This window comes from Cucumis melo, chromosome 3 (genome assembly GCF_025177605.1).
Source record: "Cucumis melo cultivar AY chromosome 3, USDA_Cmelo_AY_1.0, whole genome shotgun sequence".
In the NCBI taxonomy this organism is placed as follows: domain Eukaryota; kingdom Viridiplantae; phylum Streptophyta; class Magnoliopsida; order Cucurbitales; family Cucurbitaceae; genus Cucumis; species Cucumis melo.
In genome coordinates, this window is record NC_066859.1 from 18,917,941 (window position 1) to 18,990,029 (window position 72,089).

Below are 72,089 nucleotides of genomic sequence, written 5' to 3' on the forward strand. Positions count from 1 at the left end.
ATTTTAGGAATCTTGCTAATTATCTTTGAAGAAATAAGATTTATACATATAAATCTTATATGTATAAATAGGACTTTCGAATACAGGGTTCGATGCGAAAAAATATTAAAAAGATCATTCACGGTTGAAGGTTAACGAAGAATTGATTGTAGAAGCTGTAGGAACGAAAAGGTAGTATGATCTTATGTCTATAAGATCAGCATGTTGATATTGTTGATGAGTAATGAAAAGGACGAGACAGTGGTTTGCGTGATCACAGTAATCTTTAGAAGTATATAAAGATATCGTCAAAGACATTCACTCATGCATTGAGGGGGAGCCTGAAGTCTGAAGTCGAGACACATGTTATATAGTCATATAGTTAAACAGAGTACAAATGTTGTATCGATGTATATTGACTAAAGTGAATCTTAATAAAATTACTCATCAGGGCTGTGCGCAGCTCTCCAGACGTAGGCAACATTGGCCGAACTTGGTTATCAAAGTTTTTTGTGTTATTCTCTTCTCCTGTCCCTCTAGTTATTACAATTGTTATTAGCTTTAGTATTAACTGAAGGTTTAATTGATTATCTCATTGTTTTTTTCAATTGGTATCAGAGCGGGTTATTAGATCATGGAGATAATAAGAGAGGGACCATCAGCTTCTCATCCTCTTGTACTGGATGGAGAAAAATTACTCATACTGGAAGCCTCGTATGATATTCTTCATTAAAACTTTAGATGGAAGAGCTTGGAGAGCTCTTGTGGTTGGATATGAGCCTCCGATGACTACTGTGGATGGGTATCAGTTCTGAAACTTGAGTTTGACTGGACAGATGCTGAAGAACAAGCATCAGTTGGGAATGCTAGAGCTCTAAATGCAATATTCAATGGTGTGGATCTAAATGTGTTCAAACTTATAAACTCCTGCAATACAGCTAAAGAAGCGTAGAGAATATTGGAAGTGCTTATGAAAGGACTTCTAAAGTCAAGATATCCAGACTGCAGTTGATAACATCGAAATTTGAATATTTGAAAATGTCTGAAGATGAAACAGTTTCAGAGTACAATGAGAGTTCTGGAGATTGCTAATGAATCACTGTTGCTTGGTGAAAAAATTCGTGATTCTAAGATTGTGCGCAAGGTTTTACGATCTCTACCAAGAAAATTTGACATGAAGGTCACTACAATAGAGGAAGCACATGATATAACAAAATTAAAACTAGATGAATTATTTTGGATCTCTACTTACTTTTGAGATCTCACAGAGAAAACAAGAAAGGCAAGGGCGTCACTGTCAAGTCAATATATGAAGACGAGACAACGGTAAATCAGTCTGATAAGGAAGAAAACATGAACGAATCAATAGACCTCCTGATCAAACAGTTTTCTAATGTGGTCAAGAAATTCAAAAACTTGAATACCATAGGATCAAATGCTCAAAATCTGATTAACTATCAAAGAAAAGATTGCGAGGACAATACGAGAAGGTTTAATGAAAATTTAAACAAGAGGAATAGTGATTATGAAGAAAAAAAAGGGTGAAGGAAGAGTTTTCAGATGTAGAGAATGTGAATGCCCCACGTTTTTAAGAAGACAAAAGAAAAACTTTCAGAAAAATTTTCGTGATACATTGTTAGATGAGGACACTGATGATAATGAAGAAGATAATGGCATGAATGCATTCACTGTACACATTACAAAAACTGATTATGATGATGAAAGTGAAAGTTTTGAAGAAAATTATGATAATGAGTTGACATTTGAGGAACTCAAAGTAATGTGGAAAGAAGATACTGAAGCTAGAGCAATACAAAAAGAAAGAATTCAAGACCTTATAGAAGAAAATGAACGATTAATGTCTGTCATATCATCTCTAAAGCTTAAATTGAAAGAAGTTCAGAAAGACTACGATTTGACGATAAAATCTGTGAAGATGTTAAATTCAGGAACTGAAAATTTAGACTTAATACTAAATTTAGAACAAAATAGTTCAAGTAAATATGGTATTGATTTTGATGCTTCAGAAAGAAGTATTAAACCTACAACTGAAACAAAGTTTATTCCTGCTTTAGTAAAAGATGAAACTGAAATAGTTCCTACAACGACAGTTGTTAATCCTTCAGCTAAAACTACAAGATGGACTTGTTATTACTATGGTAAAAAAGGTCATATCAGACCTTTTTGTTTTAAACTACAAAGAGACAAATGGTGGCAGTGGGAGGCAGAGTATGGCAGTTTAAAGCATAAATCAACTTTCAAAAATTGGAACAAAGGAAAAAGAAGTTGTATGGTTTGGAGAGTTAAACCGTCCGAACACTGCACTATTGCCTTTACAACAGTTCAGTCTTCAACTGATGCTTGGTATCTTGATAGTGGTTGTTCTAAACACATGGCTGGAAATAGATCCTTCTTTTCCGAACTAAAAGAATGTATATCTGGACATGTTATGCTTGGAGATGGTACAAAAGGAAGAATCCTTGCAAAAGAAAATATTGAGAAATATAATCTACCATTTATGTACGATATGTTGAAGGACTCAAGGCAAACCTAATTAGTGTCAGTCAACTATGTGATCAAGGTTATACTGTTAATTTTAGCAAGGAAAAATGCATTGTGACTGATATTAATAAAAATATTCTTATGAGTGGCACCAGACAGATTGATAACTGCTATCATTGGGTGTCTAATAATAACCATTCATGTCATTTATCTAAAGAAAATCAAACGCATTGCTGATGAAGTGAATATATCAGATGAACATCACTCATGTTTGAGTATCATGGATTTCTTGGAATCACTGTGGCGGCAAGCTCTCAGTCTTTGCATCTATCTATTGATGTTTTGGCAAGTCTTATCTCAAGGAACATTTTCAGTTTGGCCAGTGAATGAGATTTTTGTTGTATCTCTTAGTGTTAAATATGTCATACTCCATAAGATTGACTTTACAAACTGGTTTCCTTCGTCTTATGCTTCTAGTGCAGCTGATCAATCTCAAGAGTAGACATTCTTTTATGGAGGAGAAAAGTTTTGTGCAAAAAGTTGTTTTAGATGGGCCACCTAAAGGAGATGTTAAAGTTTGTTGTTTTTGTGGAGCTTATATGATTATTATTAATGTTGATTGAAGAGTTTTGTGCAGATTTTGTTTTTGATGGATTAAAGGGTTTGTGGTAGATGTACTTATTCTGTTTTGGGTCAAAAGAGCAGTATATTTTGTTTCTATGATGTGCCCTACGTTTTTATGCTTCTAGTGATGCTGTTTCTGGTGATGTATGTTTTAACTTCTGCAATGGCTTCAGTTTTGACTACTGTCAGTTTGATGGCGTTTGTTGAGTTCTTATTGATATATGCCTCTGGAAGTCTCTCCATCTCAAGATGGTTTTATATCGATTATTTGATTTCCTATTGATGATATTTTATTATGGGGCATCTAGTTGAACATAAAAATAATTCTTCTCTTTTTGACAAAAAGGGAGAGTTTATTGGGATTTTTGTCAAAATGAATTAATGAGATTCAAAAGAAGGTTAAAAGGATATTTGTTTTAAAAGATAAAAGATAAAAGATTTTCCTCATAAATAGGAATCTTTTATCTATATCTTTTAAAGAAGATCTCGAAGATTTAATAGAGTGGTTAAGTATTATACTTGGAATGGTGTGGGTATTATTGAATATTCAATTTGAAAGCATTATCCTTCTGCCTTGTTTCTTCTCAAGTCTTCTGGTTCATCTGAACGCTGATACCCTAACTCCAAATGATGACAATGTTGCTGAATGTTGAATGCCGATATCCTGAAATTATTTCTGTTGAAGCTGTGCAGTTTAGATGCTGGATATCCTGAAGTTGTTTCTGTTGAAACTATGCAGTTTAGATGTTGTTTTACACCTTGCCGTTCACTTACCATATGAAATGAAGATTAATGGTCTGGTTTCTTACAGTTGGATATATCCGATTGAAAGAAGTCTACGCACGTTAAAGCAGTCTGTTAGAAACAAAGCACATCTTGAGGGGTCAATTACAGAAGCCTATGTCATGAATGAATCAAGCACCTTTTGTTCCCGTTACCTACGTGGTATAGAGACTCGATTCACAAGAGATGAGCGAAATGATGATACCATTGTAGAGGACGAGGTAATTGGTGACTTTGATATTTTCAAGTAGAAAGTACGATCCTTAGGTGCATCAAGTGTTCGTGCTATATCACAAGAAGAGAAACGACTCTTCCATTGGTACATACTGAACAATGCAGACAAAATATCGAAGTATTGCAAGGAAGCATTCCTCATATTCGTAATTTTTAAATATTTTTTATACATTGTTCTTACATAAATTAAACTCATCCCTATTAGGAAACATTTGAGGCTTTAACGTCGACATGCTCAAAATTCTATGGATTTGTATAAAAGACATGAATGGGAATTCCCTGAATGGTTTCGAGCATAGGTATATAACAAGTTTAAGTGTGACATGTAAGCACTAACATATTTAAGCACGTGAGAAGTCTATAATCGTTGTCACATTCATTTCAGATGTTAGAACTGCGTGAGTCTGCAAATTTGTCTGACGATTTCTTTTCACTAGCGATGGGACCATCCTTTGACGTTCGTTGTTATAATGGATGCATCGTGGGTGGTCTAAGATTTCACACTGCTGAACTTGATTCCCGACGTACTATTCAAAATAGTGGAGTAATGGTCATTGGTGAAAGCGATGCAAGTGGAACTTGCGACAATAATTTCTAAGGTGTTATGGATGAAGTGTTGTACGTACAATATCGGTTGGGAATAAATGTATGCCTATTTAAGTGTCGGTGGTATGACACCGACGTAAACAAAAGTCAAAGAACACATGTTGAAGTAGGATACAAATCTCTCAACACATCCCGTTTCTGGTACGTGGAGGAACCTGTAATTCTTGCGACTCAAGCATATCAAGTTTTTTATGTAAATGACCCAAAAAATGGTAGCAATTGGAAAGTTGTGCAAGTCGTCCAAAATAAGCGTATATGGGACGTGCCAGAAGTAGAGGATGTTGAGAATGATCATATTAATGTACTAGAAATTGTTATAAGCCATCAAGTGGATGACCACATCGAGGATGACACTCTATGCAGAATTGACGTTGATCCCACAATTGTTGAAAGATCGGTTGTGCGTCATGTCACTGATGACTTTATCGACGATGTGGATGAACACTTGTCACATGCAAGCAACGACGAATTATAGTGACAAACCACGTACCCATATATTTATGTAGTTTATATATTTTGATTCTAGCTATGTGTTCGTATTTGCTTATTGAATATTTGTTTTCTATGTCCACAGCCATTATGTCATCGTCATACCCACGTAATAATTTTATGGAGATGGACACTATGTTCCTCTAGTTTGAGGAAGATTTAAATAACATCATGGGAGGGTTGTCGTCTGTGGACGACAATGTGGGTGAGTCTAAAAATTTCCTTCATTTTAACTCTCGATTATTTCATTTTTTTCTAACATTATATGTTATTATCAATTTATTGAGCAATGTCTTCTTCTCAACAACCTGCGACTTTGACTCCTAGGAGACGTGTGCAGTTTTGACTCTTGGAGTTGGAGCGCCACGTTGCAATAAATGGGCACTTTTCGGTGAAGATCGCCCCTGGAGCGGAGAAGCCTATTTTCCCACACACCGTTCGCTTCAGCCAGACGATAGGCGTGTGCGTGCTAAAGATATTTCCCGTTCGCTACCTTTAGTGGACGGATGTTGGGAGAGAATACATTGAGGTCGTCAAGAGCGACCTCCAGGTAGTTAAGTGCACTACACATTTATGATTTCATTTGAAACATATATAAGTTTAACCAATCTAATGTGTTATGTTTGTAATGTGTAGCAATTTTTTGTGCTTGATTTCAATGATCAAGCAATGAATAGGTATATTGAGTATCAAATGCTCACGACCTTTAAAGAGTTTCGGGTCGACTATCACAGACACTTCAAAAAGTACAGCGACCCGGAGGAGGCCCGTGCCAACCCACCAAACTCATTGGTTGGACGTTATGAGGATCGGCACTTCCTCTGGGACCACTATATGAGCCGTGCATTCTAGGTATTTGTCACGATTAATTATGATTTAAAGTTTTAATATGTATAAGAAATAAATAATATAATTTTTTTCATGCAGAAGCAATCATGGACAAACAAGGCTACTAGACAGAAGCAACCTTACAATTATAGTAGCGGGTCCAAGTCGTTTCTACAACGACAGTACGAGCTCGTTGAAAGAAAAGGAAAGTTGGTCGATTGTGTGAAGTTGTTCCGGGAAACACATGTTCGAGTTGGGACGTTCGTGTCGTAGGCCGCAGAGGATGCGCATGTAAGTTATGCCCTTATTAATTATCCTCTTTCATTATATATTTTTGCACGTTACCTAACATAGTTTTTAAATTTGTTGCAGAACTAAATATTGGAACTCCAATCTCGGCCTACCCTAGAGGGTAGTCAACCACTCTCTGAGGATGAGATATGTGATCAGGTGTTGGGTAGACGACCATACTACTCAAAAGGTCTTGGTTGGGGACCCAAGCCGAAGGCCCGCAGGACGACGAGTGCGAGCAGTTCATCGACATCTTGTCTGCAGTCCACACAAAAAAAGATTGAATTACAAGCTAAACTTAATGAAGCTTTGGAACGAATTCAAGTGCAAGATAGAAATCACCAAGCGTTAGCTTCACAAAGTGAAACGAATGCAAAAGCTGATAGAAGACTTCACTCGTGCACAACAGGAACCACTACATGATCCCTAGCTCTGCGGTACGTATATATTTCTCCATTATTCTTAAGTTTTTGCAATGATAGTATACAATGAACATATGGATATATGAACTAAACTTAGTTACTTTTATATCATTGTAGGACCGAAGGTGTAAAATGACGCGTACGTGCCTCGTTGGGAGACTGTTTGTTATGTTTGCGTTTTTTTTGTATTATGAGAACTACATTTTTTATATTAAACTTACTAATATTTTTTGAACTTATTTTAGGAAAAAAAATTAGAAATTACATATTTTAAAAAAATATAAAATAAAATTTCCAACGCAATGAAACGTTGGGACTAGGATGCATAAGACACTTCGGGGAAGGGTTTCCCGATGGACAAAAGACGTTGGAAAAAAATGTCAGAAGAGGCATTTCCGACGCCACGTCATGCGTCAACATAAGGTCCGTCGGGAGAGGAACTCCCGATGCCACTTTGGTCGATGCATGTCAAAAGGCGTCGGGAGAGGCATTCTCGACGCCATGTTGGTACGGCATCGGGAATGCCTCTCCCGACTCATTTCTCCCGATGTTATTTCCGACGTCGTGAAAAACGTCGGCATATCCTTTCTGGACGTTTTTTCACTTTCTCCGACGTTTTTGTGTGTTGGGAGTACCCCCGTCTCTTGTAGTGATAATCAATACATACATCCAAGCTCTTAAATTCATGTTCGAAGGTCCAGTAGTAGAATCTCTTACAACTCATCTATGCATTTTACTTACCAGTCAATGCATGATCAGTCAATACATGCATTCTCTTAAATTAGGTTCGAAGATCCAGTAGTAGAATCTCTTACCCGAGAGATTAGCTAAAATTTATGTTTCTTTGATGACAATCAAAATTTCTCAATTAAACATATCCTAAACAATAAGGGGAAAATTTTTGATAACCTCAATTAATAAAATTTACTTATGGCTAGCATCCAAAATTTTCCAATTTAACTTATCCAACAATTGAGTTGAAACCAATTCAACCTTGAGGGAAAATTTCACGTATTAGTTATTCCAATTAGAGCCCAAAATTAATTTATCAAAACTTTGACTTTTATAGGCAAAACCATAGTAAGCATAGGAAAATAATTAGAGGTGATCGGATATATATATATATATATATATATGTATATATAAAATTAAGGCTTTCAACTAGAATAGCCTAAATTGCTATATGCTATTACACAATGGACCTTTCTTTCTAATATATTTCACAATGGACATTTCTTTCTAACATTTTTTTATAAAAGAATGAGTCAATTTACCTTATTACCCAAATTTCATTAATCCACTACTACAAAAACAGACTCTCTAGACAGTTTTAAACTGTCAAGAATCATTATTCTTGACGGTTTTAAAACTGTCATTGAAGCCAGTGTCAAGACTGTCAAAGTTCTTAACGGTTGGTAAAACCGTCAAGAATAGTAAACGTTGACAGTTTTAAACCGTCAAGTATATGAATTTTCATGACAGTTTAAAACCGTCAAGAGTATAAATGTTCATAACAATTTAGAACCATCAAGAATATGAGTATCCATGACAAAAATCGTTAAGAATATGAATATTTATGACACTTGATAATCGTCAAGAGTATGAGTTTTCATGACATTTAAAAACAGTTAAGAAAGTGGTTTTTTATGACATTTTAAAACCGTAAAGAATGCACTTGTTTATGACATTTTAAAACCATCAAGCATTTTTCGAATTTTCTTAAAAATTCTAATTCAATTATATTTTTGTTCGTGTATTATGCTCCTATTGGTCCTGTTGTTCTATAAATACATATAAACGACAATATTCATTAAATATAGTTTCAAAACTCGAACATATATAAATAAAACCTTTCACCATATCATTTTCAAAACTGTACATACATGAATATTGCAGATCATTTACAAACCCAAAATAAATTCCATTAGATTGCCAAGAATTCAACCCAACATCCTCTAATGAACTAACTTAGCCGCCCAATAAACAATATGTTAGTGTTTTTATTGTACCCATCAACTCCACCCACCTCCATATGAATAATTCAAAAAATTCACCTATATTATCTATATACATAAAGTTTCAGAATGGCAACAAAAAAAAAAAAAAAAAAAAATTCCTACTTCAGAATCACAAATAAGTCGCAATCATATGTATGAATCTAGAAAGTCAGCTAACTCAACCTGCGTCTCATCTAACTCGGCCTGTGAGTATGATCTTTGTGTATCAACCTATAAACATGCAAAATAAATGAGTTAGCTCACAATCCAATTAAATCAATCAACAATGTGGCATAATGTTGATTGATGTAATGTATAAATTAAAAAAGTAAAGGTATACGGAAGAGCAATCAACACTAACAAACAAAAGCTCAGTATCCTATGCATATGAAGACGACCTGAATTGCTATGGTTAGTGACCTGTTTAATGGTCAATAAATTATCCCCAACCGTTGGTGTTGCCTCAAGTCCATTCTTGAATACAGTCAACTAGTAATGCAAAATAATTAAAATCCCAAGAGAAAATGAACAGGATTCTTTGTAAAAACAATAATACATTAAACTAAAAATTTGGGGAACTGAAAAACTAATGAAAATTTTCATAATAGGATTAACAAATACACATAACTTACAGCAATTGCAAGCATGTATATTCAACAACTTTGACTAGCAGAAACAATCAATACTGGATGAGACAAGCCAAACACTCAAAACTAAACTTACAGATGAATCAACATGTGAGTACCTATTTGATCAATCTATTTGTAGTATAGGCATATTGATCCAAGAAGGATTAGCTCTAGGGAGTGTGTATGGATGATTCAGATCCAATGACCTTAAATTCAAGGATTAACAGTTAAATACTTAGAGAGTTCATCTTCAAAACTACCAAACAAGCCATACCTACATATCAAGGAAATTAACATGCACACACACAAGTATTGATATAAAAGAAAAAAGTTAGAAATATTCAATATCAAGTCTACCAAAGAAAAACAATGTCAACAAGGAATTCAATGGCATAGTTTCTAATAGGCATTTGGTATAAGCTACCTCAAAAATAAGTGGCGAAGATGTTTCAGGGTGCCTAATTCAGGAGGAATTCGTCCAATGAAACGATTTTGTTCTAGGTGTAGGTAGCGAAGCTCTAAAAGACTAGCAAGCTCCCTTGAAATTTCTCTCTTGAAATTATTAAAGCTCAAATATCTACAGAATATTTTGTCAACTACTAATATAATCACGTGTAAAACAATAAAAAGGAAAAAGAATCAGAAAATGATAAATCAACAGCAAGAAGTAGCATTACTTACAAATGAGTCAAACTCTTTCAGAACGTATGACATTCTACAGCTTATTCCACCTCAAGTTACTATAGGAGAACCAAACAAAAATCAGTAACAAATACTACAAATAGGAGTAAAGAAAACCAAAAGCTCAAACTTCTGTGACAAATGTGAAAGGAATTTTAGATGAGAATATGTAATTTTACACTCGAAAGTGTAGGTGGCTCTAAAATTTTGTTTCCTACTAAAACTAGATGAACTAGTATAGTTCCAAGTTAAGTTAGCAAACTGAATACAATAGAGCAACTGAAAGTACGTTGTATGCATAAAAAAATCAAGGTCCACATGAACATCACTTCTTCAAAAGAGTAAGACAAGGGACTTACAGTATCTGAAGACGCTTCAACCTTCCAATCTAAGGAGGAATTGGTCCAGTCAACTTGTTATTGTGGAAGTCCCTACAATAAGAAAACATTTAAACATTTTTCACTGAAGTGATCAAAACTATTTTCTCTCCATCAAAAAGAACCCAAGTTTGGAGATAAAAGAAAGTAACAACAATAACTATGCAGTCTATCAAAAGTTATGACACAAAACACGAATAGAGATGTTTTTCCCATCTGTTAATTGCTTCATCGTATACAATCCTAATCATTTTATTTTGATTTGGAAGTTTTCTTCGATTTCCATCATCTTTCTGCTTACCTAAATATAAAGATCCTAATTTTCTAATCTTCAGCAATGATATACGGTAACAAAAAGATTTGGCATTGGACGAGTAACAAATTTCTCTAATACATTTAATGAAGGAAACACTTATAGCCTCGTCAGATCCAAGAGATTGGTTACGACAGTGGGAAACGGGCCAACGATCGAAACAACATAAACTTTCCTACAGTAGCAGATAAAACAACACCAATTTAACTCATCATATAGATAATTTCCAACATATAACAATAAAATGAATTCGGATAAAATCATAAGTAATGAATCAAACAATAATGATCAATTCAATAAAATAGTATTTAGAACAAATCATTAGTATCTGAACTTTACTATATGACAATTCAATCCATATATAGCATAGAAATTAGTGTTAATATTTAATAAGATTTCTTGTATAAGTAAACTAATAAAGTAATTAGAAGCTCAATATATTTTTATTACATAAACTTTCATGTAAAAACTAAATCGTTAAAAATTTGAAAGTATCACGAACTAAATTGCAAATTTATCAAAATCGAAGGTTCAAAGACTAAATTGTTATTTCTTGAAGGTTTAAGGACAAAAAGTACTATTTAACTTTTTTTTTTCTTTCTTTTCTTTTTTCTCTTACACAAGTGATGACAGACTAAACTGAACCAATTACCAAACTAAACTACATTACAACAAGTCTAATATACTAAGTTAAAAATAGGCTTCAGTGTGTGTAACAATCAGACCATTGATAGAAAAATCTCACTGAAATTTGCTATGATTATTTGAAATATCATCATAAGCCCATAGAATCAATTACACAATCCAAAAATTGGGAGGATGTGAAGATAATTTAGTAAATCATGCAGACAACAAAAGGCAAGTAAAAAATGAGATAAATTTCTAACACATAATTATATTAATCTGAAAGTTCACTTGATTACCTCTAATATGTTGGGAGAAAAATTGAACATTGTGGGCAATGCTCTTCTTCCCTACATAAACTTGTGCTTCAACATTTAGATGCTCAAACCAAACTTCAAAACACATTCATATTCAATCTCAAACACCAACCAAGTTCAGTCTTTAGGGGTTATCATACCCTCTCCATGCCAAAGCACATTCACAAAAGTAACTCTAAAAGAACACACTCACACAATGCAAAGAAAAAAGAAAAAGACTTCTAAAGCTTGACACATATCGTCAAACACCTTACAAGCACAAACTAATATCATATTTAACTTGTTAAATTGGTAAATCTAAATGAAATGCCCAAAATGCACAATACTTAGCAACCCTATGGAATCAAACAACAGAATGCACAATACTTGAAAAAACCAAACCATTCATCCATACATACATAAGTTATGAATTGAGTAAAGATGACAATTATTGTATCAGTGGTGATATCAGAGAGGCTAGATCTATGATGACGACAATTGAGGTTGCTTCGACATAAAAAGTATTTCTAGGCGTGGTTAGCAACCTGAGTTAGGTTCGAGTCTTAAAAAATTCTTTGAAATTCTTCTCCAATCACCTTTCCCCACTTTCTGTAATCCTAACAAGAAAAGCTTGTGTTCTTCCTCCTTCCATGGTACAACAGAAAATCATCCCCAATCATTATCAACTCCAAGTTCCAATAAATTGCACTAATTTACAAGCTTCCAAGATAAAACCTAACAAAATGCTAAATGTATTAAGTGAAAACCGACACCCATTATCAATCATTTACACAACTACTCTATAAATCGTATCTTAAGATCACTAGGTAAGCACCAATTCAAAGAAAAACTGAGAAAAAACAATCTTGCTTGCGTGTAGGCATTTCTGTTAAGTACCAAATCATGGAAAAATCCTTCTCAACTCATTAAGAAACATTAATAGAAACACAAGATAATCAAGACCAAGGTCTACTTTCAACTGTTGGATTTTATGTCCTAAAACTCGTAGATAGTAAATATAATCAATTGCCTGCCATTAATAAAGTGTTTTATTATTATAATTTCAATAAGTGTTATTGATTATATTATTGGTTTTGTCTTAATAACCTAAATCCAATAAACTAACATCATAAGCTGTTTGATGAGTCTTGAACAGTATGTAGAGACATACGGGGATCAATGTTCAAGATCAGCTTAAAGGGTCTATAGTATAGGGTTAAGGTTGGGGTACCTTATCCTGTTAACACTATGGATACGACTCACTTTGTATTTGATACGAACACATTGATCCAATGTGTTCACGTATGCGACATGCGAGTGAGGGTATCCTATGCAATGAGTTTGCATAAGACTGGACTACGAAATAGTAATCACTAGATGTAACTCCGTTAACTAGTTGGATTTCTATTTCATTAGGATGACCTAGGTGATTAGTCTTAATACTGAGTGTATTATGAACTCTTGTTTGCGAGGGATTGTCCTTTGATTTGTACGGGTGAGAGTGGCCAAATTATCGACTCAATATGCTTATCATTTTGGGGACAAGACCGAGTGAGGAGCTAGGAACATAATCACACAAGATGAAATTCACTCCTTCCCACCTTTAGGGTAAGTAGATAAGTGTTCCCTTAAATGGTGTCTCCGGGACTTGAACGAAGGGTCCTACCCTCTCTATGGTACGAGAGGGGTTTCTGTTTAGTGGTTGGACCATAAACAGGTTGTTCATTAGAGGAGCATTGGTATTTAAGGACTAGAGGTAACTCAGGGGTAAAACGGTAATTTGACCCAGTTGGTGTTACGAACACTTGTGAAGGACTAACTTATTGGTATTGGTCTATATCCGTGGACACAGAAATATATCTACAGTGAGAAGAGTTCAACTGTGAGTCTTTAGTGGAGTGTACACACAGTTAACGAATATTGATTAATGTAGTTAATGAGTTTAGTTAATTAATCTCATATCGTTGTAGCTTCTGATCTGTAGGTCCATTAGGTCCCCTTCCTAGCTCATAAAGAGTAATGAGATTTATTTATATTGGTTGTAATTTGAAATGTTCAAATTTACTTTGGGAATTAATATAATGTATATTGATACATTATAATATAAAGTTTATTAGACTTTATTATATAAAATTTAATTTGGATATGATTCAAAATTAAATTACGAGAGAATAAAATATTTGAATAAGTTCAAATATTAGTTTAATTTGAATTAGATTCATATTAAAACTATAAGTTAAAATTTAATGTGTATATGATACATATTAAAACTATAGGTTATGAGAGAAATTTATATTTGAATATGATTCAAATTATGGATTAAATTAAATATATGATATTTAATTTAGAAATTAATTAATTGGAGAATTAATTAATAGTTTAGTTTAATTTGATTTAATTAAATTTGATTTAATTAAATTAATTAAATTAAAACTATAGGTTATGCGAGAGATATTCATTTAGATATGATTTAAATGAAAATATTAATAAACTATAAGTTATGCGAGAGATATTCATTTGCCAATGTATTGGTATTTTTAAGGTTTCAATTAAAATTGAGTTTCTGTAATTCTTCCACTGTAAAGGGTTTTCATCCCTGCATCGACGACGTTGGAGCGACGTTCGGTTGAAGAAGAACGCTTGACCAAGCTGAAGAAGAACGCTCGAAACAAGCAGGAGAAGAATAACACTCAGTCGACGAATAGAACTATTTAGGAGTGACGAATAGAACAACGCTTGATCTTGACCGTTTGGCTCAAGAAGTTTGGAACGAATAGAACGCTCGACTGAAGAAGAACACTTGACCTTGACCAAGCTGAAGAAGAACAACGTCCAACGACGGATGGCGTTCAACGGACGACATTCGAAAGATGGAGCAACAACCGATGAGTTCACATTGACACACACGAAGAAAGTGAAGAAAAAATTGGGGGAGGGCGCGCGTGAGAAGTTTGGAAATTTTGAGAAATTTGATCGATTTAGGTTATGAAATATTTAATATTTTATTTAAAAATTACTTAGTAATTCTTGACATTTTTAAAACGTCAAAAAATTTGAAAAATAACTCCCTGTACCTAAAACGTCAAGAATTTAATTGATATAACATGACGTTTTTAAAATATAAAGAAAAAAATACATATTACTTGACGTTTACAAAACGTCAAGAATGTTGAAGTTATAAATATTCTTGACATTTTAGAAAAAGTCAATAATTTAATAAATGATTCTTGACGTTTTTAAAACATGAAAAAAAAAATACATATTACTTGAGTTTAAAAAACATAAAAAAAAGCTGAAAATTCACATTCCATAAAAATTCTTGACGATTTTCAAAAAATGTAAGAAATAAAAACTACAACAGTCAAGAAAGGTCTTTTTTCTAGTAGTGATCTTGAACAATATTTTTCTTAATTATCTACAACCATATTTATTATATCAATTGTAACTTCCTTAATTATTACATATATATTTGTATTTATTAATGTAATATTTATTACCTTTTGAATGATTTGAATATGGTATAAATTATTATCTTATATGGTAATAATATTTTTAATTATCCTACAAAATAAATATTTTAATTTCATGTCCAACCAAAAGTTATTTTCTCACGATCATCAATTCCGGCACCAACATTCTTATCCGATTTCTATTAAAAAAAATGTTCTTTCTTCTTTCCTTCTAATTTGCTTCTTGTGATACGGTTAATCCTTTTTTTTTTGTTTCGTATATTATTTATTCTTCCGTTTCGTAGCATTTTTTTCCTTAAAAAATTTGTTCTTTCTTCTTCCGTTTCGTAGCATATATTTTTTCTCCTTAAAAAATTTGTACTTTCTTCTTCCGTTTCGTAGCATATATTCCGGTAATATTCCTCCTATTTTGATTTTTTATGTTTTGTGATTTGTTACTTATATACTACTGCATATATTCAATAATACATACACATATTTTTTCTCATGTTCTGTAATTTTATCTTACTCAATTTATATACTACTGTAGATATTTAATAATTACGGCATATTCCGATTATCTTATTCATATTTTTGTTTAGTAAAGTTTTCGTAAACAATATATACATTTATATACCATTGTTTAATCTACTTCTATTATGTGATTTATCAGATATATACATCTTATTCATATTTATGTTCTATGATCTGTTACATATATACTACTGCATATATTCAATAATATATAAATTGTAGTTGAATTTTATTATATATCACTACATACACAGATGATGTTATCAGTATATACTTTTGTATATATAGAATAATAGGTATTTAGTGACACATATAGTTCAGTTTTTTTTCCTTTATGTTTCATATCGTTTTCTTTATTTTTTTCGATTCGATTAGTATTTTCTTTAATTTCTTACATATATACTACTGCATAATACATTTATGTTGTATGATTTGTTACGAATATAGTCTGCAGATATTTAATAATACAGAAATTGAAGTTGTCATCCTCCCACCGAATGTAAAAGGTTCAGTTGGTCGACCAAAGAAGATTAGAATTCCTTCTAAAATGGAGTTAAAGAGACGTGTTAAATGTGGCCGTTGTGGACATGTTGGCCATAACCGAAAAAGATGCAAGTTTTCCTTATTGAATTAGTTTTTCCTTCTTATTATTAGACTTTAAGTATGTTGTTTTAGAGTTTTATTTGAAATATTCATATTCTAGTTTTTAGTTCAATTATTTTATTTCTATATTTTCCATAAATTTCCAGCGTACTAATCAAAGTTCCTCAATTTATTATATTTAATATACTACCCTTCATACATAATCACTATTGTTTCAAACATAACTTATTATTTTTTACATATAATGTGAATATTTGAAATAAAATACATAAACCAATTTAACAAATCGAAAATACAACCTTTCATTCATAAAATATACAATGTATTATTTCATATCTACTATTCATAAATCAATTTAACATATCCTTTCCATTCAACCACTTTTTCGTTGACTGGGATGAATGCGTTACATTGGATTTAATATCGTATATATGTAATAATATTGTGTATATGATAGATATTATACATTAGAATTTGATATATATTAAAATGGAAAATGTGATAAAGTGTTTGTGTTAAGTATATTTGCAATAATATTACGTATATTAGCACAATGTAAATTTTCAACTATAAAACTAAGGAAAATAATGTAAACATTATTGGTAGATATGAAATATTTAGGAAATTATTGGATAAATTAAAGAATTGAATTTGAAAGTATAACGGAAAATTATTGTATATATGTAATAATATTATGTATATAATAGATATTAAACATTAGAATTGAAAGTAAAAAAACACAATAAATAACAAATCCTTCTTAACACATTCTATAAGACCTAGGTAAAGGTATATACTAATATCGTTCATATCAATAAAACTGTCTAACTTGGATCTAAGGTGTACGATTTTTTATAGCACATATGTTCATTAACTGTTATTTTGGACACACTAAAACTAACGTAATTGTTCGATTCATTGAAAAAACCAACAAAGTAGATTGCTATTTTGGCCATCCTCCAAAAAGAATATTAGAAATATATGTCACTAATAATTTATGTTTGTAATTAAGGAGATATATATATATATATATATATATATATATATATATATATATATATATATATATATATATATATATATATATATATATATATATAATAAATCACAGAACAAACATATAATATTCTTTGGTTACCGGATGTCAATATATATGTATTATGGTAATAAAAAGAGGTATATATATACTAAATCACAGAGCACACATATCATATTTATCAGTTACTGTATGTCAATTTATATGTATTATTGTATATATGAAGGGGTATATATACACTAAATCACAGAACATATATATCATATTCTTTGGCGACTACATGTAAAAATATATGTATTGTTATATATATGAAGTGGTATATATCTAAAAAAAATATTTTGGAATATAAGATTATGATGGAACAAAAACATCAGAGATGCCATGCACAGCGGAAGATTTAGATCATGCTTTACTCTATATGCATGTAACAACCCAACTCCTTATACTGAGTCGAAGTCATTACTAAATGTAGAACAAGTGGTTTAAGTCATAAAATTTAGTGAAAACGCATAAAGTTTGAGAAATTTATTTATGAAAATTCAAACTAAGTAATATGCAAAAATGAAATTTCATTCTAAAGTCCTAGTCGGGCCCTATCTACTTTAAAAAAAAATAGTAAATAGTGAAGAAGACAAAAACTCAGGTACTAACGTCAAAAACAAGAATAAGCGGAAGCAGAAATCCCTATGGCTCACCACGGTCACTTCTGGTCGCTCGCCAGCTTGCCCTTGCCCTTGCCTCGGCCTCTACCTGAAAAACATGACATGAAGAGAGTGAGTATAAAATACTCAGTAAGGGACCCACTACTAGTCCCACTAGGTGCCTGTTAGCTTCCTATCAGAGTCCTGTAACTGGTACCCAATCTCTGGCACGTTCCCGAACACGTGCAACATGCGCTCCCGTAGGAACGTAACTCTGGTCTTCGGTGTCCCGGGGGACACCTAGGACAGTCGGGATGCGAGGACCCCGTCAAGTCACTCGAGTCATATCTATATCCATGCTAGGCTGGTGTCCTGTCGGACCATACAGTCCTAAATAGGTGGTGATCCCGAAGGACACCCATGCAGGTACGACTCTAATAGGTTAAGCTAACAGGTACCCTAACCATAGCATACATACACATAGCATCATCATACAATCACAACAGGTTAATCATCATCTCACTCTCCATCTCAACAACCGTCGTACAGTCACAACAGTTCTCGTCATCACAATATCATGCCATAATGTAACCATATCAATAATCGCATCATGCTATCATCAACTTCATGCATCATATAGTCTAGTCCTCAACATGCACAACTGAAGGTGTACGTGATCTCATTATTCTAAACATGGGGCTAGTAGTAGGAATCTCTTACCTGGAGATTTACTTGGCGAGTCCTAACCGCGAGACAAGTGTGCTTTCCAAGCAACGAGGTCCTGACTGTTTAATACGCCAAAATTCGTAATTAAGTCACCAACGACTAACGGTTCAAAACTCGGTTGAAATGACTTACCCTAGAAAGAGGTTGCAATGCTTGAGCCCCTACTGAAGAAATCCCACGCTGCAGCAGTTACTTGGTCCAAGACGTCCCTTAAAGAAGATAATTTAATTTAATTCCGAATTAAATTATTTAGTGTCCAAAAACATTGAGTCTTACTGGGTAATGCCAAAATAATTAATTAATTTACCAAATTTTGGATGGAAGGAGCCAAACTAGGCTTGGCGGCTCGGCGGGAAAAAGAACAGGGACCGACTCGGCTCGGCTTGGCGCAGAAATCGCGCGCGTGCGGCTCGGCTTGCGACAGAAAGGAGGCGCGTCTCAGCTTGCAGTGTAGGCGGCGCGGTGCGGCTTGCACGCGGAGAGGGCTGGGCACGTGCGGGCACGGAGCGGTATGCGGACGCGGGTTCGGTTGCGACTCGGGGCGGCGCGCGGGCACGGAAAGGTATGCGGACGCGGGTTCGGTTTGCGACTCGGGCCGGCGCGCGGGCACGGAGCGGCTGACGAAGTTTTACGTGGCAGCTACGAACGGATCGGCTGCGGATCGCGAAGGGTAATGCGGCTTCGACTTCGGCGACGGCTGCGAGAGACGGGCGGTGCGGCGGACGCTCGACGTGCGCGGATCGGCTTGGACGGATCTCCGACGCGGCTGGAAGATTGGCGACGGCTCGGGTGGTCTGCAGACTCGGCTGAGCTGCTGAACAGAGAGAGGAAGGCTTGGGCGGCTCGGGTACGCGGCGGCGGCGTGCGGCGGCTAGGGTTTTGTTTTATCCCTTTTCTCTTTTCTTTTTCCCTCTTTCTTTCTTTGATTTTTTTTCTTTATGCACGAGACCCAAGGCTCTTTTATAATAAAAATCTTTTCTTTTCCATTAAATAAATCAAACCAACCATCTTCTCTCTCTCCAAATCTCACCAAAAAACTCAACCAACCCACTTTTAAATGAACACAATTAATTTTGTTACCTTCCCAAACAAATATTTTATTTTATCCTTAAACTTCAATAATTACATAATCAACCAAAGTAACTCTTTAACCTTAATTAAGTATAAGGTGAACAATAATCCAATTCCATAACAAATTTAAATTTTACAAAATTACTCTTGAGATGAACAAATGAAACTCCAATCTGTTGGGGCGTTACAATGCATCTAAACAATTTAGAAATTAACATGCAACAACTAAATGACAGACCTAAACGAAGAAAGTAGAAGATAAACGATGAGCTTACCTTTGTAGGTCTCAACTTCTTCTTAATTCTAAAGCTTCTTCTCTGCCTGAAGATCACGAACAAAGGACAACCACTATGTTGACCTACTAATCTGAGGACCATGAACCGAGTTGTGGGGTTCGTTATGTGAAGTAAACTTTTAGGACATGGAAGGAAGAAGGTGTATCGTTTAGAGATTTTATGAGAAATCATCATCCTCTTCTCATTATGTAATGAGAAGTTTATATATTAAAATTACATGCAAAATGTATGCAATTTATTTCATATAATCTCAACACCTAATTAATCCATTAACTATTTAAATTTAGAATTGGTGAAGAACGGAATCGTAATTGGTGATGAACGAAATAGAAGTCGGTGAAGAACGAAACTGGATGTACCGGAATTGGAGAAGAACGAACTGGATGACTGCAGAAATTACAGGTGAGGAAATTGAAGAAGTTTTCGATGGTGGATGAACAATTTAGATGACTTAGGCGGCGGATGAACAATTTAGATGAAATATTTAGTATCAGAATTAATCAAGATCTATTTTGAAAATTATTTCCATATTAAAAGATATATTATTTGATGATAAATGAAAATAAATTATTTAAGATAATGTTTTTTCTTTAATAATTAAGATTTTACATTAATTAATATAATTAAGGAAGTTATAAATTAGATAATAATGATCAATGTAATGTAAATAAGAAAATATATAGTATTTAATTTTGAAATACTTATATAATTAATGTTAATAATAAGGTTTAAATTGTCCTAAAATATAGGAAATCATAATCAAGAAAAAAAATATTTTAGGATATTTGTGAAATATCCTAGTCAAAATAGGTATTCTCTCTAAATCTTTCAAAAAATTATGATAATAGGGCCCATGTCACTACATTTTCTAAATTGTAAAAGTAGCAAATTTAAAAGTCCAGCTCAAAATCGTCAATAGGCTTGAAAGTAAAAGACGAAAATATCCTCTTTACAAATTTATTGCGGGCTAATTCATTCTTTTTCATCTTAATTTGGATAGCCCTATAATAGTCGCATGATATATCTAATAACTTTGTGATAGCCTTATGATGCATATGTATTTTTTAATTTTGGGTAGTCCTCTGATATTTTTTTATATCTGTCTGATAACTTGTGATAGTCGTAAGATATATCTAATTAGTTTGTGATAGCCATCTGATACATATATGTGTTTTAAATTTGGGTAGCCTTATGATAACATTACTTTCTTAATACCATGTGATAAATATCTAATTACTTCTACAATACCATTTTCTACTTTCTAACTACCATATAACTACCTTATAATTACTATTTCGTATCAATTTCTAATTCATTTTATATATTTGTTTCTAGGTGGTTGAGAATAGATTGCAAACAATAAAGTCTTCACAAGAAGATAAAAAGTAAATCCAACACCCAAGGCGCTATTGGTTTAGAAATGGAAATAAACACAAATCTCAAAAAAAAAAAAAAAAAAAAAAGCCAACACTCAACGTAGAACACATAAATCATAAACAAAGAATAGACTAAAATAAATGTAATGACCCAACTTTTTTTAAAAAAGAAAACTAAGTTAAGGTCCTTACTCAAAAAGACGAATAACAAAATACACTTTCTTTGAAGAGACAGACGTCTAAAATTCTTATAAAACCAAAATACTCATGAAATATAAGATTATCAAAACCAACAAAAGTAATTTGAAAATGTGATCCGCGGGTTCTAACAATTAAAAAAAATGACAAAATCTCAAGTAAAATGGTTAAAATTTAAAATACTGAAAAACATAAAAATAAGTGTCGAAGCTGAATTGTGTCCCATATGGCAAGCCATGGATCATTTTCTGTCGCTCGCTAGCTTCTTAAGTTCTCTACCTTAGCCTGAAATATTAAACATAGAAAAGAGTGAGTACATAAATATATTCAGTGAGGCATCTACTACTAGTCCCACTGGGTGATCTGTTAACTTTTCATTAGAAACATAAACGTAGCATTGTGTGACCAACAGAGCACACTTGAGTGAGTGAGACCGTACGAACACCCCTAAATCGTGCGAGCGATCCCATGGGAACACCCCTAGTCGTGCGAGTGATCGCAGGTACACTCTCCATAAATATATGTGTAATATGTAGGTACACCCCTAATCGTGCGAGTGGTCCCGTCGGAACACCCCTAATCGTGTGAGCGACCCCATATACATAATATAACTGTCTCCTAACCATGCACATGATCCGTAGGCAGACCCCTAATCGTGTGAGTGATCTCATAGGAACACCCCTAGTCGTGCGAGTGGCGCCATAGATAGGATCACAATATAAGAGGGGTAAGAAACTTATCATATAAAGTTAACAGACACACCATAAACCAAAAGCATGTGATTTTATCATAAGCATCATAGCATAACATGAATAATATTAATCGTATCGCCCTTAAGCATGTGATTGATATATCATGTATCATAATAATCATAAACATAATAGTCATCATTAACAACATAACATCAGTCAATGCCATCAACTTAAACATCAATCATTATCTATAACATCACATTATGCATCTTAGCTATCCTCAATGTGTAGTCATAATACATGTTGTCTCTTAAATTCAGTTCGAAGGGCCAGTAGTAGAATCTTTTACCTCGAGATTTGTTAAACGTTTATTCCCTATCTAGCACATCGAAGCTTTCCAATAGACAAATCCCAAAGTTAAGGTTGAAACCTTATTGGCAGAATACCACATATTATTTTTCCAAAGTGTTATCCAACTGAACCTTAAAGAGAAAAAATCCAAATTAAATTAATTAGAATTCAAAATTTCTATTTAATGGGTATTACCCAAAATCCATTAAAACTTACCAAAATAGGTCAAAATAGGTCAAAATAAGTGTAAACAAATTGCTAGTCGACTCCGCTAAAGGCAGAATTGGCTAGGCGCGTGCGGCTGAAGGGAGTGGCAGCTCAGGTTGGCGGCTTACAAAGAGGGTTCGCCTCACGACACCGCTCGGATGCGGAGAGTGGCTCGCTGACCAGGTACTTAGCTCACTCGTTTGCGTGTGTGGCTCGGTTTGCACAGTTCACGAAGAAGCGACTCAAACTGTAGTTTTGGCTTGGATTAACGAAGAAGGCCGACTCTGGTTGTATGGTGACCGCCTCACGAACAAGACATGCGGCTAAAAGGGGCAAGGAACACGCACAGCTTGGGAGACTTAACCGAAAAAACGTGAATGACAGGACGAGATGGATCGATAGGCTTCGAGCGAAACGGACGGAGACGAAGCTATGACGAGTGACGTTGATCAAAACTCAACGGCGGACGAATGCTTGTGAAAAACTAGATGGTCAGAGAAGAAGAGAGTCGGCGGCAAAGAATGGTAAAGGAGGCAGCGGCGGCGGTGTTTAGGGTTTACTTGTGAAGAAAGGTTGAAGATGGCACGCAATACGAGGGTTTAAATAACATTAATAATGATAATATAATTATCATTATTATTAATAACATCTCTTTTTCTACTTTTAAATCTTTTTCCAAATATATTCAAACCTTCTCTCCCTTCATTTAAAACTCCCATCCAATCAAACTTTTTCTCTCTTCTCCTAATTATCTTTTATTAAATAATAATTATATTTTTCCATTATATAATTATTACTTTAAACTTCTTTTTCTCTCTCTACAACATCTTTCTCCAAAATATTACTCATCAAATAAATCTCTTTATCTCCTTTCAACAATACAATATCTTTCCTAAAATAATTATATCTCAACAATATAAGAAAGAGACTGGAAAGGAAAGTGCAAAGGAAAGAAGAAGGAGATCGGTATGTACTTATGTGCCTCATTATCACCGTAGTATAATTAATTTGATTTATGTACTTATAAGACTGCAATTATTTGATTTATGTACTTATAAGACTGTAATTATTTGATTTATGTACTTATAAGACTGTAATTATTTGATTTATTTACTTATAAGACTATAATTATTTTCTAATTTTTATAACATCTTTTATTTAATCGTAACTTTTTTTCTAAGGTCTCCGAATTTTTTAACAATTTGTTTCAATATTTAAATAAGTATAATAGTTGTTTTTAATTTTAAAACAACATATTATATTAATTATCATATCTATTTGTTATTTATTAAGTTAATATTAACAATATTCAATGGTTGAATCTCAAAGGTTATTGTTTTGAAAATTGAGATGAGTTTTAGTAATAGATTTTAATTTTTAAAGTTTGCATTTTTAACTTGTAGTTCATCTTTTTTTTGTCCATTTACTAAAAAATCTCTTGTTGCTAATATGAGCTAAACCAAACTAGCACCTATATGTATTCGAGGACATCTTGGTTCAAACTCTTTCATCTTCAAATTGTATTACAATACTTTTTCAAAAAAAAAAAAAAAAAAAGAAAATCTATTGTCATGGATGTTAAATGTTTAAGAGTTTTTTTAAAGATAGATGGGATGAAAATAACCATTACCATGACTTCCGTTTTAGTGAAGTTTGTATTCCTTAGAAAAATCTTTCAACCAGTTTGTTGATCTAATCAAATCTAAAGTTTTTTCCTCTTCCGAATATATATTTTCACGATTGACATTATCTCCTGAAGGCTGCAGCAATCCTAATGTTATTAGGATTGTCGTGGACAAAGATGTATTTAGTTACTTTGTAATTAATCCAATTATACTGTAATTAATTGGTAAAATACACAATTTTGGTTGTTTGAATTTGGGTTCTTATATTAAATGACTTTCCTCTTTCCACGCACATATTTTTGGCATTAGTTTTGGTTATGGTTTAAAAATCCGTTGAATCTGACTTTTAAAATCTCATATTATATTAATTCTCATAAATATTTTTTATATCAAGATTGTTTTTATCAATATCTTTATTATAATTCTTTTTAAACCATTTATAGATACTTTTATCGTTATCCTTGATAGAATTTCATTTTAAACATGAAGAATGGTACATCTCTATCTGGTTTCCAACCAAGTCTTTTTGTTTTTAAATTTGACTTTATCATTAAATTTCATTATAAATTCGAAATATAGTATTTAGTTCATAATTACTTGTCCCTATCAACGAAATAAAATAAACCTTGTATTTTTTATTAAACCAGAGTACAAGCAACTACAGTCTAACTCCCAATTAAGTTATTCATGGTTAGATTTACTTTAAATATAATATCATTATTAATATGGTGCATATTATCTTATTAGACTCATTAGCTATAAAGATAATGCTCTAATTAAATACAACGATGCCTTAAAGTAGTTCATTCTTCCCCATCAAAAAATCTAATTAAGTTTTAAAGAAGGCCAAGTGAGAGAAACTCAATTCTTCAAGAAAATTACTCATGAATTAAGATATATTAAATTTAATTTGTAAAATCATCTAGTTCAAAAATCTTGGTATTTATTGTTATATACAATGTTAAAGTTTTATTGTATAATCATGAAACTAAAGTTTACATGTGTTATCAGAGTCTTGATTGAAAACTTGTGATTTTATATGGATGATTAATATTTTTTTTCTTTTTATGTTTCTGTTCCATGTTTTCTTAAATTAAGATTAAGATTCTTCGATTATCATTCTGAATTAAGATTCTTTAATCATTAAATAAAAATTTAAATTAAGATTTTCTAATTATCACTTATCAATTTATCCTAAGATTCTTTAATTATCGATTATCAATTTGTATCAAGATTGATGGAACGAAAGCTTTGATAAATTGATAAAGATTTCTTTTTAAATTTGATAAATTAATTTCATTTTATATCCACTTATGTATACTAAGGATATTATATGCACATCAATTAAATTTTTTTTTCTTTAAAAATATTGAGCAGATTAATGGGTAATCAAGAACAAGAAATAATTAAAATCCGTTTATCAATGGACATGTGTATTACCGCCGATCTAATTAAAATCTAAATTTTAATGATCTTTGAAAGTTACTATATTCAGTATGCATATATTTAAATTATGTTCAAATTGATGGTTATGTATTAATTATTGTAAATATAATGATATTATAAATGTAGATATCCATAACCTACCTAGGTTACAATTTTCATATAACTCTCACATTCAATTCCATATTGTAACATCCATTCCATTGAATTCCATAATGTAACTTATACATAAGATTGAGTGTGGTGCCTTTGTAAGACACACCACAATTGAGTTCAATTGTATTCTCTTCTCCCTCTCTTCTCTATTCTTCACTTTGTTTGTTTCATTATCCTTTATTTCATAACACGTATCAGCACGACGCTCTACAATTTTGTTATTTACAAAAGGTAGGTTATAATATTAGTTTTTTTTTTTTTTTTTTTTTGTATTTGTGAATATTGCATGAAACAATCCATGTATACATCATGCATAGTTTAAATGCTTGAGAATGTAATATTTTATACCTATTGCATGTTGTAATTTTACATACTACGTTTACATGGTTATTATTTGTTAAAAATATATATATATTTTTAGTTCATGATAAGTTTATGATTTAGTTCATCTTTAATTTCTTTATGATTTATATGATCGTTTATGTTTGGTTCTTATATCAATTATTTTAAGATCTATGTATAGTTTATGAGTTCTTTATAATTTGTGTTTATAATTTAATTGTTTGCTTTATATTAGTATAGGTTTTGTAATTGTTTTTATGATCTAAATACTTTTATCAATTTACTTAAGTATGTTGTAAAATTAACATTTTTGGTGTGTATTGTTGTTAATTTTCCATAATATGTATATGTAATTTTTATTTGTAATTGTAATTATTGTACATTAACATGCATGTTTTGAATTATTATATATGGGTTCCATTGATTTTTGTATCATGTGCATAATATGATATTTATCTAAGTTGTCTTAGAATGCATGTTTGACATGTTTATTAAATTTCTAATATAAGTTAGTTTATTTGTTCTTTGTTATAGTTTTACCATGTCAAGTCTTACCAAATTAGAATTTCTAGCTCTTGATATCAATGGTGATAATTATTTATCATGGGTACTTGATGCTGAAATTCATTTGGATGCCATGAATCTTGGAGAAACGATTAAAGAAGGAAACACGACTTCAAATCAAGAAAAGGCAAAAGCCATGATTTTCCTTCGACATCATCTTCATGAGGGACTAAAGATTGAATATCTTACGATAAAAAATCCCTATGAACTATGGAAAAGTTTAAAAGAAAGGTATGATCATACAAAAAAAAGTGTGATTCTTCCTAAAGCTCAATATAATTGGATGCACTTAAGGTTGCAAGATTTTAAATCAGTAAGTGATTATAATTCCGCATTATTTAAAATTTGTTCAAAATTATTGTTATGCGGAGAAAAAGTTACTGATGAAGATATGTTAGAGAAAACCTTTTCAACATTTCATGTCTCAAATATGCTCCTGCAACAGCAATATCAAGAAAGAGGTTTTAAAAAGTATTCCGAACTCATATCATGTCTTCTTGTGGCTAAACAAAATAGTGAGTTATTAATGAAAAACCATGAATCTCGACCAACTGGAGCAACATCATTCCCTGAAGCGAATGTTGTATTTTTAAATAATATTAATGGTCGAGGTCGAGGTCGTGGTTGTAATCATGGTCGAGGTCGTGACTGTGGTAGAGGAAGAAGTAATTATACTTTACGTGGTAATAATCATTTAGATTTCAAGAAAACCACAAATGATGATCATAGAAGGAAGACTCCACAAATGATGGTCACATGTGTGTTTATTATTAAGTCGAAACCTTTCATTTGCACGATTACTTGCTCAAATAATCAAATTAAAAGCACAGTTTTCGAACTTGATAATGCTGGTGAATTTACATCCCAAGCATTTAATAATTATTGCATGTCAACTGGGATAAATATTGAACATTCTGTAGCTCATGTTCATACACAAAATGGTTTGGCAGAATCATTTATCAAGCATTTACAATTGATTGCCATACCATTACTTATGAGAGCAAAACTTCCATTATCTATATGGGGTCATGCTATTTTGCATGCAGCGTCGCTTATACGCATAAGACCGACATCTTATCATAAGTATTCCCCAACACAATTAGCTTATGGCCAGGAACCAAATATTTCTCATTTGCGAATTTTTGGTTGTGCAGTATATGTTCCAATTTCCCCACCATAACGTACTAAAATGGGACCTCAAAGAAGGTTAGGAATATATGTCGGATTTGAATCCCCATCAATTATTAGATATCTTGAACCCTTGATGGGAGATGTATTTACTGCACGATTCGCTGATTGTCATTTTAATGAGACAAATTTTCCAACATTAGGGGGAGGAATTAAGAAGTTGGAAAACAAAATTGCCTGAAATGTATCGTTATTGTCTCATTTAAATCCTCGTACAAAGCAATGTGAACTAGAAGTTCAAAAGATAATTCATTTACAAAGTGTAGCAAACCAAATGCTAGATGCATTTACAGATACTAAGAAAGTGACCAAGTCATATATTCCAGCTGCAAATGCTCCATCTAGAATTGAAATCCCAACTCAGCAAGTTGATACAATTAATGAATCAACGCTGCGCCAAAAGTGTGGTAGACCGATGGGTTCAAAGGATAAAAATCCTCCAAAAAGAAAAGTGACAAATAGTCGAAATGACTTAATTGACAATAGAAACATTCAAGAAAAAATCATGGACACGACTAGTGGTAAAAATGTAGAAGAGACTCAAGTATATGAAGATAACAATGAGATCTCGATAAATTATTCCATGACAGAAAAAATGTGGAATAGAATTAATGTAATTGTGGACAACATTTTTGTGTATAATGTTGCACATAATATCATTCATGAAAATGAGGATTATGAACCTAAATCTGTTGACGAATGTCGTAATAGAAAGGATTGGCCTAAGTGGAAAGAAGCCATCCAAGCATAACTAAACTCACTCACGAAACATGAAGTTTTTTGACCTGTAGTTTATACACCTAAAGGTGTAAAACCTGTGGGATTTAAATGGGTATTTGTGCGTAAACGAAATGAAAATAACGAGGTCACTAGATATAAAGCACGACTTGTTGCACAAGGATTCTCTCAAAGACCAGACATTGATTATGAGGAAACATATTCTCCTGTGGTAGATGCTATTACATTAAGATATTTAATTAGTCTGGCTGTATGTGAAAATCTTGATATGCATCTTATGGATGTAGTTACAGCATACTTATATGGATCTTTGGAAAATGAAATCTATATGAAAATCCCTGAAGGATTTAAGATACCTGAATCATATAATTCAAACTCTAGAGAATTATGTTCAATCAAATTACAAAGATCATTATATGGATTGAAACAATCAGGACGAATGTGGTACAATCGCTTAAGTGAATATTTATTGAAAGAAGGTTACCAAAATAATCCAATTTGTCCATGTGTTTTTATTAAGAAATCACAGTCAGAATTTGTGATTATAGTTGTATATGTTGATGATTTAAATATAATTGGAACTCCTGAAGAGCTTTCAAAGGCAATAGAATATCTCAAAAAGGAATTTGAAATGAAAGATCTTGGTAAGACAAAATTTTGCCTTGGTTTACAAATCGAGCATTTAGCCGATGGAATTTTTATTCATCAATCAACATATACAGAAAAGATTTTAAAAAGATTCTATATGGACAAAGCACACCCATTGAACATTCCAATGGTGGTTCGATCACTAGATGTAAAAAAGGATATCTTTCGACCTCGAGAAGATAATGAAGAATTACTTGGTCCTGAAGTAAAGTACCTTAGTGCAATAGGTGCACTAATGTATCTTGATAATAACACAAGACCAGATATAGCATTTTCAGTAAATTTGTTAGCAAGATATAGTTCTTCTCCAACAAAAAGACATTGGAATGGAGTTAAGCATGTACTTCGTTATCTTCGAGGGACAATTGATATGAGTTTGTTTTATTCAAATAAATCAAACTTTGATCTAGTTGGTTATGCGAATGCTGGATATTTATCTGATCCACACAAAGCAAGATCTCAAACAGGTTATCTGTTTACATGTGAAGGAACTGCTATATCTTGGCGATCTGTAAAGCAAACCATGACGGTCACTTCATCGAATCATGCAGAAATTCTTGCAATTCATGAAGCTAGTAGAGAATGTGTATGGTTGAGGTCAATGACTCATCATATTCGAGAAACATGTGATTTGCCTTTCAGTAAAAATTTACCAACAATATTATTTGAAGATAATACCGCATGTATAGCACAAATCAAAGGAGGATATATAAAAGGCACCACAATTCCATATTGTAACATCCATCCCATTGAATTCCATAATGTAACTTATACATAAGATGTCCTATAAATAGAGGAGTGTGATGTCTTTGTAAGACACACCACAATTGAGTTCAATTGTATTCTCTTTTCCCTCTCTTCTCTATTCTTCACTTTGTTTGTTTCATTATCCTTTATTTCATAACATTAATTATATTTTATTTGTTAGTATCCATTTATCCTAGTGATTAAATTACACCGTTTAAATTGAATGAGAGTTTTGATAAAATTATTTGTAATATTAATATTTTTACAAATTTTGCGATTAAAATCAGTTGGAAAATTATGTCATTTGATATCTATATGTTAGAAATAATTTGTTAGTCACCGAAGTGATCAAATTAGTAAGTTATATAGATATCAAATTAAACTTAATTGAGGAAAACAAATAAGTTTTAGAAATAATCGAAGAAAAATCTTATATTTTCTTTTATGAAAAAGAAAAATCTTTTATCTTCTTATTATGAAAAAAATAAATATAAAGAAGAAGAAGATAAAAATCATCAAGACAAAATCACGAGATAATCGCACTATCAAAATTAGAGTTTTCAAAAATTCATATTTTTTTTCTTCTCGGGAGATTAATTAGATTCTTAATTACTCCATTGATTTTACTATTTCTCTCATAATTGAGTTTCTTAAATTTAAAATATAAAAACTTATGCATATTTAAATTCCATAAAGTTTAGTAACAATAAATTATGTTTTATTGTTCTTTTGTGTTATGTTTAAATCACAAATAATTTAAAACATGTATTTGTTTGTGATTATTTGATATCTATGGTATAAATTATTTGTTAGTCACCAAAGTGGTCAAATTACTAAGTGTTTTATAAGTATCAAATTAAACTTACATTAATTTAATTATCGATATTTACGATTGTTTTATTGCAATATATCTATATTATGAATATTTGTTAGTCACCAAATTAGTAAGTCTTGTAGATATTTTATTGATAGTGTTCTGCAAATTAAGGAAATACTTGTTTATGATTATTTTAAGGGATCTTTTAAAAAATATAACAAAACGACAAAATATTTACAAACAATTCTAAAAACAAGAAAAGCCCATAGGCTCACAATGGAAATACCAAAAATGTCCCGTCAACAACTCACGTAATATATTTGGTACACGATCGTTTAGATTTGGCTATTGTTTGGTACATGATCGTTAGATTTAGATAGCCAAATCTAAACGATTTATTTTTTCATCGTTTAATTGGATTACACGGTCGTTTAGATTTGACTAAAAGATTTTTCTCAAGATTCTTTTGGTACACAATCATTTTGATTTGTTTACATCATTGTTTAATTTTTCAAGATTCTTAGGTACACGATCGTTTAGATTTGGCTAAATGATTTTTTTAATTCTTTTTATCATTAGATTTGGCTACTTCAATCTAAACGATTTTTTTAAGATTATTTATATACGATATTTTAGATTCAGTTACCTTAATCTAAACGACGTAAAAAAGAGGAGGAAAAGAAGAAAGACGATGCCCACAACGAAAAAAAAAAGAAGAAAAAAGAAAGAAATCAGATTTGGTTACTCAAATTTAAACAACATTAAAAAAAAAAGGAAAAGAAGAAAGACAATGAAAGAAATTGCAGTGGAAAAAAAAAAGAAAAGGAAGAAAGACGATAGAAAAAATTATAAAGAGGAGAAGAAAGATGGAAGGGCAAACCTAGAATATTGAAAAAATGACTAACTTTATGGGCTTTGTTACACAGGCCGTAAATATTTCAGTAGTCTGTTATATTTATGAAAATTTTCCTTATTTTAATATGAATCTATATTATGAATAATTTGTTAATCACCAAAGTGGCCAAATTAGTAAGTTTGATAAATATCAAATTAAAGTTAAACTCAATTACTCATATTTATGTGATAATGATGAATCATATTATATTATGAAACATAAAGATATTATCATGAGTATATTGATTTTCATTATTATAAAACATTTAAATTGCCCAAAGGTAATTATTAGTTTTATAATTTTGAATCTTATTGTGGTTAATTGAAATTGTTTTATCATAATGCCTATGTTATGAACAGCTTGTTAGTCACTAAAGTGGCCAAATTGGTAAATCTTTAGACATCAAATTAAAGTTGATTCAATTACTCATGTTCATTTGATGCTAATGAATGAGATGATATTATGAAACATAAGAATGATTTTGAGAAAGGAAAAAGAAAAAAAAAAGCCCACACGTGAAATAACGAAAATACCTTGCAATTAATCAGTCACACATATGCGAAAAAACAATCTTGTACCCTATAACGACCCAACTCTTTATACTAAGCTGAGATCATTACTACTCAAAAGAAAATAAAACTACAATTAAAATAGGAAATATCAAATTTTCGTAATTAAAGAAAAACTCAGATATTCATTAAAAACATAAATAACTAGAGTAAGTAGAAATAAATCTAAAAGTAAGTTCCTAGTTTGGGTCCTATCTAGTTTTAAAAGAGTAAAATAAATAAAAGTACATAAATACTGAAATCAAAATCTAATAACATAAGGCGGAAGCAAAAATGGTCCCCTATGGCGTGCCACGGTCACTTCTTGTCATTCGCCAGCTTTCCTCTGTGCTTACCTCTACCTCTGTCTGAAAAGAATTAAACATAAGAGAGTGAGCATAAAAATATACTCAGTAAGGGACCTACTACTAATCCTGCTAGGTGGCTGTTAACTTCCTATTAGAGTCCTATAAAGAGGTACCCCTAACTGGCATGTTTCCAAACACGTACAATTTGTGATCTTGTAGGAACATCTCTAGTCTTCGGTGAACTTAAAGGAACACCTAGAACAAAACTGGTCTTCGGTGAACGCAAGGAACACCTAGGACAAAATGGTCTTTAGTGAATCTCAAAGAAAACACTAAGACAATCGGGTTGTGAGTGACCCAATCGAGCCACTTGTAAACATACCATCTCATACTGGACTGGTGATCCCGTCGAACTACACAGTCATAAAAAAGTGGTGATCTCGAGGGACACCCATGTGGGTACGACTCTAATAGAAAAAGCTAACAGTATACCCTATCCAATAGCATGCAGCATAACATAGCATCATAAGCATGACATAAATATTAATCGTAACAATCTTAATGATGGGATTAATAATTCAGGCACAAACATCAGCATCATCAAACATGATCATCATTACACTACCATGTCATAACTAACAGTCAACATAAACATAAACTCTCTCCTGATTATCAGTTATCATAAAATAAACTCATTATGCATCTTAGCTACATCAACGCATAACGGGAAATTACATGCAAGCTCTTTCTTCAATTTGAAGGTCTAGTAAGAGAATCTTTTACCTGGAGATTAGCTTAATCCAGAGAGATAAAATCCTGACAGTTAGCTCAAGCTTCCCAAGAAAGATCCTAACATTAAGGGTAAAATACTAAGAAAATAAATTTACTGATTGCTTACAGACCCAAAAGTTCAATTATTTCAACTTACCCAAAGTTGAGGTTGAATCCGACTTATCCTTGGTTTTGGGAAAAATCCATAGCTCAAACTTCCAGATACAATCTAACTAAATAATAGAAAAAAATTAAATTATTTATGGTCCAAAATTACTCTTTGTTGGGCATTCAACCAAACCCAAATAAAACTTACCAAAAATAGGTAAAAATGGGGCAAAAAATAAGCTTGGCAACTCAAATGGCTTGGAAGACAGGGATCGGCTCAACAAAGGTAGAGAAAATGCCTCAAGTGTGAGGCTCGCACGCGCAGGAGCGGCTTGGTCAGACTGCAGGCGTCTTGAAGAGGGTTGCGGCTTGATGCGAGGACGAATCAGGCTCCGACTGTACGTGCAATCGGCTCTTCATACGCTAGAGACGCTCAGACTTCGCCGACTTGTGGTAGACAGATCGACGGACGGATGGCTCAGCTACGGATGACCGACAAAGACGGTTTGATCTGACGCTCGACAACGGGCGGGTACTTGGCGGACGATGCAGCAGAACACTCGACAGCGGTGGAGGAGACGCAACGACGCGAAACGAAATAGAGAAGGCTCGGTGGCGCTTGCGACAATGAAGCAGAGACGATCTTCTTAGCGGCTGGGCTTCGATCGATGGTGCACAACGCGGGACTAAGACAGGTGGCAGCAAGGGGCGACTTTTTTTTTGCTTTGTGAGATTAAGGTTCCAATTAGAAGGAATGAAGTGCACAATTTCCCATGGCCTATTAAATAAAAATAATAATATTATTATTACTATTATTTTTATTTCTCTCTCTTCAATTAACACCTACCAAATCTTTTTTTCATCTTCTTTTTAACTTTTCCCAAAATAAAATCAATATTTCTCTCTCCTCAACCAATCACATCATTTTATCTTTCCAAAATAATAACCCACTCTCTAATAATTATATTATTTTCATAATACAATCATTTTAAACTTTAAATTAAAATAATTATATACTCCTATATAATTATCCAAAATTCTCCCAAATACAATTCTCCTAACACAAAACAAACCAAATCAATCATTAAATCCAAATCCAATTAATTAGATATTTTCCCGAATTATCTAATTAATTCTAATTCCTACAAATCAAGGATTTCCACAATTAAATCATATAACACCCAAAATAATTCCAACATTAGTCAAAATTAAGATAATTAAAATAAATTACCTTAATTTAGGGCGTTACATACCCAGTCTAAACGATCTTGTACCTTTGTGTCTAGTCTAAATGAAAAACGGTCTTATATCTTTGTGCTTAGTCTAAATGATTTTGTATCCTTGTGCTCAGTCTAAACGATCTTGTATCAAATCTAAATGATCTCAGTACCTAATCTAAACGATTTTGTACCAAGTTTAAACGATCTTGTATCAAATCTAAACGATCTATTACTGATAGTGATTTATCATTTTCTATATATGAGATAAACATCTGATCGTTTAGATATTGACACACGATCGTGTAGTGAAAAAAGAAAAAGAATGACACAATACTTGGAAAAAGAATAAGGAAAAAATATTATCTTTATAAAAAAGATGATGTCAAAAATGAGAGGTGATGAAGAAGGAATAAGTTCTGGATGAGGAGATGAAGAAATTTTAAAATGGAAAATCTTGAATTTATGAAAAACTAGCTCATGTTATACGTGGCTTTTTTTTTTAATTTTATTATGTAGACCATAAATATTTTTAGTTTTATTCTATATATGTAAATTAACCGTATTTATATATATATAATTTTATATAACATAACAACTAAACTTCCAATTTTTTGTTTTAGCTGCAATATTTTTAGGTGTCCTAGCAAAATAAAATTTTATCCTCTAATAAATATCCAAATAATTATCTTAAATAAAAATAGTGTATTAGGAACAAAAATAACCAAATAAAAATGAAGGAATATTTTAAGAATAAAAGAATCTCAATTAAAGCACTAATACTGTGGAATTAGGAAATAGCTTCTAACCCTAATTTCTCAAAAGACTTCCATTGCATGTTATTGGCACTATTTTCTTACTATTGTCACTCTATTTTGGTGAAGAAACTGAAGTTAATCTTTTTATCAAATCTGAAATTGTAAGGAACTTGAAAAATAAGTATGAAACAATGATCTCCACACACAATTTTGTCCCAAATGATGGGTTGTTTTGAAGATATTATAATGCTTAAAGATGGAGAAGTTTGAGGATGAAGAGTTAGTTTGAAGATGGAAGGTTATGGTTTGCATATGGAGTAGCTTGAAGATGAATGGTTGGTTGAAGATGGAATGTTGGAGTATATTCACAATGGATGATTACGGTCTGAAAAAGATGGAAGAATGGTTGAGGGCAAATTAGTATAATGAAAAAGCAAATGGTGGGAGGACTTTGGTTTGTCTTCAAATTTTTCAAGTAGTAGGAATGATGTGAAGAGATTGATGTGTTAAAGTCTTAGGGGACGTTTGGTGTTAGTGTTAACACTTTGGGGTTAGGTTAAGTTAAACCTAACTCATGTTTGGATGTAAGGTCATGGGAACCCTAGTTTTAGGGTTTCCATAAACCTGTTTTTACCCTCAAACCCTTCCCTCTGTCTCTTTCATTCTATCGAAAATCCTACCTCTTCACTTCCCCATTCAACGCGTCTTCACCCATCCCTTCTACCCGTGTTGGCTTTTCAATTTCTCTTCCATCACTGAACAATAGGGCGTTACATACCCAGTCTAAACGATCTTGTACCTTTGTGTCTAGTCTAAATGAAAAACGGTCTTATATCTTTGTGCTTAGTCTAAATGATTTTGTATCCTTGTGCTCAGTCTAAACGATCTTGTATCAAATCTAAATGATCTCAGTACCTAATCTAAACGATTTTGTACCAAGTTTAAACGATCTTGTATCAAATCTAAACGATCTATTACTGATAGTGATTTATCATTTTCTATATATGAGATAAACATCTGATCGTTTAGATATTGACACACGATCGTGTAGTGAAAAAAGAAAAAGAATGACACAATACTTGGAAAAAGAATAAGGAAAAAATATTATCTTTATAAAAAAGATGATGTCAAAAATGAGAGGTGATGAAGAAGGAATAAGTTCTGGATGAGGAGATGAAGAAATTTTAAAATGGAAAATCTTGAATTTATGAAAAACTAGCTCATGTTATACGTGGCTTTTTTTTTTAATTTTATTATGTAGACCATAAATATTTTTAGTTTTATTCTATATATGTAAATTAACCGTATTTATATATATATAATTTTATATAACATAACAACTAAACTTCCAATTTTTTGTTTTAGCTGCAATATTTTTAGGTGTCCTAGCAAAATAAAATTTTATCCTCTAATAAATATCCAAATAATTATCTTAAATAAAAATAGTGTATTAGGAACAAAAATAACCAAATAAAAATGAAGGAATATTTTAAGAATAAAAGAATCTCAATTAAAGCACTAATACTGTGGAATTAGGAAATAGCTTCTAACCCTAATTTCTCAAAAGACTTCCATTGCATGTTATTGGCACTATTTTCTTACTATTGTCACTCTATTTTGGTGAAGAAACTGAAGTTAATCTTTTTATCAAATCTAAAATTGTAAGGAACTTGAAAAATAAGTATGAAACAATGATCTCCACACACAATTTTGTCCCAAATGATGGGTTGTTTTGAAGATATTATAATGCTTAAAGATGGAGAAGTTTGAGGATGAAGAGTTAGTTTGAAGATGGAAGGTTATGGTTTGCATATGGAGTAGCTTGAAGATGAATGGTTGGTTGAAGATGGAATGTTGGAGTATATTCACAATGGATGATTACGGTCTGAAAAAGATGGAAGAATGGTTGAGGGCAAATTAGTATAATGAAAAAGCAAATGGTGGGAGGACTTTGGTTTGTCTTCAAATTTTTCAAGTAGTAGGAATGATGTGAAGAGATTGATGTGTTAAAGTCTTAGGGGACGTTTGGTGTTAGTGTTAACACTTTGGGGTTAGGTTAAGTTAAACCTAACTCATGTTTGGATGTAAGGTCATGGGAACCCTAGTTTTAGGGTTTCCATAAACCTGTTTTTACCCTCAAACCCTTCCCTCTGTCTCTTTCATTCTATCGAAAATCCTACCTCTTCACTTCCCCATTCAACGCGTCTTCACCCATCCCTTCTACCCGTGTTGGCTTTTCAATTTCTCTTCCATCACTGAACAATATGGCGTTTCTTCTTCTTTCTTCTTCTTCTTCTTCTCCATGTTTCTCTCCGATTCGGAGTTGAAATCGCTTTGTATAGCTTCGGACGACTTAAACATCCTTTGATTTTCAATGCTTTTCTTCTTCTTTTTTGTATTTGCATATTTCTCTTTTGATGACGTCGTTATCGTATCTACATCTCGTTCACCTTCTCTCTCACTCTCCAAAACCCTTCACAAATTTGTTGAAGGCTTGATCAAAAGGTTTTGTCTCCAAATTAGTTTGGGTTTTGGGTTTGTGGGCTTCATTAACACATGGGGAGTATTCCTTGCCTCTAAAATCCTCAATCACATGTTCAATTGGTATTCTCCATGGACATGCATGTTGGGGTTTACAAAATTGGAATTCGCCTTGCCGCTCCACTTGTCAATTTGCCCATGGGTGTTCCCGTTGTCGATTTCTCTTCGTGTTCACTGATTTCAGACCGATGCTACATGCCACACCCATTTTTGTGGCATTCGGTGAGCTTGGCACATGGTAGGGAGGTATCTTTTATCTTTTGTAAACTTTTTTTTTAATCAAAGTTGATGATGAGTATATCCATTTCACAATTTCTGAATTTATTTCCTCATACTTCGATTGTTTGAATTATCTAATTTTGTTTATTTTTTATACTTGATGGTTCAAATTTCTTTCCTCGTTACCTAATTGTGTGTACAAATACTATGAAATCTGTTTTTGGTCCCCTACTTTGATCAGTTGTGCAATGGTTCATACTGAATTATTTTTACTTTTCATTTTTCTTGTTATGGCTATCTGGTTGTTAGTACTCCATTGTAATTTCCCTTGTTTGTGATTATGTACTTTCTTCCATTGTAATTTCCCTTTTCTGTGATTATGTACTTTCTTCATTCTTTTGTTTCTTTCTGTAGTCAATACTTTTGTGATAAATTTTGGCTGCCTAATCCCTTTCATTGTAGATTGTTTATTCCTTTCCATATTTTTGACAACCTACCTCTTTTGTGCTAAAAATGCTAGGTTGCAATAGATAGGGTTTGACCACATGTGTGACTTTTCTATGCTTTCACACTGTCATTTGCAGAAATTCCTTGATTTCTTTTGGTGTGTGTTCACTAAATCCATAATAACTTCTCTCATTCATCCCTGTATATTCATCTTTCCTCTTCTGTTTTCTTCACTTGCATCTTTGGACTTCTATTGCTCACTTCTGCTATCATTTGCTACTTTGTTTTTGGTATGTAATTTCTTTATCAATTTCTACCTTATCATTATATGACTTTCTCATGCACTTTTTTTGTTCCTATTGTTCTTTCTATATTAATAGGAACCTTCCATGAATACTTGCCTTCTCTTTCCATAGTATGCTGGATGAAAATATACGTACTATTACCTATCTTCAAATATGTTCACTAATGTTTCAACCACCATGAATCTTGTCTTAATGTCGTTACATGTGTTTATGTAACGCCCCGAATTTTCGAGGTAAATTTTATCATTTTATGTGATTTTTCGGAATTTAAAATGTTGGTGTAAATTCTCGATTTCCTTCGAATAGGGTAGAAAAAAAAAAGAAATTTAGGGATACGAATTTCTTTAAATTTAATATTTTGTAAATTGATATAATAATAATATAATATTAATTATATTATTATTATTATTACTTATTATTACTATTATAATTTAATATTAATATTATTATTATTATTTAATATTAATATTATTAATTATATTATTTATTATTTATTATTTTTATTATTATTATTATTATTATTATTATTATTATTATTATTATTATTATTATTATTATTATTATTATTATTATTATTAATTAATTAATATTAATAATATTATTATTATTTGATATTATTATTATTACTATTATATATATATATATATAATATATTTTTTTGAAAACCAATCCTAATCCCGCGCGCGTCTCCTCCCCCCCCCCCCCCCCCCCGGCCGCCGCCGCCGCTTCACTTTCCTCTCCTCCCTTCTTGCCTAACAGCCGCCTGCCTTCACGAAGCCAACGCCACGCCATTCTTCTTCTTCTTCTCTTAAGCTTCTTCACCCGACGAACGCAGCCATCATCCGCGCGTTTGCATCGTCTGCCATCTTCGTAATCCGCACATCACCGACGGAATCCTCGAATCGACGTCCGTCCGTCTACAGTCGGCGTCTCTCTCTCTCTCTCTCTTCGTCTCCGCCACCGCCGGCGGCTTCTCCCTCCTCATCTCGTGTTCCCAACGCAGACAGAACACCGAGGGGAGCTGTTCTCTTCCGCCGTCGTTGTCGGGTGGAGAAATGATTTGAACCCGAGCCGCGAATTTAAGCCGACCCAAGAACCTGCTTCCAATCTGACCCGCGATGCAAGCCGCAAATCCGAGTTGAGCCGAAGACTGAGCCGAGCCGCGAGCCGAGTTAAGCCGAAGATCGAGCCGAGCCGCGAGCCGAGTCAAGCCGAGTTGAGCCGCGAGCCGAGCCGCGAACCGAGTCAAGCCAAGTTGAGCCGCGAGCCGAGCCGCGAGCCGAGTCAAGCCGAGGGTGAGCCGCGCCGAGCCACCTAAGCCATATTTTTCTCCCTCCACTTCGGGTCACGGTGAGTCTTCGGTAAGGATCATTTTGGTAATTTACCCAATGTTGCTATAACCGTTTCGAGTTTTAATATTGGAGTAAGATTGGGTTCTATCTTTCGATCCTTGAAGGTAGTAGGGGTTTGACGCTCAAGTTCTCGGGTCCCACAACAAGTTCATTTGGGAATAGCTCCCTTTACTCGGGTAAGCCGACGTTGTTTCGAATGATTTAAAAAGGTGACTTTTACTGGTGTCATCGTTTAAACCCTTGTGATTTCGTTTAGGTGGATATGTTGAGCGTGGACTCGATCGAGGGGCATAACCAAGTATCAGGTAAGGGTTTTCCTACTACTGGACCTCAGATCGAGGCTGGAAACGTAGTAATCCACAGGGGATTACACGTTAGTAACTGTACTGAATAAATGGATGTATGTTTGACTTTTAAGTATCGTTGCTATGCTCTTGTCTGATGTAAAGGTAAAGTGACCGCTAGTTGTAGCTTGTGTGCCATCGGGTGTAAGGAGTTGTTTACGAATAGACACCGATGCCCGGATGTTCGGTATATTGTAGTTATGTTAATGGGCTACGTTGTGGATTGGAATTGTATGTCGATGGACTGATACGTGCATCCTTCGGGATCACTAGACTGATATGTGCATCCTTCGAGAGCACTAGACTGATATGTGCATCCCTCGGGATCACTAGACTGATAGGTGTATCTTTCGGGATCACTAGACTGATACGTGCATCCTTCGGGAGCACGAGACTGATGTGTGCGTTCTACGGAACCACTAGACGACTGTTATGTAAGGTACCCCTGAATAGGAAGTTAACTGTTGTTCCCTAACGGGCCTAGTAGTGGGTCCCTTACTGGGTATATTTTATACTCACCCTTTCTTTTCTTTAACTTTTCAGGTAAGGGTACAGCGAGGGGCAAACCGACGAGAGGCAGGAAGGATGCGTGAAGGCCATATGGACGCGTCTGATTTTCTTTATGCTTCCGTTGATGTATTTTGTTAGAATATTTGGTTTTGTGATTTTGAGTTTGATGACTTGAGTATTGTATTTGAAACTCTCGTGACTGTGATTTAAAATAGGGCCCGAAACTTTTTTTTTTTTGTAATATTTCTAAAGTTTTTAAAGAATCGTAACCGGTCCTTTATGAGTTTTTTTGTTTTGTGGTCGAGTCTTAGTATTGAGTAGTGACCTCAGCTTAGTCCGGAAAGTTGGGTCGTTACAGTTTAGTTCAAGCGATGCATTTTATGCGCTTTCTTGCGTGTTGTCTGTACCTTATATTTACTATCTTAATTTGCTTTGTTCTATGTTGTTTTCATCTCCTTATTGATGTTTTCACTACTATGAAATCTGGTTCACATTTTTAAATCAATTTCATGACTCTAAGGCTGCTAACAAACTTTTCCCAAAACATATTTTGTACGTTTCAATGTTGTTTTGCGTATTACATTTTTGAATCCTCATTTCTGGTGCATTTGTCCACGCATAAGGTATGTACTCATGGTTTTCTTTTTATTTTTCCTTCATTTCAAGATTATTTAAAATAGTGTATGTTTTTTGCCATTTGTCGTTTCCTAACGTCTTCATTTTTTTCGCAGAAGATCCGTGATCATCCCACCCTTCTAATAGGTACTACGGCTTACCCGTATCTAGATTCAATGTTCGTTTCTAGTGCGTTACGTTTAGAAATGTGTACTTTAATTATATTTGTAATGGACAAACTTTGGTTTTGTTATTTATGAATTTTTGGATATTTCTATGGACATTTCACTTATTCAATAAATTTTGTATTATTTATTTTATATCCTATGATTTCAAACTTTTAATTTATTATTTTTTCTTAGATGCACAGAATTAGATTTTATTTTCGAAATAAACATCCCAATGTAAACAATTGCACTTTATCGAGTCACACTAGTGTAAGAAAAAATTGAGTACGAAATTATTTGACAGTATTTTCTAATACTATTTCATACGTAGCATAGGCAGCAATTTGGTAATTGGAATGCAATAAGAATTAGAACATCGGATTCAAATTGGTTTTCTTTTTTAGAAAAGTTAAAAATTGGGTCTCCCGCTTCTACATGTTTTAAAAATTACATTGACACCATTTGAGACGTACATGTTGGGTTTTATGTCCTAAAACTTGTAGATAGTAAATATAATCAATTGACTGCCATTAATAAAGTGTTTTATTATTATAATTTCAATAAGTGTTATTGATTATATTATTAGCTTTGTCTTAATAACCTAAATCCAATAAACTAACATCCTAAGCTGTTTGATGAGTCTTGAACAGTATATTGAGACATACGGGGATCAATGTTCAAGATCAACTTAAAGGGTCTATAGTATAGGGTTAAGGTTGGGTACCTTATCCTGTTAACACTATGGATACGGCTCACTTTGTATTTGATACAAACACATTGATCCAATATGTTCATGTATGCGACATGCGAGTGAAGGTATCCTATGCAATGAGTTTGCATAAGACTGAACCACAAAATAGTAATCACTAGATGTAACTCCGTTAACTAGTTGAATTTCTATTTCATTAGGATGACCTAGGTGACTTAGTCTTAATCCTGAGTGTATTATGAACTCCTGTTATCGAGGGATTGTCCTTTGATTTGTACGGGTGAGAGTGGCCAAATTGCCGACTCAATATGCTTATCATTTTGGGGACAAGACCGAGTGGGGAGCTGGGAACATAATCACACAAGATGGAATTCACTCCTTCCCACCTTTAGGGTAAGTAGATAAGTGTTCCCTTAAATGGTGTCTCCGGGACTTGAACAAAGGGTCCTACCCTCTCTATGGCACGAGAGGGGTTTCTGTTTAGTGGTTAGACCATAAACAGGTTGTTCATTAGAGGAGCATTGGTATTTAAGGACTAGAGGTAACCCAAGGGTAAAACGGTAATTTGACCCAGCTGGTGTTACGAATACTTGTGAAGGACTAACTTACTGGTATTGGTCTATATCCATGGACACTGAAATATATCTACAGTGAGAAGAGTTCAGTTGTGAGTCTTTAGTGGAGTGTACACACAGTTAACGAATATTGATTAATGTAGTTAATGAGTTTAGCTAATTAATCTCATATCGTTGTAGCTTCTGATCTGTAGGTCCATTAGGTCCCCTTCCTAGCTCATAAAGAGTAATGAGATTTATTTATATTGGTTGTAATTTGAAATGTTCAAATTTACTTTGGGAATTAATATAATGTATATTGATACATTATAATATAAAGTTTATTAGACTTTATTATATAAAATTTAATTTGGATATGATTCAAAATTAAATTACGAGAGAATAAAATATTTGAATAAGTTCAAATATTAGTTTAATTTGAATTAGATTCATATTAAAACTATAAGTTAAAATTTAATGTGTATATGATACATATTTAAACTATAGGTTATGAGAGAAATTTATATTTGAATATGATTCAAATTATGGATTAAATTAAATATATGATATTTAATTTAGAAATTAATTAATTGGAGAATTAATTAATAGTTTAGTTTAATTTGATTTAATTAAATTTGATTTAATTAAATTAATTAAATTAAAACTATAGGTTATGCGAGAGATATTCATTTAAATATGATTAAAATGAAAATATTAATTAAATATGATTTAATTAATTATTAAATTAATTATTTATTTAATTAAATTAATTAATTATTTAATTAAATTAATTTAATAATTATTATTAAGTTAATAGGGAACATGGGTGGTTTTCCCACGTTTCCATTTATTATCTCCAACTTCCCACTTCTTCCGTCTGAAGAAGTGGGAATACTTAGCGTAACAAATCACAACGGGTGAGTTCTGCGAAGAAGAAGACTCTCCATTCTCTCTGAAAAAAAAAAAAAAAACTTCTCTCTGTAGAGAAAAATTCCCTTCTTCCAATTTTGATTTCCACAAACCATCTCAATCAGAGAATAGGAAGGTTTCCAAGTGGTGGTGCCCAAATTGGTGATTGGTAGATTCATAGTCGTCAACGAGCGTAAGTTTTCTTCTCTGTATCTTTCTTCAAACCATGTTTAACCATAAAAATAGTTTTGTAATTTTTTTGCCAACGTATTGGTAATTTTAAGGTTCCAATTAAAATTGGGTTTCTGTAATTTTTCGCTGTAAAGGGTTTTCATCCCTTCAGTACATAACTTTAAATTTGACAACAATATAAAATGTGTTAAACTCATCGTCCAAAATCGTGAACAAAATGAAACTTCAACGCTTACAAACATATTATAGTTTTAATTGTAAAAAACCTAAAAAAAAATTGCATTCATTAACAATCTTTTGTAAAACTATTTTTACAAATTTCACCCTTTTTTTTTTTGTCGTTACAATAAGGTAATTTAATTGAAAACACACTCTAGTATAATTTTTCATATAATGTTAAAAATAACTTGTAAGAAAAAAAAAAGTAAACTGTTTTAAAGAAGAGTTTTTACAAGTTTCAATTTAAATAATGACTAGAAGTAAACAACTTCTGCTATCGTTTGCCACTTTGGACTGTAGCTGGTCTTTCATCGACAAAGATTGTTGATGTTGAGGAAATTGTTGCAATGTTCATGCACGTCCTTGCCCATGGCGTGAAGAACCGTGTAATTCAACAGAAATTTGTACGATCAGGTGAGACAGTATCGCGACATTTTAACCTCATCTTGTTTGTTGTGCTACAACTCCACAATGAGTGAATAAAGAAACCTATGCCAGTATTAAACAATTGCATTGATCAACGTTGAAAGTGTTCTGAGTGATGGAAAAATAATAAGAGGCATGCTGCAGCGGAAGATAAAGATCATGCTATACTCTATATGCATCTAAACGATTTAGAAGCTAACATGCACAAACTAAGCGATGGACCTAAACGAAGAGTTCGGAAGGTAAACGATGTACTTACCTTTGTAGTTCTCAACTTCTTCTTTGATCCAAAGCTTATTCTCTGCTTAAAAATCATGAGCAAGGACAACCACCAAGCTGACCTACTATGCTCAAGACAAAGAACGGAGTTGTGGGACTCGGTTTTGTGAAGTGAAAATAGAAAGAGATGGGAGTGAATCGTTTATGTGATATTTTTCAGAAGAACATCTCTTTTCTCATCTGTAATGAGAAATGTTTTATATGAAATTTCCATGCAAATTACATGCAAATTATTTCATATAAGTTCAACACCTCATTAATCCATTAATTATCAATGGAATTAGTGGCTTCAAATTCACAATTATTTGCCACATTTTCCATTAACCGTTAATTAATAGAATAATTAGTCAAAGGGGCATTTAGCCAAGGGGCCATTTTTGTCATTTGACCAATTAAGTCAAAGTTAAACTTTGACTTTTCTTAGTCAACAGTCAACTTTTTGACTTTTTACTATTTTCCCGTCTTGACTAATTCTAACCTCCCAAGTATGAATCGACATTCATTTTTCTAAAATTCAAATCATATTTGAATACAAATCCGGTCAAAGTTCAAAGTTAAAAGTCAACATGTTGACTTTTACAACTTTGACCATTTCTAAACTTTTCAAGCTTTTAAATATGAATCTATATTCATATTTATTTAAACACAAAACTTAAAGTTTATTTCTACCGACTTATATCTTATATATTTGTCGGTTTCTCTCTCTTATCTTTATTCGAACAATTCGAATTACTTCAACATACTTGTTCTTAGTTGAATCCATATGAGCTAGTAGAAGAACCTAATGGACCTATAGATCATGGGCTCCAACGATTCGAGATTAATTAGCTAAACTCTTTTAGACCAAGCTGAATCAACATTCGTTAACTAAAAAGTCATTCCACTAAAGACTCTTAGTTGCACTCTCCTCACTGTAGATATATTTCTGTCCACCTGATATAACCATGATGAGTAAGTCGATCCTTCACAGGTTGTTCGCAATCTTGGCTGGGTCAAAATACCGTTTTACCCCTGAGATTACATCGCTCCTTAAGACCCACTAATCCACTATTGAACAATTGGTTTAAGGTCCAACCTATAAATCAGAATCCTTCTCGGGCCAATGAGAAGGTGGGGCCCTTTGTTCAAGACTTAGATTCAGTCCTTAAGGAGACAGCCTATCTACTATCCCAGAAGTGGGTAGGAGTGAATTTCATCTTGCACCCTATGTCCCAGGCTATCGACTCGATTTTACCCCTGAAATGGGAGGCTTATTGGGCCAGCGATGTTGAGCTGCCCTCACCTATGCATATCTAAGGATACTACCGAATGAACAGAAGTTCATAGTTAGCGGAGGATTAAGATCAAGTTACCTAGGTCCTCATAAATGAAATAGTCAGTTTATAATTTACGGTGTTATAACAAAAAGTGACTATTTCGTGGTTCCAGTCATATGCAAACTATTTACATAGGATGCCCCCACTCCCATGTCTCTACATGAACGATTCAGGATTACATCGTTTGTACTAACTACGGAGCGGGCCGCATTCATAGTGTTTATCTAGAATAAGGCGCCAACCTTATTCATACATTATAAACTATTTGGGCTATTAACTTGAACTTAATCCATGTTTATGTCTATACATAAAGTTCAAGTGTATTTGACAAATTCAGTAAAATAGTCTCGGGACCTTAATTTATTGGTTTTAAGATTATAGCATTCAATAATAAAATTTATTGAATCAAATAACAAAGTACAAGTTTTAGGACACAAATTCCAACACCAAGGTGGGCGTAGTAGAAGTGGTTTATATGTCACGTATCAGTACGTGCTACTAATGTATGCACATTTGTTTAAACTTGCAGAATTGCCTTAGGGCATTGGACGGAACGTACATAAAGGTCAACATGCCCGCAGCAGATCGTCCTACATTCAGAACACATAAGGGGAAAATTGCCACAAATGTACTCGTCGTCTGAGACATGAAAGGAAATTCCATATACGTTCTCGCCGATTGAGAAGGATCGGCAGCAGACTCATTGATTTTACAAGATGCTCTTACATGACAAAACGGACTGCATGTGCTAAAGGGTATTTACAATTTTTCATCCAACCACGATGTATTGAAATTCCATATTGAACGTGCATAAACGATTGGTTTTCGTAACAAGATATTACTATCTGTGCGATACGAATATTCAAACGCTGAGGGATTTCTCGCCCCATACAGAGGCCAGAGGTACCACTTACAAGAGTGACATAGTCTTGGAAATGCCCCAACCACTACAAAGGAATACTTCAACATGAAGCACTCTTCGGTAAGGAATGTGATTGAGCGCGCATTCGGTGTTCTGAAGGGTCGTTGGACAATACTTCGTGGGAAGTCGTACTATTCCCTCTAAGTGTAGTGTCGCACCATCCTAGCATGCTACTTGCTGCACAATTTGATAAATAGAGAAATGACCAATTGCGAAGACATTAACGACGTTGACAAAAGGGACTCTGTGTACGCCACGACCACTGCTGCAGAAGACATTCAGTACATTAAGACCACAAACGAGTGGTCTCAAGGGTGGGACGAATTAGCTAAAGCGATGTTCACCGAATGACAGTTGCGTAACGCTTAGTTAAAACGATTTTAAATTACAACCCCTCGATTGTATGCCAATTTAAATGACCTATACTCTGTCTTTTTTATATCTAATGTATGCGTGCATGCTTTACATAAATTGAGAATTACAAATTATATGTCATAATATTGTTTTCTAGTCCTTTCTGTCTCGTCAATGTGGAAATGTGAAATTACTAATGTGCTTCATGTATTTTTTGTCATTCTCAGTATGGCAACCTCGTCTCGTGCCCCCAAACATGTATGGACAAAGGAGGAGGAGGGCACTCTTGTCGAGTGTTTAGTGGAGTTGATGTCCACCAGGGGATAGAAATCCAATAATGATAGGTTTCGGCCAGGTTACCTGGCCCAACTGGCACGCATGATGGCCTAAAAATTACCTGGACGTCATGTCCACGCAACGATTGTAATCGACTGCAGAATAAAGACACTTAAGCGAACATTATAGGCCATCGCAGAAATGCGGGGGCCAGCGTGCAATGGGTTCGACTGAAACGATGACGAAAAATGCATAATTGCGGAGAAGGAAGTCTTTGATAACTGGGTTAGGGTAAGGAAAATAATCTAAACGTCACACACTTGCGCATTGTACATTTAGTTCACAATTTTGTACCAGTAGTTTTAAGTGGTTTATGTTTTTTATGCAGTCGCATCCTACAGCGAAGGAACTCCTTAACACACTATTTTCCTATTATGACGAACTTGCATATGTGTTCAGACACGATAGAGCGACCGGTCGCTTCTATGAGACATTCGCCAATGTCGGGTCTAACGAGCCTGTCGAGTATGAGGGATTTGACATGTCGGATCCCATCCACATACAGTCAGGGGATTGACATGTTCTAGGAGGATGTACGCGCATCACGACCTGCTCGCACATTAGACGGTAGGGCCAGATCGAGCGGATCGAAGAGAAAGAAGGGAAGTTAGCGGGAGTGTGAGCTTGAAGTCATACATATGGCCCTCGAGTGTACAAATGACCAACTCAAGACGATTGTCGATGGCCTGAATGCACCTTTGCTAATGACACCCAAGTGCGCTAGGAATTCTTACGCCTATTGCGTGAGATGCCGAAACTAATCAGTTTGGATAGGGCGTTGTACCAAAAGTAGTTGATATCTCGTATGGACGACATACGGGGTTTCATACATATGACTAACGATGAGAGACAGAACTTTTGCAGAGTCCTACTACGAGACTTCTCCAGATAGTTTATGTTCTTCCTTGGCTGGCTGGCTTGTTTTTTTCTTACTTCACTTGGACTATGTTTTTTACTTTTCTTTGTATTTCTATTTTAGCAAACTTTTTTTCCGTATGTACACTACTTGGATCCCTTGTAAGATTTGTAACCTATTTATGCATATGTTTTCTTGTTGTCCCTTCTACATCCCTTCATTTCGGTTTAAAATGTTTCATTCAAATTAAGGAAAATAGTAACAATTCAAACAATATGGCATTCAAGTGCTACGTAATAAGTAATTTAATTCATGAATACAAATATGAGCGCATGCGTTAGACCACGTAATTAAATATGTTAAAAACAAATGTACGACACTATCGTTAATTACAAATGCGCAATAACTAGTTTGTATTTGTAAAAAATTACTTAATATAAAATTAGTACAATTTGTTAACAAATTGTTTCGAAATTGGTTAAATGTATTTACTAATTTAATAACATTAGACATAGAAAAAACAATATGCAATAAGAGGAGTTTGACGCTTTCGTAATAAAAAAATATGCAATAATAATTTATTTGGTTTATGCACAATGTGAATTTTTAAAAAAAAATTAATAAGTAAAAAAAAATATTCATAACCCTTCCCTCCAACACAACTTTATCATAAAATGCCCATAAACGTACCCACATAACCCTTCCTCCAAATATATCTTATCAAAAAATCTCTATAAACCTACCCACATAATTCTTCCCCCAAACATATTTTATTAACATTGTCGTAACCCTTCCCCCAAACACCAAACACCTCTTGTCATAAAACTACATTTCTAAACTCTTCCCCCAAACAAGGGGTTATGATAAAACTAGTTTTATCATAAAACTAACCGTTCCATAACTCAACCCTTCTCCAAATACACCCTTAAGGTTCTAAGAACAAATGGGTAGGTTGCTTCTCCAATTTCAAATTTGTGAAGTACGTTTCCTATTACATTATAAGATACGATTGTAATTTACATGTTTTAATTAAAGTGCATCTAGAATTCTTTCAAAATAAACATGCTACCACATTTACAAGTTTTGGGAGTGCGTTGGACTTTTGTAATTTTTTGGTTTTATTATATTTTTTTGGTTTTATTACATTTTTTTGGTGGTTGATGATCTTTTTCTTTTCTCGGTGTACGTTTGTAATGAGATTACTCTACTCATACCTTGAGAACGAGGTGTGTTTTTAAGGAGCGAGTAGTGTAAGGGACCTTACTAGAAATAATTAAATAAATGAGGTTATCAGGAGAATATTAGCATGAAAATTTTGGGTGAAAATTTGAGAAAGTCTCATCCTCTTGAAAAATTAGTGGTTACTCGTTCCTTTGATATTATAGCTTATATTCAATATTTTATTGTTCTTGAGTTGTTATGTGTACTTGAGTATCTCTTATTAGATTGGGATCCTAATTGCTTACATGTAGAAATTTAATGTCCATTAGATGATTCAATACTTGTTTTAGTTTTGAAAATAAAACTAATAAACTTTACTTTCAAGTAGTTCACATTTTATCAATGTTTTAAGAAACCAAACTAAAATTTGAAAAAAAAAATAGCTTTTTAAAGTTTGTTTTTGTTTTTAGATTTTGACTAATCCAAATGTTGTTTGAGAAAAGTGAAAACTAAGATAAAAAAAACAAAATAATTATAAAAAAGGACCTGATTATGTTGTAAATAGGATGGAAGATATCCAAAAACTCAATCAAGCATGTACAATGAAAATTCAAGCCGTTTGTGCAACTTGAGCTACAAATCAATTGATTGTGGCGTATATCTCAACCAAGAGACTAAAAATTTGAATACTCTTGCAAACTAGGTGAACTAAGATTCAAATCCTTCGTGATTTGGAAGCTTGTAACTTCCTAATTAAATACTCACCCAAACCAGTGCCTGCTTCAACTATTCTAGTGTCTCTTCTTACATCTTTCTTCAAAATCTTCTCTAAGATTTCACAAAATTTGACAGTGTCCTCAACTTCACAAATCCCAGATATAATAATCTCCCAAGTATCGGAATGAGGGGCTTTCCCATGCTTTAGCATGCCTTCAAGAACACTACATGACTCGTCCATTCTGCCAACGTTATGGAAACCCTTAACCAAAGCATGAATGACAGAGAAATGTGGGTAAAAACCCTTTAATGTCATCTCCTCAACATAACCCTTTGCCAATTCAAACATTCCTTGATCACATAATCCATTAGTCAAACTCTCGTAAGAAACTAAATTAGGCAAACAACCATTTGATTGCATATCCTCCAGAATCTTACAAGCATCAAGAGCACGCCCTTCTCTGCAAAATCCCATTATAACTGTATTGTAATGAGCAATATCAGGATTGCAACCTTTAACCTTCATTCTACAGAGAAGTTTATAAGCTTCCTTTAGCTTTTTCTTCCTACATAAACTATTTAACAAAGTGGCATAGCTCAACGTGTCTGGAATGTATCCTTTGTTCAACATATCTTCAAGCAAGTCAACAGCACCATTCACTTGATTCTTCCTGCACAGACCCTGCATTAATGTCCGATACGTCTCGACATCTGGAATGACATCTCCTTCGAACATTTTGTTGAACAGTTTGTAGGCAATACTAATATTTCCATTCCAACAGAATGCACGAATAAGAATGTTGTAAGACTTGGTGTTGGGCAACACTCCATGATGCCGGGCATTCTTGAAAAGATCAAAAGCTGGTCGAATGAAGTTACGATGAGAAACCAAAATTTCTAGTATGCGGTTCAATTGTTTGGATGAAGGCGTACACCCAAACTCGATCATAGTATAAAAGACTTTAAGAGCTTTATCTGGTAAATCAGCTTCACCATAGATTTTGATTATGTAGGAGAAGGCTGTTGGAGTGACAGGGTAACCTCTAGACTTGAAGCTAAGAAGAAGATCATCAATCAGAGAGAAGTATTTGGAACGGCCTAGCTTGAGGATAAGAACGAGGAGAGAGGAAGATGATGGTCGAAAATGGGGTTGACGACAAGCATAGTCGAAAATTTCCTTGGCAAGAAGAGGATCCGACTGGGATGCAATGAGTTTCTGGACCCTACATGGAGACCCAATTGAGAAATCTGGTTGATCTTCACACTGCTTATGATTTATATTGGTTATCAAAGTTTTTGATTCATTGTGCACATTTAAGTGTGGTTGGTAAAGAGAGGATGAGGAGGAGATTAAATTATGAAGCAATGGGGCATTACGGGCAACATGAGCAGCAACAGTCTCAATAGTCCTATAATTACCAGGCCGAAGAAGGTGTAGCCACATAATTTCATGAACTTTCGAATTTAACCGCACACTAGGCTGATTTCTTTTTTTCTCTACAACCTCCAAATTTAACTGCCCCAATAGAAAGACAAGATTCAATGGCAAAGTATAGAATGATTATAGGAATAAGAAAGCAACTAAACAGCCAGAGGAAGTTCAAGCAGAGATTTCACAAGCGCTCACAATCAAAACCATATCAAGAATTTTAAGAATTGATTTAAATTTTCATAAGATTAAGACTGACGCTAGTCACTTAGCAGATTTTCACAACTTAGGTTTTGGAAATTCTAAGAGTGAATTGTTAGTTACAGTTACGAGGAATGTAGGGAAAAGTGGGAATTTGACCTATTGCGGAAAGAAATGGAAATCAAGTAGTTGCTATCTATCGATCATATTAATGTCTATGATACTTTGTATACCTTAAGAAGAAAACATGGGTACCGGTGTGGGCAAGATGAGCGGCACGACGAATGTTGGTTGAGAGCGAGATGAGGGGGTGGTCTGGTGATCTGGTGGTTTGGGGAAGACAAGAGCGGGGCGGCGGTGAGTTTGGGCTTGGGCTTGTAGAGTTTTGAGTTTGTGATAGAGTTCAGACGGATGCAAATCTGGCGTCATAGAAAAGAGAGACATTCTTAAAAACATAAAAAAAAGGAAAAGGAAAACTAGAATGAATGTGACAAAATATCAAATTATTTACGATCGCGTAACAAATTTTATAAAATTAGTCATCTTTTAAATATTTTTCAGGTTTGTTCTTTTTTTTTTTTTTTTTGCTAGCGATTCGTCTTCCTCCTCTATTTCGTCTTCTCCGTTCTTCCCTGCGATTTCTTCTTTCTTCTTTCCTCTTTTTCTTTTCTGTCATTTCTTTTCATCATCTTTCTTATTTTTCAATTTTTTATTTATGTCGTTTAATCTTTCCATCGTTTTTCTCCTTTTCCTTTTTTTTTTTCGTTTCGATTTCTTTCCATTGTCTTTCTATTTTTCCTATTCTTTTTTTCGCTGCGATTTCTTTTCATCGTCTTTCTTCTTTTCTTTTTTTTTTTACGCGTTTGCATTTTAGTAACCAAATCTAAATGACTTTGTATTAGACTGTGTACAAAAAAAATAGTAAAATCTAATGTGTATAAGAGTGTGTAAAAAATGTGTATAAAGAATCTTGAAAAAAAATCATTTACATTGGAGTAGCCAAATATAAACGGTTGCGTAAAAAAAGTAAACGATTGTGTAAAAAAAAAATAAAAGATTGTGTATAAAGAATCTTGAAAAAAAACCATTTAGATTAGAGTAGCCAAACGTCAACGATCGTTTAAAAAAAAGTAAACGATCGTGTAAAAAAAATAAAAGATTATGTATAAAAAATCTTGAAAAAAATTCATTTGGATTGGAGTAGCCAAATGTAAACGATCATGTAAAAAAAGTAAAAGATCATGAAAAAAACGAGTAAACGATCGTGTACCAAAAGAATTAAAAAAATCGTGTACCAAATTTTAAAAAAAAATCAAACAAAACTCAACTCTAAATGATCGCGTATAAATTGTAGTCATATCTAAACGATCGTGTTATAGCCATATCTAAACGATCGCATATAAACTGCAACGATCACGTATAAATTATAGTCATATCTAAACGATCCAAATATATTAGGCACGCGTTGTTGATGGCGAGGTTGACGAGGCATTTTTGGTATTTTACACGATGGGCCTCTGGGTTTCTTCCTTTTTCGGAATTGTTCTATAAAGTGGATATTTTACCGCTTTTTTATATTTTCGAAAAGACCCCAACAGAAAATTGTCTAAGTAAAAAAATCATGGTCAACAATTCAGACGGATGTAAAGATAATGTAGAGATAGTACGCAACTACTTTTCTCAAACACATCTAGGAATAAATAAAAGAAAAACACATAAATGTAACAAAACACCAAACTATTTACGGTCAAGCTCATAAAGTTAGCCATTTTTTAAATATTGCAGATTTGTCCTCCAATCTTTCTTTTTCAATTCGTCTTTCTCCAGCTATTTCTTTCATCGTCTTCCTCATTGCAATTTCATCTTTCTTCTTTCCTATTTTTTTTGTGAAATTTATTTCCATCATCTTTATTATTTTTCATTTCTTTATTTACGTTGTTTAATCTTTTCATCGTTTTTCTTTTTTTCTCTTTTTTTTTCCGCTTTGCCATCGGCTTTCTATTTTTTTTTTTTTTTTTGTTGTGATTTCTTTCCATCGTCTTTCTTCTTTTTCTTTTTCTTTTACGTTGTGTACAAAAAATAGCAAAATCTAAAGGATCGTGTATAAAGAATCTTGAAAAAAAAATCATTTAGATTGGAGTAGCCAAAGGTAAACTATCAACAATGTAAAAAAAAATAAAAGATCGTGTATAAAAAATCTTGAAAAAAAATCATTTGGATTGGAGTAGCCAAATGTAAATGATCATGTAAAAAAAGTAAACGATCGTGTAAAGAAATCTAAATGATCGTGTACCAAAAGAATTAAAAAAATCATGTACCAAATTTTGAAAAAAAAAAATCATTCACCAAATCTAAACAATCAAATCTAAACGATAAAATCTTTAAACATAACCAAATTAAACGATCGTGTAACATAATTAAACGATGGAATTGAAAAGATAAATTGTAGTCATATCTAAATGATCGCGTATAAATTATAGTCATATCTAAACGATTGCGTATAAATTGTAGCTATATCTAAACGATCGCGTATCAAATAATAACCAAATCTAAACGATCACAAATATATTATGCGCGCGTTATTGACGGCGTGGTTGACGGGGCATTTCTAGTATTTTTTACGGTGGACCTTTGAGTTTTTTCCGTTTTTGAAATTGTTTTATAGGGTGTAAATATTTTGCCGCTTTTTTATATTTTTGAAAATATTCCTAAATAAAATATAACATAATATATTGTTTTGAAACTTTTTATATAAATATTTCCTGCAATTTTCACCACGTTTAATAATTTTTCTTCTAAAAATTAAAATATTTGTGAGGTAACTCTTTTTCTATGCGGTATGATTTATTGTACATTCTATAATATTATAAAATAATTAATGATACAAAATTTATTTATATATGTGAATTGAGTTATGTTCATTTTGCAACTATAACTAATTTACGATTATATATACTATATGTTCACATGAAATTTCTAGAGAAATTCAATTGAAGAAAAATTTAATTCGTGGAATTTGAGCTTTATATTTGTATTGACTGATTTCGGTATAGTGAGTACAATTTCCTAGATGATTGGTCTTTGGACTTGATGATCTTCATGGATGAATGACCTTCAAACATCTTTCTTGGATGATCGATCATTAGGTTAGATAATTAGTTTGAATTGGTTTCTAACTTGTTGATCTACTTGGATGCAACTTCAGGAGAGTCATATTCTTTTACTTAAGGTTTAATCTACAGAAAGGTTTAATCTTCCAAGTATTCAATTTATCAAAACTGAATTCTTCATAACTTTTTCCTCCCAAATGAAAAGACAAAACCTTTATTTATAGAAAAAATTCATAGGCTTTAGGTGGACTTGGGCTCAATCACCTGATGGACTCGAGCTTGCACCCAATGTCCTTTTTGGCCCAAAATTTCACATGAGCTTAAATTGGGTTAGACCTGGGCCATTTTAATTACTCGATCTAATCCATTTATAATTTTCAGAATGGGCTTGAGCTTTTTATTCTGAAGACGTGATAGAATTTAATTGGCCAAAATTTGTTAGTATCAAACACTAAAATAATTATAAAAATTAAAATACAATTTTCAAATTGCTATCAAACACATATTTGAAAACATGAAACACTAACTTAACCATGTTTATTTGAAGTTATTTTCAAATTTATGTTCTCAATTGGTTATCAATTTGACATGCAAGTTTAAAATTGTTATATGGACTCTTATGCACACATATTATCATCTTGTCTTAGCTACTCGTTTCATTTTTTTCTAAGTTTCCTCATTATAAGATTAAACGCTAGTTTGGATTAGCTTAAGAAAAACATGTTTTTTAAATAACTCATTTTTATTTAATTCTTTATGATAAAAATAGTTTAGAATAAAGGATCTTTTAAAAAATATAACAAAGTGGCAAAATATTTACACTGTATAGAATAATTCTGAAAACGAAAAAAGCACATAGGCTCGCTATGAAAAATACCAAAAATGCCCGTCAACAATACGCGTAATATATTTGATACACGATCGTTTAAATTTGGCTATTGTTGGTTACACTATTGTTTATATTTTTTTCTTTCAATTCTATTGTTTAATTAGGTTACACAATCGTTTAATTGATTGGGTTACACGATCATTTAGATTTGGCTACCTCAAATCTAAACGATTTTTTTTTCACGATCATTTAGATTTGGCTACACGATCGTTTAAATTTGGCTAAACGATTTTTTTAGATTCTTTATACAATCTTTTAGATTCGATTATCCTAATCTAAATGGCTAAATGATTTTTTTCAAGATTCTTTATACACGATCTCTTAGATTTGATTACCCTAATCTAAAAAACTTTAAAAAAAGAAAAGAAGAAAGATGATGCACGCAGCAAACAAAAAAAAAAAAGAAGAAGAAAAAGAAATAAGAAAGAAGAAGAAAGACATGCACGGAGCAAAAAAAAAAAAAGAGAGAAAAACAATGAAACACGATAGAAAGAAATCAGATTTGGTTATCAAATCTAAATGGTTACTCAAATCTAAATGACGTAAAAAAATAAGAGAAAAAGAAAGAAAGATGGAAAGAAATCGCAGCTAAAAAAAAGAGTAAGGGAGGAAGACGATAAAAAAAATCGTAGTGAGGAAAAAAAGATTAAAGGGCAAACCTGAAATATTTAAAAAATGGCTAACTTTATGGCATCTGTTACACGAATCGTAAATGTTTTAGTAGTTTGTTATATTTTATGAAAGTTTCTCTTAAAATAACTTATGAATATATTTCATAAGTTATTTTGACTAGTTGTTAAGCACTCTAGTTTTTTTTTTCCAAAATGATTTATTTTTCAATTAAATATTTGAGAATGTATTCAAAAGCACACCCTAAATATTTGTATTCATTTATTTCATTATTCGTCATTACCTTCACCAGGAATAAGGAGAAGGACCATTAACCAAAATATTGTTATTTTGCAAACTTATTACCAAAATATCGTTGTTTGCAAACTTATTACCAAAATGTTGTTTTTTTTTTAATTTTTTTAATAGGGCGAGTCTTGGTATATTTTATAAATAAAGTTTCACATAGGGCGAGTCTCGCCCTTGTATATTTTTTTAAAAAAAAATTCCAAGTAGGGCGAGTCTTTATATTTAAAAAAAAAAATTTGCACAAGACTCGCCCTTGTATAGTTAAAAAAAATGTAGAAAATTTGGAACTAATGTATGTATGTTAGAATTAATATTTGGAACATTGTAATGAATAAATAGCACTTGTATTTTGCCATTCAACAAGTGGGTTGTGTCTATTATTTAGCTCATTCAATTAAGTCAAAATTATAAATCATTATTAATTGAATCCTACATATGTATATATTCAATAGAAAAATATATATTTGTCGTTCAACATGTGAATGAAAACCTTGAAAAATTAGGATTTAATCAAAACCTTGAAAATTTATAATTCTTTTTTGGCTCGTTTTGGATTTCGTATTATAAACTTAGATGATCTGGTATACGCTGCATGCATCTCTTCACCATACAAAAAATCAAAATATATTTGTCTATTAATTGGAGGCTGTAAATTTGTAGTAAGTGCTTTTGATTGTAAAATAATTAAATATGAATCAAAATGTTTAATACAATAATTTAACAATTTTCATTCAAAGAAAAAAAATCAATGTGTTCCACAACCTGGACGTCGACGATTTCTAGCTGGTTGTCGTCGTCGACTTTGAACTCTTTGTTATTGTATTTCCTCATGATTCTCTTGTTGTTGTTGCTCATCTGATTGCTCGGGTACTGCTGCATTCTCTTGTTGCTGTTGCTCATCTGATTGCTCGGGTACTGCTGCATTCTCTTGTTGCTGTTGCTCATCTGATTGCTCGGGTACTGCTGCAGGCACTTCGTAGTACAAATATTCATTATGTTCTCCACGACCACGCCCGTGACCATGCATGTATGAATACGATGGATCGCTCCCTAAATCATAGTATTGTTGCCCAAAGTCCGTTGATGATTGACCTGCCTCTGAATTGTAATATCCTCTTCCAAAGTCTGACGATTGACCGACTCCCGAATCATAATATGTCGTTCCAAATGTTGGCATCATCATTACTGGACTAACGTAATTATGCTCGCTTTGTGTCTGTGTCTGTGTCATGGGAGGCACTTCTTCCCCGTGTTGGTCAACTTCTTCCAATTGATCGGGCTCTTGCACTAGAGGACGTCTCCTCTGAACTGGAGCAGGTACAATAGGGACATCGTACATATAGTGGATGTTCTCCATGTACTACTCGTTATCGTTGCATATATTTAGAACCTGTTGTGGATCATCTGCAACATTCCGAAGTCTAATATTGTTTGATCTCTGTAAAATATTAAAATGAATTAGAAATCATTGAAAATAAATTTTCACTAAAAACAACTATACAATTTTTAAATGTATACCAGATGACTCATAGCAGCTCCCGGTTGGGTGATATAGAGCTTGCTAATGTTTTTGTACCAATTGATGTATTCTTGAGTTACATCCATATCAAACTGCTCAATTGGAGGTCCCGTAGCAGTAAACCTTCTGCGATTATGCCATCGCATCACTAAATGAGCAACTCTATCTGACCAATCAGCAGTCCTCAGGTCAATGTTGTGCAACAGTGGTTCAGTATTACAGTCACATGGAACAGCTTGTTGAATACCGAACTGTCTAAGTACTCTATCAGGATGATGCCACTCACCAATGTAGAAACATATGAGAGGACTAATCGTCCGCCATATGTCGTGACCGTTTGTACAAAAATGTGGCAAGCTATTTATGACAGTTTTGTATGGCTCCCAGACAATCTGAAACAAATTGTATGAAACAAATAACGTACCTATACTGAGAACTTAAAAAAAATATGGAACTTGAAATTGAAGTTCAGCATGACGTACCTGACTAGGTTGAAGAAGATCAAACATGTACCTATACTGAGAGACTACATGTGTAGTCGATCTTGTCACACAAAATTGATCTCTTCATCTGTATTGTTGAACTAATATTTTAGATTTTAATTGAACTACGTATAAAAAGTTATTTTTAATCTAAATTAAATTGAAATAGCATACCTTGAACCATAAACTCGACCGTGTAATTGATTAGCATTGACATGTAGGAGTTGCGGAGCCACTATTGGGAATCGTTCCCAAGCCCATATTTGTAACAATATTAGTGGCCCAGCTATTTCACGAACACCTTGTTTGGATGCCGTGCATAATTGTCTATACAACCATGCCAAACAGGCTCCACCCCAAGAATATCGTCCCGTGTGGTGCAGATTAGCTAAGAATGGTAGGAACATTAGGTGCACATAACGGTTGATTTATCTGCAAAAATACTCCCACCCATCAACTGTAAAATATATGCCGTGCATAACGTGTGATAGTTTCCTCATCGGCATCGTTAGCCAATTCATGAAACTCTGCTCCCAACCATGTTAAACTCAATCTCTGCCCCCTAATTTGTTCAGGAGGTGGGATCACACCAAGTAACTCTTGGCAAACATGCAACCAATCATCATGCATCTGACCGATAACGGACTCACCATCAGCCGGTAATCCCACCAAAACTTCCACATCCTGCAACGTAATTGTGCACTCTCCAACTGGCATGTGAAATGTATGCGTCTCCGGTCTCCATCTCTCCAGAAGTGCAGTGATCAGATGCCAGACTAACTGGATGAACCCCAATCTGGCAAGCCCATAAAATCCTGAAGCATGTAGCAGTGGAAGTATGTTGCGGTGTAGTGGGATAGTACGTTGGACAACTGCCTCACGTCGTCTACAGTTTATCTCGGGCGTATTACGATCATCCCACACAGTTTCTGATCGATGAATGTTCTGATCATATAAAACGTTCGGATCAATTGGTCCTCGGTTTAATGTCATTATCTACACAAAAAAAGTACAAATCAATGTCATTAAAGAAAGATGTCTAACTATCAGGTGCCTGTCTCCTTAACAAAGTACAGCTCCATCGGTTATGACCAAGTTGGCTACAGAATGAGCATCGTTGTTGAGCACTTTGTTCTGTCCAATCCATCTCGTTGTGATAACGTGAAGTCTTTGGTCTACTTGATTTTCTCAACAACGATAGATCTGGCAGTAAGACAGGCATACTTGTAGGTGTGATCCAATAATCTTCATGCGGTACAGGTTGAAACTGAGGCGCATAGCATGCAGCGTAAGTTGATATTTTATAATAGTCCTCAACAAAGTCTTCATAGTTCATGTTAAACCGTGAACAAACCGCCATAAAATGCGAGCATGAAATACCAAAGGCTTGCCACTTGTTACACGAACAGTACCGCTCAGAAGCACTTAGCCTCAATATTTGGATATTTTCTCCTTTAGAATTTAATTCGTGACGTCCAGTTTTTACATAAAATATGTCTTCAGATCGATCATATGATTGTACTTCATGCTTACTCGATCTTACAGACTTTTATGGCAAAGATTGTTTCGATTACTCTTCATATTTATAGAATATATTCCATTTTATTTGCCCATAAATAATAACTATCAATCTTTTTAAACAGTTTTCTTTTTTGCTTGTAATTTTTTTTACACTTAACTTTTATACCATCAAAGTTTGATTTCTACATAACTAAATGCATTTTAAAATGAATTAAAAATAATAACATAGAAGGGTTATCCTAATTTATTTAATTTTAGCCTACGTGGCACAATATTTGATTAATGCTTGCTTTTGTTATAGGGGATAAAAATATCAAGTTAATGATTTTTGTAAACTAAACATACATATTAAATAAATTCGACGATAACACAAAATCTGATAATATAATACAATAACATATTCAAATAAAAGTTACATTTACAAATAAATTTCATACCTAGATTTGTCGAAGATGAAATATATTTGTGAAGGAGAAGAAGAATGGAGGATATGTGATAAGATCAATTCTTTTTTACAATACCCGAGAGGAGGTGAGAGGAGAAGAAGAGGGGAGAAATTTTTCGTGAAGGAGAAGAAGAATGGAGGATATGTGAAGAAGAAGAAGAAAAATGGCCAATTTAAATTGTTTGGGAAATCATCTACACCGTCCATTTTTCTGCCACCATCCATCTCCACCCCTCCTTTTTCTCCTTCTTTTCCTCCTTTTTTTGGCGTGACCATCCTTTTTCTCGCTGCAAATGTTCTCAGATTTTTCTGGCGTGACCATCCTTTTTCGATCACGGGTCTGTATGAGGGCGAGTTTTGAAAAACTCGCCCTCTTTTTTTTTTTTTTTTTTTTTTTATTTAAAATGCATGAGGGCGAGTTTAAAATTCGCCCTCTTTTCTTTTTTTCTTTTTTTTTTAAAATGCATGAGGGCGAGTCTAGACTCGCCCTCTTTTCTATTTTTTTTTTAAATAATGAGGGCGAGTCTCAAGACTCGCCCTATGTGAATTTTTTTTTAAAATATACAAGGGCGAGTCTCGCCCTATTAAAAAAATAAAAAAAAAACAATAACATTTTGATAATAAGTTTGAAAACAACATTATTTTGGTAATATGTTTAAAAAAGAGCATTATTTTGATAATTTGTCCTAACAAGAACAAGTGAAGAAGGAAGCAAAAACAAACAAAAAGAAATAAAAGATAAATGAAGAAGGTGATAAATATTGTAAGAAAGAGGCACACCAAAAACCGATATAAAGAAAATATAATATTAAAATAAATAAAATAAATAAGAAAATATGAAAATAATTCTTCCAAGATTATGAACTTTCTTCAAATCTTGGAAATTTCACCGATACGTGATTATTATCTTCACTCCACGCTTTTTAGATTAATAACCTATGAATGCACATCTCTATAAAGTCACTATTTAGGGAGACTTTGACAAGTAGGAGATGAGTTTAATTGAGCATTAATAGTTAGTACCTTTAAGACACATGATCATATAGATATAGTATCGAAGGAGTCATACATTAAGAATAATGTACATAGAGAAATTGTAAAAAATAAAAAATTTAACAAAATATTTAAACTTCGTAAATAAATAAAATGTAATGAAATTTGTTTTTTAGTTTGTTCGTTCTATTACAAATAATTTGTTAATTTCTTTTATTTTTAAAAAATCCTTGACAAACATCTATTTAATAATATTTATAATATAAAAGTATTCTAGAACTCACTTATTGGAAGAAAAGTCAAACTTTAAGTATGGGCACGACTTGTTAAGTTAGACAGTTAATTTTGACATATATATATTTCTCCCAGAAGCACTTGAAAAAGTGCACTCCCAAGCTCCTATTGTTTGTGAAGATTCTAGAGAGAGTGAGGCCAGCATTGGTTGAATCCAAAGGTAGAGGGGAGGCCAATCTATCTATTACTATCTCCAGCTCCATCTCCATCTTCTTCTCCACTCATGATTTTCCACCTATTTTCACATTTAATTATATAAAAAAGAAGCCAGCGTGTCTACGCATGTACCATATCTACGCAAGATAAGAAAGAAGAGAAAGAGGGATTTTGAGAGCATATTTTTCTCAAAAACCCTCAAAATTTTACTCTCCAAAAATGGCTTCTCTTGTTCATCCAACGCTCTCTCTCACTTTTCTTCTCCCATCTCTGACTCCCAAAACCCCATCTTCTAACAAACTTCCTTTTCTTTCCAGATCCTCTGCTTCCCAGTTTCATGGAGCTCAAATTTCTCATCACATTCTCCCTTTATCTCTTCCTTCTTCTTCTTCTTCCTTGAAATTTACAATCTCCTCTAAGGTACCCCCCATCCCCTTTTATTGGGATTTTTAGTGTTACATTTTGGTTCTTTCTTTCTTTATTTATTTATTGTTACATTTTGGTTTTGGTTGTGTAGGTGAATAAGGGCCAAACCCCTCCTCCATTCACTTTGAAAGATCAGGATGGAAGGAATGTGAGTCTTTCTAAATTTAAAGGGAGACCTGTGGTTGTCTATTTCTATCCTGCTGATGAAACTCCTGGTTGCACCAAACAGGTACTTTTTCATGTTCTAAAATGTTGTTCATGTTTGCTTCCATTGAAATTGATTAATTTGATGCTAGTATATTTCGGGACTCTTTCTTGCTTGAAATAGCAACACTTTGCGAAAATGTTGAGTTTTGTTCTGTCTGGATAACCCAAATTTTTTTGGATTGAATAACTAAAATTATGAAAACTATTTTGCAAACGTTACAATACACCACCCAATACTAAATGCTCCTTAGATCCATTTGCGGTTGTGGGTTTGCATGAATTGCGGATTGATGAGTCCTCAAACGCAATTTCAAGGCACATTATGATTTTTATAAAAATATAAATTCTTGCTTCTTGTTAAAGTTCTGCTATTTTGTGACTTTTCTTGGATGTGAAATTGCATTATTTGAGGTCCCATCAATTTGTGATGAATGAGACCGGCAATCTTTAAGGATAATTTAACGTTAGCCAATGCCATGTGACACATGCAAAAGGTTAGTTTTCGTTGTTGTTAGAATCCAATTATTTAAGATTAGTGTAATAAAGTTTGGGCCACATGTACAAAAATTGCAAAAAGTCGAATGGTTTCAGTGTTGTCCAACCACATTGCTAGCGTACGGCACATGTGAGTGTTCATTTGGCTGTTTGGGTCAATAAGCTGGGTCTTGGAACATAAAAACACCAAGTGCTTAGGTCAAAAACACCAAGGGCTTGTTAGATTCAGTTTTCAAGTGCTTAGTGACACTTTCTTAACCCCGTATGAAGTCGAATCAAACAGGCTCTAAGTCACTAAGTGTTGTAAACTTCAATATGTTTACAAGTGTTTTTTTATATTAATGCTTGTAAAGTTATAAATCACTCCCGAACATAAGTTCAACAAAGTTTTGACCCAACAATTAGGAGACATTATCCCTAGCAGGAAATTGATATTCGTGCAGGCCTGTGCTTTCAGAGATTCTTATGAGAAGTTCAAGAAAGCAGGAGCTGAGGTTGTGGGCATAAGTGGGGATGATTCATCATCACACAAGGTAACTATAGAAGCACTTTTTTCCCAAGCTCTTATCTCTGCCTAAAGCCTGAAACCAAAATTTCTATAGCAGGCTGAATATTTTTATTGAAACTCAACTTCATCTGATGAACTTCTCAAGACTCAAAAACTGGAATTATTAACAAATAGGTTGACATTTTTGGGAATGTAGGCTTTTGCTAAGAAATACCGACTACCATTCACATTGTTAAGTGATGAGGGTAACAAAGTGAGAAAAGAATGGGGAGTTCCTGCTGATCTTTTTGGTACATTACCTGGAAGACAAACTTATGTTCTAGATAAGAATGGGGTTGTGCAGCTCATATATAACAACCAATTCCAACCTGAGAAGCATATCGGCGAGACGCTCAAATTACTTCAGAGCCTTTAAATCTCTCTCTTGTATAGCTGTGCATTTCGTTGTAGAATTAGGAAGGTGTTGTTTGTTGGTATCATTTGAGAGGCAATTATCTAGGTCTGAGTAAGAGTGAAAATGATGATTGTTCTTTTATTGTTTTTTTTTTTTTGGTTACTACTCACAAGTGAGATCATGTATATTTGAATCATAATGCGTTCAGTGTAGTAATGTCTTTCTACTGTAATATGCTTTAGTTTTTTCACAATGTTCAATATTAAAACTTGTTTGTTGTAACAGAACAAGCTCTCATCAAGTTGTTCTATGTAGTACACAAATCTTTCCATATTGATCTAAATCCATTGAAGTTTTGACAAACTCGTTAGAGCCATAGACTAAGGCTTAGACTATAATTTTGTATTATAGGTCAAGTATTCCTTCATCGATGCTGTTTGGGGCACTGTTTTTATGTAACATGGTATTTATGTCTGTATTTTGGGTTGCAGAGTTTATTTGTTTGAGTTTGTCTATGTTTGGGGTGTAGTACTTAATTCATATGTGAGTGACATTTAATGCTTTGAACTCTTCCTAATATATTTTTATATGAATATCATTTTTTTTTTGAAACATTTTTCAATAATTCTAGCTCTTCACATGAGATTTCGACAAAAGAAATTTAATTCATGATAATGAACTAGATTTTATTGATTCATAATATAAATGTGTTCCGGTTACTAATTTTTATCTTATGATGCTTTCTATATTTGGACTTGTCAATCTTCCAAGATGATTGGCCTTCAAGCTTTGATGATTTTCTGTGAGGATCGACTTTTGAGCTTTTTCATTTTATGCAAGGATTTGCCTTTAGACTTGTTGACCAATTTGTTGAAGTTTTCAAAATTTGAGAAGATCAATCTGTAGTTTGTAAACAATGAAAATACAATCAATTTATTAAGAAGAAGAGACGAGATGCTCAAATTGTTCGTTATGATTTTTGGATCCTTGGGAAATCTTTGTGGGCTTGAACTTCGTTCATTTTGGGCCTAACTTTTGGGCTTGGACTTAAATTAATTTATTTTTAAATAGATTTTTTTATTGGGATAACAAGGGATATAGCAAGGTTTTCAGAGGCCATCTTGAAACATGACAAAACTGTTTTTTTCTTTTGATCTTCAGATGGCTCGTGCATGATATTTTTTAAAATACCAAAATACTCACATTCCAACGGTAACTATTTCATCTTTTTAGTGTAATTATTTAATCTTTTTAGTATAATTAATGTGTGTTATGCACTTATGAGTGTGTAATTATTTTTGCCATATTAAATATATAGCAACAACTATCATAACCTCTTCCTAATATCTTGTAACTCCACAAATTGATTGAAGATTTTAACTAACTTTATTTCATTTTACTAATTTCAAAACAACCAAATTATTATTTTTTATTAGTTGAATCCCAACCTTTGATTTTATTTCAAAATAAGGTTGAATCTCAACACTTAATAATTAGGAAATTAAAACTAGTTTTCATATTAGATCTTATTTTATTTTTAAATTTGAAATTTTTAAAAAATAGTCAATATGTCTTCATCCTGTCGACTGAACTAATTTTCTAGTTCAATGGTAGATGAGATGAAAACAACCGTCATCATCATTTTCGTTTCGGTGAAGTGAAGTCGTTGACTTAGTAGAATTGGATTTGTATGCTATAGACTTCTACACAAAAAAAAGTTTAGTTTTTAGTAGCAAATATGCCTTAAAAACATGGGATTGATGTCAGTTATGATAAAGCTTGGAGAGCACATGAACTTACATTAAACTCAATGTGTGGGTCTCCAGAGTCATCATATTTTGCTACTTGCATTCTCTAATGTGTTGATTGAAAATAACATAGGTATGTTTTACATTATAACTACAGTGTCATTAAATTATAATTATACAGGCCATCATCCGTTTATTGACCAATGGTTATTTTTTTTTATTTACTTTTTGATAGGTATATATACAACACAAGAAGCAAATGATGATAACATATTAAAATATTATTCTATGCCTCTTCTTCAATTCATGAATGAAAATGTTTTTTGTTTGGAATTTTAATGAATTTTATGTCACAAATACTTATGAAATTTTTTTCTTATGTTGATTATATATATACTTGAAATTTTATTTACTTATATATTGTAATGGTCAAATCATATAATGTTTCTGCATGTTTACTTTGTGCAATTTTAAGTAATAATGATTGTTTAATTGTAAATTATTTTATCAATATACTTTGTTCATGCCCTTTTTGTTTTTAGTGAGAACTCACTAATTTGTTTCTCAATGTTTCTTATTAAATTCAAATCAACTTATTCCGAAAATATAACATTGCGTGTGTGTATATATATATATATTTAACTAGTTCAATACATTAATTCATACAATGATGGAAAGAAATTAAAATTTAAAAATTGTTGCATTGTGTTTAGAAAGACTTTTAAACCAAAACATGTTCATTTGACTGAATAAGATTAATTAAATTAGAATTTCTATCAATATTGGTTTGACTTCTATAATTGGATGCTCATCTAATTCAATAAATAATGTACTAACTAACATGATTTCGAGAGTGCTACACGTGCACGGTATGTTATACAATACCAAAATACTCACACTTGCGAATTGCATTCTTATCAGAAGTCTGTCAAGTGTAATTAATTTGTGATATGCACTTATGAGTTTGTAATTAATTTCGACGTGTTAATAATGTATCCAACCCCTATCATAACCTCTTCCTAATATCTCGAGATTTAACAATTTTGATGAAGACTTTAACAACTTTTTTCATTTTTTAAATTCAAAATAATCATATTATTATTTTTTATTGGCTAAATTTCAACAATTTTTTTATTTCAAAATAACCTTAATGGGCTGAATCTCAGCCCTTAATAATTTGAAAATTAAAATTAGTATTCAATTAGATTTTAATTTATTTTTGAAATTCAAATTTTTAACTCATAGCCAATCCCTTCATTGGTTTGCTTTTCCTCATTCTTTTATGTATCATCTTTAGTATCTTGTTCCTCATTACTATGATCCTGCATTTAAATAATTAATTTTTTTAAAAGGGAATACATTTTCTTCATTACTTAAAGTTTCGTTTGTTTTAGATTTTTTAATCCCCTTTCCAGTCACTCATTTAACTCTCAATCGATCATTGCATGTTGCATTCGTCATGATCTTCTTCTTTCGTCCCTTTTAATTATATGAAAAATGGTTTTAAAAGGATTTTTACTATTCTCCTTTTTTTTTTCTTCAGCAAAATAGGCTAAGATATTGCGTTTAATTTAGATAAAATCTCCCTAAATCACGTCTACATTTTATTAATTAAATAATGTAAATAATTTTGAAAAAAAATCGGCTAAAATTTCCCTTAAGAGACAATGAAGATGCAACTTTTGTATTTTTATTCTTAGGAGTGAAGGTTTTTGTTCTTCAATCCCAAGTGTTTGAGATTGCAAGTTGTAGACTTTGAAGATCAAAGATGGAAGATGAAAAATGAAGATAGTGTTTGCGTCTTTCAAATGGAACTGTATTTTGTTTATATTCTTATTCTTGAAATGCATGAATAAGTTGAAGATGAAACTGAAACTTCAAATGGAACGGTAACTTGCAAAAGAGAGAGTAGAGATTAGGGCTTGCCTACTTCAAGGTGGAATGATTAGGGTTTATCTGCTTGAAGATACTACAAGAAAATGGGGATATCTCGATGCTTGCTTGAGCATTGGGATATGCAGAGTCAGGAGATAAGGTCTCTTCCGACGTCGTAAGGTCAACGTCAGTGGCCTCACTATTCGCCGATGTTGCATGTAACACATCGAAAGTTGTGAGCGCATTCCTAACGCTATTAGTAACAAGTCAGGAATAACCACACAACTCTCGACGTGTACATGTATGGCATCAGCAAAAAGAAAATAATTAATTAATTATTTTGTTTTACCTAATGCCATGCATGTGCATGTTAGGAGTTGTGTGGCTATTCCCAATTTGTTACTAATATGGTGTCGAAAAAAATGGAAACTTTTGACGTTTTTGGACTGCGTCGGGAGTTCTTCTATAAAAAACCTTCAAAGATCTGTCATTTACAGATCTAGAAGATGAAAAGATTGAGAGATTTGTCTCCAGAGACGAGTGACGAACAAAGAACCGCCTGTCTACAACTGTTCCATTTCACCATCGTTCGTCGTCCCCTGCCACCACCGTCGTTTCATTTCGATAAGGTTATGGTTTTTTTTTATTTATTTATTTTGGTTTAAGTTTTAAAGAAAAAATTGAAGATTTAGGTTTCTTTATACTTGATTTTGTTTGAGTTAAGTTTGGTTTAAGTTAATTTTGTTTGATTTGTTTGATTTAGGTTGGTTTAAGTTAAAAGAAATATTTTTTTATGTTTAGAGAATTAGGGTTGGTTTAAGTTGAAGAAATAGTTTTGATGTTTAGGGATTTGGGTTTGGTTTAAGTTAATTTTGTTTGGTTTAAGTTGGTTTAAGTTAAAGAAATTATTTTGATGGGAATTAGGGTATTTTTATTTAGGTCAGTTTAGGCAAAATGATTTTATTTTTTATTTTATTTTTCTATTTATTTAGGATAGGGTTGATCTTATCTTTGTAGATTTAGGCAAAATAATTGTAGATTTAGGTTAGATTTTTTATTTTTTCCTTGAATGATTTTGTCTTAAAATATTGACATATTTAGGTTAGGAGAATTAATTGATGAATTGCTGTTGTTGTTGTGTTGTGTTGTAGTTATTGTTGTGTTGTGTTGTTGGTTTAAGTTAAGAATTAATTTCCCTAAAATCGTTTTATGTAATGATGTTGTTGTGAAATGTTTGATGAATGGTGAATTTATGGATGTTGTTGTATGTTGTATTATTATTTAAACTAAGAATTAATTGTCCTAAAATCGTTTTTTGTAATGTTGTTGGATTTATTGTAAGCTTTGAAGTGTTAGCTAGCTTGTAAAGATTGAAGTATGTATGCCTTGTGGGGTTGGGGGATGTGGTAATGTCGCAACATTTGAACCTTAAAGATTGAAGTGTGTTGCAGACTTTTTGTGAAGTTAGCAAGTTTGTAAAGATTGACGACGACCTGTCTAGGTTGTAAAGGTTATAAAGTTAGCTAAGTTGCAAACTTTGTAAAGTTAGCTCCATTTTTTTTAACTTTCAATAATCAAACCTATTTATGTTTCAGGTCTTTAACGATGAATAAAGGTTGAATGGAACTTACAAATAAATTGTCGGTTATGTATAGAGAGGGAGTGTCTCAATTTTTAGAGGTTACAAAGTTTCACGTCGAAGATTACAGACGAACAAGGTGTTCATGCAAGAAATGTATGAACTGAATTTGGGAGTCATTAGAGGGTGTGGAGTAACATCTGTTAACAATTGGAATATCCCTCTCCTATATAGAAGGGGTGTATCATGGAGAACCACTGAACTTGCGTAGAGGTATAGAAAGAGTTGATGAAGAAACTAGCAACCTTTTTCAAGAAAATAAAATGTTGGATATGCTTAATGATTTACAAGTTCTGATTGAACATGAAGAAGAAATGGAAGAAGGTTTAGAGAATGAAATGCCCTTTAATGGTGTAGAACATGAGACAACAAACTTATTTCAAGATTTAATGAATGAAGCACGTAATGAGCTATACCCTGGTTGTTTAGAATTTTCCTCCTTGAACCTTTTGGATTAAGTTGATGCGTATCAAGGTTCTTAATGGTTGGAGTAACAAATCCTTTGACATGTAATTACTAGAACTATTAAAAGAAGCATTTTTAACGGGTACACTATCCTTACTTCATTCTACGAAGCTAAACGAAAATTGCGTGACTTGGGCCTAGAATACGAGTCTATTCATGCGTGTAAGTACAATTGCATATTGTATTGGAAGGAATTTGGTAGTTTGCAATATTGCCCAATTTGTGGTGAGTTGTGGTACAAGGTTAATGATAACGAAGGGAAAAAATTCCGCATAAGATATTACACTACTTTCCGTTAATATCGAGATTAAAGCGATTGTTTGCATCGCAAGAAGGCTTGTCTGACATGAGATTGCATAAAGATAAGCAGTCAAAATAGAGGATGTATAAAGCCTTGAGTGCAGAAATACCTTGTAAAACAAAGAAATAGCCTTGAAGTGCTTGCAATCCCGGATTGAAGAACAAACAACCAAGATTGTAGAGCAAAAACCAGGATTGTAGAACAAAGAAATGAACTTAAAGAACAAAGAAATGAGCTTGAAGAAGCAAAATAATTGATTGAAGAACAAAGAAGAACGAGAGATGCATGCCCGACAAATGGAACAAATGAAGAAGATGGTTGAGGAAATGACTTGGGCACACAGAGAACCTTGAACTTATAGTACATACTTTTGAAATCTTTAGTTGTTTTTTTTTTATTGATAATAGATAAATTTATTTCAAATGATTGGTTCTGGCTATCTTGCAATTACATTAGCCTTTAGTTTTGAAGGGATAAGAGCCTTACACAATAGAATATTTAACAGAGACCTTACACAATTTAATAGGGATTCTAAAAATACCATTACATTGGCAAAAAATACATAAACTAATTTCTATGACTAAGCATGCTATATAAAAATATAGAGAAGAGGAAGAACAATTACGTTTTGACGACTTTAAATCTGCCAATCACCAATTTTGGGCACCACCACTTGAAAACCTCCCTATGCTCTGAGAATGGATTTTGGTTTGCGAGAACCAAAATTGGAAAAGAAATTTTACAGAGAGTTTTCTTTTGAGAGAGAATATGCAAAGCAAAGTACACAAAGTTGCAGAAAACCTATGTCTTTTTGTAATATGTATAAATGGAAGTTGGAGAGAATCTGGAAACATGAGAAAACCATCCATATTTCCTATTAATTTAATAAATTAAAT

At 32.9% G+C, this 72,089-nt stretch overlaps 3 protein-coding genes and 1 non-coding gene across 6 annotated transcripts; 1 reads left to right on the forward strand and 3 right to left on the reverse strand.

The window, feature by feature from the left end:
- Positions 1-11,453: 11,453 nt before the first annotated feature.
- LOC127148736 (small nucleolar RNA R11/Z151) lies at positions 11,454-11,540 on the reverse strand. The gene has a single exon (XR_007819812.1). It is a non-coding gene; the product is annotated as a small nucleolar RNA R11/Z151 (small nucleolar RNA).
- Positions 11,541-50,993: 39,453 nt separating this feature from the next.
- LOC103501324 (pentatricopeptide repeat-containing protein At4g01400, mitochondrial) lies at positions 50,994-53,231 on the reverse strand. The gene is made up of 2 exons (XM_008464869.3): positions 53,042-53,231; positions 50,994-52,694 (listed from the first exon to the last, which is right to left on the reverse strand). Exon 2 carries the CDS (start codon positions 52,620-52,622, stop codon positions 51,177-51,179), a length of 1,446 nt encoding a protein of 481 aa, XP_008463091.1. The 5' UTR covers positions 52,623-52,694; positions 53,042-53,231; the 3' UTR covers positions 50,994-51,176.
- A 5,152-nt stretch (positions 53,232-58,383) lies between these two features.
- Positions 58,384-61,817, reverse strand: LOC103501325 (serine/threonine-protein phosphatase 7 long form homolog). 3 transcript variants are annotated; one of them, XR_007819744.1, is made up of 5 exons: positions 61,685-61,817; positions 59,901-60,722; positions 59,727-59,814; positions 59,244-59,636; positions 58,408-59,163 (listed from the first exon to the last, which is right to left on the reverse strand). XR_007819744.1 is itself a non-coding variant. In XM_051082929.1 (4 exons), exon 4 carries the CDS (start codon positions 59,080-59,082, stop codon positions 58,540-58,542), a length of 543 nt encoding a protein of 180 aa, XP_050938886.1. In that variant the 5' UTR covers positions 59,083-59,163; positions 59,244-59,636; positions 59,727-59,814; positions 59,901-61,191; the 3' UTR covers positions 58,384-58,539. The 3 variants fall into 3 exon arrangements, 2 of the variants coding, with proteins under 2 accessions (XP_050938886.1, XP_050938887.1); XM_051082929.1 differs by lacking the exon at positions 61,685-61,817 and having other exon boundaries at positions 58,384-59,163; positions 59,901-61,191; XM_051082930.1 differs by lacking the exon at positions 61,685-61,817 and having other exon boundaries at positions 58,445-59,163; positions 59,901-60,949.
- Positions 61,818-63,081: 1,264 nt separating this feature from the next.
- On the forward strand, positions 63,082-65,397 carry LOC103501326 (peroxiredoxin Q, chloroplastic). Its single transcript, XM_008464871.3, has 4 exons — positions 63,082-63,555; positions 63,653-63,790; positions 64,707-64,796; positions 64,968-65,397. Exons 1-4 carry the CDS (start codon positions 63,355-63,357, stop codon positions 65,184-65,186), a joined length of 648 nt encoding a protein of 215 aa, XP_008463093.1. The 5' UTR covers positions 63,082-63,354; the 3' UTR covers positions 65,187-65,397.
- Positions 65,398-72,089: the final 6,692 nt, after the last annotated feature.

What these genes read in the sequence shown, in the direction of transcription:
- LOC103501324 (XM_008464869.3), bottom strand. Translation starts at nt 52,622, where the DNA reads ATGTGGCTACACCTTCTTCGGCCTGGTAATTATAGGACTATTGAGACT.
- LOC103501325 (XM_051082929.1), bottom strand. Translation starts at nt 59,082, where the DNA reads ATGGAGAACATCCACTATATGTACGATGTCCCTATTGTACCTGCTCCA.
- LOC103501326 (XM_008464871.3), top strand. Translation starts at nt 63,355, where the DNA reads ATGGCTTCTCTTGTTCATCCAACGCTCTCTCTCACTTTTCTTCTCCCA. An exon ending in AATTTACAATCTCCTCTAAG is followed by an intron (nt 63,556 to 63,652) that starts GTACCCCCCATC and finishes TTGGTTGTGTAG; the next exon opens with GTGAATAAGGGCCAAACCCC. An exon ending in CTCCTGGTTGCACCAAACAG is followed by an intron (nt 63,791 to 64,706) that starts GTACTTTTTCAT and finishes ATATTCGTGCAG; the next exon opens with GCCTGTGCTTTCAGAGATTC.